The sequence below is a fragment of the Sorex araneus genome, chromosome 11 (genome assembly GCF_027595985.1).
Source record: "Sorex araneus isolate mSorAra2 chromosome 11, mSorAra2.pri, whole genome shotgun sequence".
Classification (NCBI taxonomy): domain Eukaryota; kingdom Metazoa; phylum Chordata; class Mammalia; order Eulipotyphla; family Soricidae; genus Sorex; species Sorex araneus.
Window position 1 is genome coordinate 9091578 of NC_073312.1, and position 71698 is coordinate 9163275.

The window sequence follows — 71698 nt, forward strand, 5'->3', positions numbered from 1 at the left end:
GCACATTTCAGTATTTCAGGTTGCTCACCTCCCAAAGTTCCTCAGGTATCTGCAAGAATTTGTGAGTTAAAATATTCCTGGGTTATAGGTCTTAACTTCGTTGAAAATTGACTGCACATTTTTATCATTAAATCATGAGCATCTTAGATCACTACCCTATTTCTGCTGAAGGCATGTTTCCTATTAGGCTAAAGCTTTTCGGTCTGTACAATTAATGGTTCATAGCACACTAGGGAACATTTATTAATTTTCATTTTACTTGTTTTGGAAGGTTATGAGGGTTAAGGGTTCTAAGTTGGAGTTATTGAAATTTTAAAAGGTGTAAATAGGTAAATATTATGGTTCCAGGAAAAGTGAGACATTTTTCCTTTAAGTATGTGATTAATATTACTAATAAAAATGTCATCAGGCTTCCCTGCTGCAGTAAGAAAGACATTTCGTGCGTGTGTGTGTGTGTGTGTGTGTGTGTGTGTGTGTGTGTTTCTCTCCAGATCTAAGAGGACGTTTTCAGAGAAAGAGAACTACTTTCAAAAATAGATTCTTAATGTTTTGTTAGGATTCTACAATTCAAAATAAAAACAGTATCTTCCACGACACATTTGCTAAGGGTTTTTCATGCAAACACATAGTATCTAAGATGCACGTTTACATGTGGTGCCTAAGATTCAAGTTTATTTACCCATGTCAGATCTAGTAGAAAGGAAAGTTATACATGTTACTAATCTCTTATAGAAGGGCTTAATGTCTCCTGAGTGAAATACAGCAATCTTCACACACTTTCCTCTAAGAAACCTTTTCTTTGTTTCATTTTTAGCAGATTATTCATAACAAACAATACAAACTAAATTATTTTGGTTTTGCTTTGGGGGCAGGGTTTGGGATTCAGGATGGAAATATGGTGGTGAAAAGGTGTAATTGTGGTGGAATTGGTGTTTGAATATTAAATGTAATCAAATATTGTGAACAACTTTATAAAAACAAAACAAAATAAAAAGGAATGTTATTCTTGGTGAAGGCTGAATCCTTCTCAAGCTTCTGCAAAGAGATTTCTTATTTTGACTCAGTTTCACAAATGAGTTGATCTCTATGTAATTTCCTTATCACTACCTAAAGAACATAGCAATGAGTAAAAGATCTTATTTGGAAATACATCACACACTACTTTTTAACCAGTTTAATAAGTATATATACATAATAAGATATAATTCACACACCACCCTTATTGTTTCGTTAAAGCACCCGTTCAATGGCATGTATCTTACAAAATTGGTAACCACTGCTACATTCTCATGTCACCCCCAAAAGGACTCTGTGACCATAAACTCCCCATTCTTTCTCCCTTCCCCCAGGCAATCACAGACCTACTTTCTGTCCCTGTGGATGAGCAGCACTTTTAACAAACACATTTTAGTAATCTAAAAATGTGAATTATTTTATGACATTACTAAGGCTGCTATGTTCAATACAACTCACAACTAAATGGAACTTTATGTTATTTCCTTAACATTTTTTGTATTTAAACAGGAAGCATCGAGTTTGCAATCATCTCAAATCCACTGGTCAATTGCAGTGGTATTGCCTTTGCCTCGGCTGCCCACCTGGTAGCTTGGCGCTCTAAGTGTCCTGTACACTCCCACACAAACGCTGACATATTAAGTTGGTGACTCACTGGTCAGCATGAAGCCCAGTCCAAGTATGATATCTTAAGCAACTACACTGCCCTTCCAACTCACTCGCCAGATCCTTCTATTCCCCCATACACAAGCACACAGAAAACAGTGATTAATGCAGGGGAAGAAAGGGAAGGTGTAATGGTAACCAGAAGTAGCAATACATAACCAGTGCTGATATATTCTTATGCACACTATAGAAAATTTGGCAGCTTATTTTATTTTCAAATGACTAATTTCTAAATAAAAATAGAAGTCCAAACATTCTGTAGAAGTTGAAATTGCTAACCCACAAGATAGAAACTGCATAAAATAGTGTTTTATAAAAACACTAACTGTATTAAAAAAGTATTTAAAAAACCATATAAAATAGTGTTCTGGGGGCAGCTTGCCTCTACAGACATTCCTCCTAGCATATCAGAAAAACTGAAGGTTATTCATCTCTTTACTCCTCCATATCTCCTATGTTTATTGAGTGAAGACAATGTAAAGGACACAGTGCAAGTAATAATGACCCTTAAATCCAGTTTCCTTACAAAGTATTGCCCAAATTCAGAACATAAAAGTGTGGGCTATTTGCTCCCAGGAAAAAAGCTCAACAAATCATGCGTATTTTCTTTTTTCTTCAATCTAGCAGCCTGGATTTTGCAGGAAAATTCAACATAATTGGCATATACCCATCTTTGTAGGTGAATTAGGCCTTTGCTGACAGATAACCTATTTCTTCTAAAATTCAACAAACTCTTGGAAAATCTTATTCCATACAATCTTTTGAATATGTCATTTGCCATTTATATTTGATGGCCTTAAGCAAAAGAAAAAAAGTTACAGAAAGGTATTAATGCAAGTAGATAATAAAGCTGCATTCTATAAATCTATAGCCGCTTACAGTAATCATTAAAGCATGCAAAAGTCTTTCATGTATTCAAAAATATGCAGGGCACAGAATGTCTGCTAAGGTGCATGACAAGTCAGAGTTAAATATATATTAATAAATGAATTAGCTTCATAAATAATAGCCATAATGACATTTTAGGAGACAATAAGTCTGAGGATTGTCAGAAAACGGTTGAGGTATGAGCTTCACGTCTCAGTGATTCTTCAAAATGAATAGGCTTTGCGAGATAGTTCAGACCCGCGACCAGCCTATTTCCTTGAATAATTTACTTGTTGTCAATTTGTACAGCCACATTACACATGCAAATTGTGCTGCCTGTGCAAACACCACTTGGAGATGATAAAAACAAATTTACGAAGGCTATAGAAGAAGGATTTATTTCACTTTCTCACCCAGGTCAAGCAATACATGTATCTGACGATTGTGTGTACCCAATTTTGTTGTAATTATATCAGCAAATTATTCCTTATAATCTTATTATTTTTAGCAGTCTCCTTGTGCTTGGGATAATTAGCTTTCTTCACTCAGTGTAAAAACAATTCAACTTGCCAGCCAGGCAGGGCATAGCTCCATTATCTGTTTGGGGTTTAAATTTATTCCCTATATTCTTGGACACTTTGTGTAAATTAAAAATTTCATAGTCCCTAATACTGTACACGCTGTTCATTCAGTGATGAATTAAGGCCCCTAAACCTCTCCGTTTGCTATTAGATATCTCACCCACTTTATATGTTAATCTGTGCTAATGAATTCCACAACCCCTAGCCACAGCGAGATGACTAAAATTATTACCACTTACAGAGATATGCCTTTTTCATTTAAAGTTCAATTCAAATTGCTCCCATAAACAGTCTGCCACACAAAGATACCTCCTATAAAGGAGAGTTACTTACCTATAAGTAGACTTCTCTGAAGGTAGAATTATCTGGGGATGCACATTCCTAGGTCATGTGCCCTGGGTCCCAGACGTGGGGGAGAGAATTCACAGCTGATAGGTCCGACTTCCCTTCCTGGGGGCTCTTCATTAGCGAGGAGGCCCCAATTCCTGTGGGTTATTGGGGCCACACCCCTTCACACCATCAATCCCCTCGTACAGCCTGGCCCCAGAGGAAGTCGTCCGACTGACACTGCCCAGGAGAGAGAAATCACTAGTGACCAAAACTACTGTGAGAGATTAAGGAGGGCGTTGCTTGCCTCAAAAGGGGGTGCCTCGAAGATAATATGCCTCAGTAACTGAAAAAACAATCTAGGCATCCTTTCCTTTTTAACTCATATAATTTGAAATTTGAAATCTGCATTTTCTTTTTATATAAATAGCGTTTTGGTGGCAGAAACAACGCCTTCTTTTTAGCGAAGAAATGAAAGGTGCAGCTAAAGCACAGAAGTCGCACGTAGGCCCACCCAGGGCTCCCCAGCGCCCAGCGCCATTGTCAGGGTCTTGTGTCTGTTTTTACAGACTATTTTTCTACTTACCTCTGCTCTTAAGAAGAATTCCTAATTGCTTTATGTCCTTCTACCCATTCCAAACGGAAGTGCTAGGACAGGGTGCCCGTCCCTTTGCCCCAATGTCTCTGGTGTATTTTATTTTTGAGATAAGTTTACTGACTTTGTCTAAAGTCAAGGAACTCCCAGAGTTCCAGGCACTGAGCCATTCGACTCTACCCTCCACAAACCATTCCTGCAAGTCCTAGGCCTGCTGTGTTAGCCCTGACGTACTCTCGGTATACACTCCATCCCAGTAGTTTTCAGCCACTGGCCCAGTTCTGCCAGTGTGCAGGTGCGGCCAGTGTCCCCTGCTCTCCTGCTTTGGTTATAAGTGCTGGACCAAGGACAAGTGGGCAGGACAAGTGATGGTCCGCAGGTGTAAACAAGTTGAAGAGTTCTGCTCTCCACCACCTTCCAGAAAAGCCATCCACAATTTCCCCGGGGCCCCAGCATGCCTGAGGCCGCCTTAGGTACACACATGCCTACTTCACATTCGTGGCTGCCTCTGCCCTTGATCTTCACAAGATCCTCAGACACAAAGAGAGCACATGATGTTAGTCCTGTGACATGCAAAGAATATTTAAAGCCTGGGAAGTTAAGAGACCCTTCAGGGAGAAGAAGATTCGAACCCAAGTCTGACTGCGAGAGTGAAGGGTCCTCTATGTTGTTTAGAACTAGGGCACTTGGTAAGGTTTCATTGTTTCTCTGTAAAGACAGATCATTCCCCCAAGGAAGCACTAAAAATTCAGAGCATTAGGGGCTGGAAAGATAGTAAAGTGGGTAGGGTGTTTGCCTTGCACTCAGCCGACCCAGTTTCCATCCCAGCACTTAATATGGTCCTCTAAGGCCAACCATGAGTGATCACTTGGTGCAGAGCCAAAAGTAAGTCCTGGGCATTTCCAAGAGTGGGCCAAAAACCAAAACAAGAGAGAGAGAAAGAAGGAAGGAAGGAAGGAATGAAGGAAGGAAGGAAGGAAGGAAGGAAGGAAGGAAGGAAGGAAGGAAGGAAGGAAGGAAGGAAGGAAGGAAGGAAGGAAGGTGGGCAGGCAGAAGGGAAGGAGGGAAGGAATAAAGAAAAAGAAAAGAAATTCAGAGCTCATATATTATTTCATTTTTGACATTTTGATACTTTTAAATTTTTTATTACCTTGAGAAGGCTGTGGCTAGGCTCTGGAGGCCTTTGGCCGCAGGAGCTCTGCTCGGGGTGGGGAGGGAAGCTGAAGCCCACCCCCTCTGAGGGGCCCCGGGGAAGACAACCGGGCGCTTGGGCAAGAGACTCTGCATCGCTCTCTTCCACGAGCTTGATTTTAAGTTTCTGGATATTGGCTGTTGGTGAGATTACACGGCGCCGGGGGCAGTCCCTGGGTGTGACCGCCTAGCTACTGGAAAATGGGATATCTGGGTGAAGGAGGCCCAGTCCTGATCCAAGCAGGCTTGGAGGTCTCAGCCCTGGGTCCCACACACCTGGGTTCCTCTGCCAGTACCTTCATGCGTGAGGTTCGTCCGAACGTGTGGAGAGGGGCCTTGAGCATGGCTGTAGCTGCGTCTCATTCCCTGACCCTGAAAGAACCTTCAATGTGGCTTCATTGGAAAGGACGAGTAAAGAGAGGCTTCTAAAATCTCAGGCCTAGGACGAATGGAGATGTTACTGAGGCCACTCGAGAAATTTGACAATCAACAAGATGATGATGATGATGATGATGATGATGATGAGAAGGCTGTTTATGTGAAGCAAATATTTTGCATCGGAGACTTTACAAGCAATCTACTTTTTATAATGTCCCATGTTTAAATGTCCAAACAACTGTTCAGGAGTAAAGGTTTTCAGGTCACAGTTCAGAAAATTCAGAGAGGGCGATAGAGATGGTACAGCTGTTGCAAGTGGCGAACCCAGTTAAGTTCCCCAGCACTGCATGTCCCTATTTTCCCACCAGGAGTGATCCCTGAGCACCACCCGGTACGGTCCAAAAACCAAAAGCGAAAAAGAGAATGCAAGAGGGCCACATGGTACAGCAGTGAGGGCTTGTGCTGAGCAGGTGCTGGGTCTGGTTTCATCCTGTGCCACTACATGTTCCACTGGGCACCGCTGGGCATTGTCCTCCAGCACCCGCAGAGCGTGGCTGGTCCTGAGCAGCCCTACACCCCGGACTCTTGCTTTGAAGTGTAGGTGGTTGACTGATAATCACTGCTGGGGCTCCCAGGCTTCCCGAGTGCAGCATAGGAGACCGTCAGAGATGAACTGAATTGAATGCCGCCCCAGAGGCTGAGCACCAGCGCTATGCCGGTCACCCTCATCCATTTGTTCTTTGCTTTTTGCCAATTCCCCTCCTCCTCCTTCAATCCCCCCCCCTTCCGCCCTCCCCCAAGCATCACAAGGAGCCTGTAAGATGGCAGAGCACCTACAGGGCATTTGGTCCTCTTCCACTTGCAACCCTGGGCATATAAAATAAGTATACAAACCCAACATTTACTGATAATGAATCATTAAGAAAGCTTTTGTCATTAAGAAAACTGGAGCGATAGCACAGCGGGTAGGGCATTTGCCTTGCACGCAGCCAACCCGGGTTTGATTCCTCCGTCCCTCTCAGAGAGACCGGCAAGCTATCGAGAGTATCCCACCCACACAGCAGACCCCAGGAAGCTACCCATAACGTATTTGATATGCCAAAAATAGTACCCACAAGTCTCACAATGGAGATGTTACTGGTGCCCGCTCGAGCAAATTGGTGAACAACGGGACGGCAGTGCTACAGTGCTTGTCGTTAGGAAGCCGATTAAATATTTTTTTATTAAGTTGTAGACTCCATAGATGTGTGGTCATTTCATCACAATGCGAAGCAGTTCATAATAAAGTGTCCTGTGTTTTCATGGCCAGGAGTATTTTCATTTTCTCTAAAACAAATGACAGAGAAGAAAGATATAGAGACCACGCAGACATATTCAGTAACGATTTGGTTATGTGACCAAGATAAAAGTTTTTGATGGTTGAGGATCTGTTGGATGCGCTGCAGAAGACCTGGGGGCTTTTCCTGGTGTGTGTGTGTGTGTGTGTTTGTGTGTGTGTGTGTGTGTGTGTGTGTAGTTTTCTTGTGTATGAAATAACATAGTAATCTCATTCATATGATTACTATGAGGATTAAATTAGCTAATATGTTGAAGAATGACATAGCACTGACATGTAGGAAAAAAAATCAGTTCAGTTCTCTGGTGGTTTTCTGCCCTTCGTCCAAGAAGAGGGAATGCATCAGAGAAAAAGCACATGGAATTGGGATTAAGCAACAGGTGGTCCTCGGCTCAGACCCTGATCTGCCATGTTCATGCTGTAGGATAGGGTAGGGTGGGCGGGGGGGCCCCTGTCATTCTGAGCTTTCCCCTTCTTTAGCATAAAATTGTGATAATAAAGAAACAGTATGTCTGTGGCCAGGAGCTCTTATCAGAACTTGTCTGTACTAACATTTTGATCTTGGACTTCCAACCTGTAGAACTGTGTGCAATAAATTTCCTGTTTATTTGGGGGAAAAAAAAGGAATCTCATCTTGTCATGAAAATGGAGATAATGCAGGTGTTAAGCTTAGCAAGGTGTTTTGCACCTACCAGACACACATTAATGAATTATTATTAATGGAAATAAAGGCAAAAGACATACACATGTTTGAAGCCAACAGCACAGTACTCTGAATGTTAAATCGCCTTGTACAGTCATTTAGCTGAATATGAATGTCAGCTTGCTTATGTTGATAGTAAGCGATTTCAGGCTGGTGAAACTTAAGCACCATTTTCTTTATGGGGTATTTTTCCACTATCCCAAGCCAATGTAGACAGTGCCCTGATTTACAGAAGTTTGTTATCACATTTTTTTTCACTTTATCATGATTTAAAAGCAATATATATTCAGCAGAATCCATACTTTGAATTTGGAATTAGAGCATTCGGTGTTTTCACTTACAGTATTTAATAAGATACAGAAACCATTCAGCTCCGGTACAAAGCAGGCTTTGTGTTAGAGGATTCTGTCCTACTGTAGGCTAATGTAAGTATTCCGAGTATGTTTAAGATAGATTAGACCAAGCTATAATATTTGGAATGCTAGTTGCATTTTCAATTTTTGATATTTCAATACAATGGGTTTCTCTATTCCATCATAACTTGAGGATGAGTTATACTATTATTTTATGAAAACATTCCAATAAAGTAATAAACAGGTGTTCAAGGGCTAGGGCTGAAGTGCGGGCCTTGCATGGAAATTATGAGTCCTGATTTTGGTCCCCAGCAACAAATGTTCTGCCTGCCCCTTATTCTTTTTTTTTAAATTAATTAATTTTTTTAGTGAGTCACAGTGAGGGTACAGTTACAGATTCACATATTTTCGTGCTTGTTTTTCCCTCATGCAATGTTGGAGAGCCCATCCCTCCACCAGTGTCCATTCTCCACCACCAATGAAGCCAGTATCCCTCCCACCCCCCTATCCCATCCCCCACCCCACCCCACCTCTGTGGCAGGGCATTCCAATTTGTTCTCTCTCTCTCCTTTTGGGTGTTGTGGTTTGCAACAGGCTGCCCCTTATTCTTGACATTGTCACGTGTGGCCCTAGTAATCTTGAGCACTTCTGGATGAGCAGCACTGAATCCAGGCCTATCCACAGGGCTAAGAATAGCAGGAAAGGCCACCACACCCGCCTGGCTCTACTTTGGGAGGCCACTGTAAAAAATTTCAGACTATATTAAAATACAGTAAGTCAGATAATTCTTTCTATATCAGTGAAAAGAAATGTGAGGCATCAACCATAGGAAGGAAGGAAGGAAGGAAGGAAGGAAGGAAGGAAGGAAGGAAGGAAGGAAGGAAGGAAGGAAGGAAGGAAGGAAGGAAGGAAGGGAGGGAGGGAGGGAGGGAGGAAGGAAGGAAGGATGGAAGGGAGGAAGGAAGGATGGAAGGAAGGAAAGAAGGATGGAAGCAAGGAAGGAAGGAAGGAAGGAAGGAAGGAAAGATGGAAGGAAGGATGGAAGGGAGGGAGGAAGGAAGGAAGGAAGGATGGAAGCAAGGAAGGAAAGAAGGATGGAAGGAAGGATGGAAGGGAGGGAGGAAGGGAGGAAGGGAGGAAGGAAGGAAGGATGGAGGGAAGGATGGAAGGGAGGGAGGGAGGGAGGAAGGGAGGAAGGGAGGAAGGAAGGAAGGATGGAGGGAAGGATGGAAGGGAGGGAGGAAGGGAGGAAGGGAGGAAGGGAGGAAGGAAGGAAGGAAGGGAGGGAGGAAGGAAGGAAGGAAGGAAAGATGGGAGGGAGGGAGGGAGGAAGGAAGGAAGGAAGGAAAGATGGGAGGGAGGGAGGGAGGAAGGGAGGGAGGGAGGGAGGGAAGAAGGAAATCATAGACCAGAGAGATAACAGAGGTTAAGGCACTTCCTTGTGTGCATGCAAGCAGCTGTGTGTTTGAATCCTGTCACACAATATTTCCTCTTGAGCACAGAGCCAGTTGTAGCCCTGACCATAGAGACAGGAGTGGTCCCTGAGCACCACCAGGTGTACCCCCTCAAAACAAATAGAAAGGTCCTCCCAGTTGCACCCGAACTACTGCCACCCTCTCAATTGTAGCAATAACCCCAAGCGGTGGTGTGACTCACTTTGGGAAACACTGGTGGAATAAATGCAAGTTAAAATGAAAAACACTAACAACCATCACCACCAAAAGATTCCAGGAAAGACAAGAGATATTTCCGAAGATCTCCACCTGTCTGATGTAGCTAGACTTACCCTTCCAATCAGAGCCAGGTAAGCTCCTTTATGATCAACCTGTGTCCTGTTAACAACCTGTCCCGGATCCTTGCTGGAAAAAGCAAAACCTCAACTTGAAGGCAGAGGAGAGTGAACCACAGTAGTTCGCACTGGAGAGGTGAGAGAGTTGGAATAAGAGGCTGCATGAGTGTTTGCCATTAATCTGAGACTAACTTTATTCTGAGACCCGAAGGCTATGGCCAGTACAGTGTAGGGTGGTTAATAACCAGATAGAAACCTAACCTCACTGGGGAGAGAGTTTGGGTTATCAATGTTGCCAGAAAGTAAAGGAAATGTTGAAAAGAGAGATAGGGAGAATGAATATGAATATGCCTTAACCTCTAGATGATCTTTGAGCTTTGAAAAATCAGAGGCAGATGACAAGCATTCCAACTAAGGCTAAAACACTGAGTTAGAGATGTTGTAGGGAGCCATTTTACAAGCCCGGCTCTTATCCTCTAGTCAAGTGGAGGCTTACTTGGGATTCCTGTAACAAGGTCACCACTGCTGACCTTACTGATCTTATCAGTTCGCCATTCCTCTCTCACTAACTAACGCCCATGCCTGATCTGCCCAACGCCCATGCCTCATCTGCATTTTACTATTGTTCCTATGGGGGTCCAAGCATGCATACCGCCCCCTCCCACCAAGAGGTATAAGTATTGTAACTGCTGTGAATAAACTCTCTCTCTCTCCTCCTCCTCCTTCTGGCTCTGCCTCTCTTTGTTCGGTTGTGTCCCCTCCTTAGCCCCACGAAGGGTCCTCCCTGCGGGACAGGATGATGCCCGCAGGGGGGACCCCACAAGATGTACTACCTGCCACCTATCACAGGGAGAGTCAAAGCTCGTTCTTCAGGCTTGGTCTAGTTAACTGCCTGCTTTTAAAAAAAAATCATTTTTTTGAGGACTATAACAGAATTTAGGGGTTCTAAAACACACCAGTCAGAATTTTCTTTTAAAGCTTATATACATTACATATATGTGACAGCATAAATTTATGACAGTGTAGCCCATTGTCATATAATGAAGTAGGAAAACAACAAGCATTTTCAAGAGAAAATAACATCAGTTGAGAGACCCGATGACTTCAAGGTTGCAACTGAAAAGTAAGAATTTTAAAACAGCAGGGCTGAAGCGATAACACAGCAGGTAGGGCGTTTGCCTTGTGTGCAGCCACCCAGGGTTTGATTCCCAGCATCCCATATGGTCCCCCGAGCACTGTCAGGAGTAATTCCTGAGTGAATGAGCCAGGAGTAACCCCAGTGCATCGCTGGATGTGAACCAAAAAGAAAAAAAAAAGAATTTTAAAACAGCAATGCTTAAGGGACTGAAAGGAAAATATATATTAATTTATTTAAATAATAGAAAAACTTTGGACAAGAGGGAAAAAAACTACAAAGTGGAAGTAAATAGAAATTGTAGAACTGAAAAACGAAATACTAAAAATCAAAAGAGCTACTTCATAGCTTAGCAACACCACAGATAACAATTAGAATGTGGAAGACACACCTTTGCAAATGAGATTATCTGATGAATAAAGAGAAATTTTGTAATAAATTATTAGAGCCTCAGGGTCTCACAACCAATATCAAAATATTGATATCCTATCCTTCAAGAAAATGAATGAAAGAGCAGACTAGAAAAATATTTGATAAGATGTCTGAAAATTTACCCAAATTTTGCTAAAAATATACATTTTAAAGTTTAAGAAGCTTAGGGAGCTTCAAGCAAAGCATACAAATATGAACTGCGCACATAGAAACGTATAAAATTGTTAAAAATAAAGAAATAAGGAGACAATCTCGTAAGCACTGAGGGAAAAGATTACATATTATGGTTCTATGGAATATCTTGAAGAACCTTCACCAATTTATGAGAAACAACAAATGTTAAAAGACAGTAGAATAGCTTTAAAACAATGGAAGAAAAACCCATCAACCTAGAATTCTATGTCCTCCAAAAATATCCTTCAAGAATAAGAGTTCCGCTTATATATGGTTTAGAAAGCTGGAAAAAACACCTTTCATACTCAAAAAAATTTTTCTGTGTATGTGAAAATATTAATATTTTTATTAAATTATCACAATGCTTTGTTTATAGAATAAACAATTGGCTGAAAACTCAGGGGATGAAACTCATGAGAGAGGGATGAGAGATTGGCTCCCACATTAAAGCACAAAATGAAGGAACAAAGAAGATACAGAACAAATAGAAATGAACTTGAAAGGTGGTCGATTTTAATCTGACGTGAATAATTTATTAAATGTAAATACTCTAGATGTAATAATTAAAAGACAGAAAATCACAGGATTAAAAGGCAAGACCCAAGTATATATTAATTTACAAGAAACATGCTTCAAATATAAATGCATAGCTCTTTTAAGAATATAAAATTATGAAAAAAATGCCATATAATTACTAATTAAAAAGTTAGAGTGGCTATATTAATGTTAAGCAAAGTAGATTTTGAAATAAGGAATATGACCAAAGCCAACAATGACTCTCATATAATGACATCGAAGGTAATTCATAAAGAAATCATGAAAACTCTCCATCTATGCACCAAAAAACTCTGCATAGATTTGAAGCAAAGTGAAATAAAGGAAAGAAGTTATCCACAATAATAATTGGAGATGTCAACCTTTCTCTATCAGTAATCAATTAAACAGGTAGACAGAAAATCATCAAGGAAATTGAAATTACAAACAATACTATCAACCAGCTTGATCTGACATTTATATAACAAACCACAGAATAGGAAAATCCACTTTCTTTTCATGATTAAAAGTTACTTTTATGATAAAAAGTAACACTTTCTGTGTGTGTGTGTGTGTGTGTGTGTGTGTGTGTGTGTGCTTATGTACATGTTCCTGGGAATCGAATCCAGGGTCATGTGCTCTACCACTGAGTCACATCCCTGACAGATCAAAATCTAAGCAATTTTATGTATATTTAATAGCAATGAATAATTAGAAATTAAAATTAAATCTATTGTGACTTATAATAAAGGGCAAAACTATAAGTAGGTAAAAAGTTAAAAGTTGTTTATAACCTACATGTTGAAAAACTGCAAAATATTCATGAGATCTAAAGAAGATCTAAATAAATCGGGACAGAAACTATTCATGGAATTGAAGTTTCAATAATGTTAAGACACCAATTTTCTCCAAACTCATCTATAAATTAAGTGTATTCTCAATCAAAATCTTTTATTATAGAAATCCATGGTAATAAAATTTTAAAATTGTATGAAAGGCAAAAGTTTTGGAAACAGAGTGTCTAATCAAGGTTTCCATCTAGCAAATCAGAAATGAATGAAGAGTTTCCTTGTGGGGTCTAATGACTGATCACGTAGAACAGGGGACGGGAAAAAAAGACACACTTAATTCTTGGAGCCACACATTCAGCTAACCCTGAATGCAACTTCCCCTACACACACACACCTACACACACACACACACACACACACACACACACACACACACATACACAGCAGTGATGACGTGTACTTGACTGCACTGTTCTAGTGTTATCGGGGTATAGGTCTTAGTAGTGGTCGCGCATGACAGTGAAGGTGGGTGAGCTTTGGAATCCAGGAAAACTCATCGCCCGTGGCCCTGCTCCTTATTAGCTGTATGACACTTGGCAAATTATTTTTAACTTTTGAAACAGGACACAGAAGTAACTACCTCATCTTCTTTTGTAAAATTAGATGCAAAAATGCCCAGCACACCGAGCAGTTCAATAAGGCTCCACTTTGCTATTCTTCCTCTCTTCCTATATACAACCTCTTGGACTGTAACAATTTAAAAGGATTAGATACGATCAATCTTTTAGAAATTATTTTTGTTGCAATGTGCTATATTATAGAAATTTTTCTTTCAAAACTTTTCTTTCAAAAGTATGTTAACTCTTGTTTCATAATTAGTTAACATAGTCTGGGAAGACTCACATGTTCTATGAATGTTCAATTTGAAACTTAAAAAAATAAATCCAGATAGAATAATTGTCTATTCGAGGGATAGCACAGTGGGTAGGTCACTTGCCTTGCACTCGGCCTACCCGGGTTCGATTCCTCCATCTCTCTCAGAGAGCCCAGCAAGCTACCTAGAGTATCCCACCTGCACGGCAGAGCCTGGCAAGCTACCTGTGGCATATTCCATATGCCCAAAACAGTAACAACAAGTCTCACAATGAAGACGTTACTGGTGCCTGCTCGAGCAAATCGATGAGCAACGGAAGGACAGTGACAGTGACAGAGTAATTGTGTTTGCATAGTTATGAAGAATAAAAAAATACAGTTCCTAGGTCAGAATTCTTGTCTCTATTCTTGTGCATAAGTCACTAAACCATTTTTTTTCAAAGAATGTGGCGTTTGGTAGAAATGAAAACTATTCTTTATTTTGAGCAAGAAGCATATTTATCATATGTTCAGCAGAGACTTTGGGTGGGGGGTGGCAGGTAAAGAACTGAGCCATACATGGTTGTGCTCAGGACTTATTCCTGGCAGGACTTTGAGGCCCACAGGTGGTGCCACGGATCAACCTGAGTCAGCTGCATGCAAGGCAAGTTCCTTACTTGCTGGACTCTCTCTCTCTCTCTGGCATGACAACAAAGACTTTTTTTTTCCAGCTGAACAACACTAAAGGGTTTCATTGCATTTTAGGAAATTGTCATCAATCAGAGATTTAGCAGCCATCAAAAAAAAAGGACTTCATAATTTAAGCTTTTATAACATGAGTGCGACTAGTAATCTCTACAATGAGAAAAAAATTACTAAACGAAGTGTTTATAAACCATAGTATTTCTTTGCAAAGAAAGTCTGCTTTATGCTTTTAAAAGCGTTTGATAATTTAAATGAAACTTATGTTTGAAATTAGAGCCAGGTGTGACATATTTCAGGCATAATTTACTAGCTGCATCAAGTATTTCATTATGATTTAGTAAAAGGCACCCAACAACTCCATATTTCATAGAAACATCAGAAATACAAGGATCTCATTCAGAAATGCATGGTTTGGCAGGTTTCCAGGACAGGAATTTGCAAGACGAAAGGTAAATTTATTTATTAAAATAAATCAAATGACTGACACTTTCCAGAAAACTGGCAAAACTGTAATATTCCAGTGTAAAGTTTACTTCCAAATTAAAAGAAAAAATGTGAGATATTTATTATAGGAACCCCAGTAATGTCCTAGAGCACTGGGCCTAGGAAATTTTTGGAAGTTCCGAAGTTAACATTGAGAAATTATTTGGAAATATCCTCAAGTTAATATTGAGAAACTTAACTTTAAAATACGTGTATTCGGAGTAGGACTTTCCAAAAAAAGCTCTTTTGTAAAATCTAGTGTTTATGATTTTTGGAAGGTTTATAATGATGTTCCTTAACCTTTGCTTGCCTATATGTAGTCAGTGATGAGTATTCTTTGCCAGAGTATCTGTGGAAGCAATCCAGATAGTTCTGAACTAGGTCTACACTGCTTCCTTCTTACCACACATGTGAGTTCTCTCCCCTCAGTTCTTCTTTCCCCAGTCCGGATCCTCCTCCTATCAGCATCATTTGCCTGAATGTTCAGGTACCTCTAAAACTCATGTGTTGAGCTAAACCCCAGGAAGTCGAGCTGCCTTTGGAGCAGGGGGGTCAAAGGAATAAGTAAGGGACAGACAACTCATAAGGACAGTGCCCTGATCAGAGCGGATGTGTCTTCATAAGAGATACTAGACAGTTACTTGGCATCCTCACTCCCTCTGCCCCTAGGCAATCCCTCTGTCCTGCCCTTCCCAAACATATGCACGAGATGAGATCATGTCAGCACACGGCAGAACGTCAGAATGAAACCTGCTTACCCGACACCCAGAACTGTAATACATTTCTGCGGCTTCAGTCACCCACTCTGTGTATTTTGTTATAGTCGCCTAAGCGTAATACAACTGATGCATCAGTTATTCAGTACTTTTATACTCACCCTGTCCTTTACTGCTTAACTTTTCATAAGGAAGTAAGTTTAAATATGTTTTTATACAGAACTGCAATGTATTGTTATTATATATTGGGGGGGGGCACAGAAGCAGTGCTCAGGGGTTACTCCTGGCTCTGCACTCAGAGTCACTCCTGGCTGGCTTAGATGCTGGGGATGGAACCCAGGTCTGCCGTTCAAGGCAAGCCCCTAACTGCTGTACCGTCTGGCCTCAAACTCTGATGTTTTATTGAGTGCAACGCAAAGCTTTTACTTCTTTTTAGAAGGCTTCAAAGAAAGGTATATTGATAATGTTAATTAGCCACCGTTAAGGCTGAAAATTACCATAAGCCAACTCACGTCTATGATGTATAAAATATGATGTATACAATACATCTGCTGTATTATATAATGTACATAATACAAATGCGCTGACGCACAATTTCTAATACAATTGTCACAACGCTAGAGAGTAGGAAAGTCTTGTGTGGGGGTAGAGGGTGGGGTGAGGAAGGGGGGACTGTGAATACTGCTTGAGGTCACACCCAGAGGTGCTCAGGCCTCACTCCCGGCTCTGTGCTCAAGGCTCACTCCCGGCTCTGTGCTCAGGGCTCACTCCCGGCTCTGTGCTCAGGGCTCACTCCCGGCTCTGTGCTCAGGGCTCGCTCCCGGCTCTGTGCTCGGGCATCACTCCCAGCTCTGTGCTCAGGGCTCATTCCTGCTCTGTGCTCAGGGCTCACTCCCGGCTCTGTGCTCACGAGCACTCCTGGAGGTGCTGAGGTGGTGGGGATGGAACCCGGATCCTCTGTGTGCAAGGCAAGTGCCCTGCCCGCTGCACAGTGACTCGCTCTCCCCGCACCCCCACCCCAAGGGTAAAGTATTAATCTTCTAGCTAGGTACTTTCAGGAAACTTTCAGGCATTTCCCAGCGACAGTGGCACTATTCTCTCCCCGGGTGTTTTCCCTGGTTTGCTTTGTCCTTCCCTGCTGCTGCGTCTGTTCGCGCCGGGCCCAGGCCGGCAGGTGCCGCGGGCGGGCGCGCCCCGGGAGAGCAGGGTCGGGACCCGCGCGGGTCTGAGAGCGGCTGGGGTCGGATAGGGCTGGGTGGTCGCGAAGGAGAGGAGGCCGGACAGACGAGCGGGCGTCCCAGGAAGGGCCCGGGGGTCCGCCGCGAGGCACGTCTCCGTGCAAGGTCTACACCAGCGCTTTCCCGGCTCCCGGGCGCCGGCGAACGGCAGCGCAGGGCGAGAGAACAAAGCCTTTAAGGGGCCGCAGGGAGCGCGGAGAGAACGTCCGGAGGAAGCAAAGGGGAGAGCGCCGGGAAACGCAGCGCCCCTCCGGCTCCATCCCTGGACGCGCCCGGGAGGCTGCCGGTTGCCTAGCGACGCGGCGGCCAGAACGGCCGCGCCCGATTGGCTAAGACGCGGGAGCCAATGAGGAGGCGCGATGTTGGCGGGGTCTTAAGATGGCTGCCGGGCGGCCGGCGACCGGCGGGTGAGTGTAGGGGCGACCGCGGGGCCGCCTCTCGGGGCCGGGGAGCTCGGGGGCGCCGGCGCGGGGGCCACGGGGGTCGGGGCAGGGCTGGCCCCGGCCAGGGCACCGGCGCGAGGGACAGCGGAGGCCTGCGAGCCGGAAGGGGCGTCTCGGAGGACGGGCCGCGAGGGGAGTGTCCGGCGGCCGCAGCCCTGCCCTGCCCTGCCCTGTCCGAGCCCTGGCGGGGTCCCCCGGCCTGGGCAGGGGGTGCAGGTGGGCGCGGCGCCCGCGAGGGCCGGCGAGTCCGGCCAGAGCCGCCCGCGAGCAGTCCCGGAGCCGGTGAGTAGCCTCGCGTCCTCCCGGCGCCCGGACCGGCCGGCCCGCCCGCTGCCCGCCGCGCCTGCAGCCGAACCCGCGTTTGCAACAGGACAGGACAGAACAACGTTTCCTTGGGACTGGGCCGGGCTGCGGGTGCGGCTGGTCCCTGACATCCACCGGGGCGTGCGGGGGTGGCAGTGGGGCGCTCAGGCACACTCCCCCCCTTTACTTATGTTTTTAATTTATTTTGGAGAAAAGGGACTGCATCTGTTTAACTTGACCTTCATCCACGTAAATGGGCCGTTTACGATGCTGCCCGGGATGCCAGGGTTGCTTGCTCAGAAGTCGACACGCTTTCTAGTGGTGGCACTAACCGGTCCCCAGGCCCAGAAACGGACGGACGCGTGTTTCTAAAAAGTTGAGCCGGAGGGAGGTGGGTGAGTGTCCTCCGAGTTAGGAATGCATTCCCATCGGACCAGGCTCCGATTTTTTTTTTTTTTGGGGGGGGAAGTTTTCTAACTGAAGACAGATCGGGAAATTCCACAGCTCAGTTGATGAGAAGGAAATTGCAAGCCCAGCGGGTTAGAAATGAGGGACGTTGACCCAATCAGATGCTCTGATTAAGCTCCCTTTGGCTCTAGGCTGTTTTGGTTATGAGAGAGTTAGCCCAGTCCTCCCAGGAAATGTGACATTATTGTCCACCAGTGACTTTGATGGATGCGATTTAACAAAGCATCTGACAGAGCTTCCTGCACTTGAGTATTTAAAAAAAAAACATAAAAAAATTTAAAGCAAATGTTTTTAATTTTAACAAGTCTCGAATTAGAAACCAGTCGTTTCTCCAAAAACATATCAGGAAAACCTCTAAGAGTTTGTAGATGGAACCAAAGGGCTGTATTTTTTTTGTTGAAGAGTGGATGGAAACTCAGTGCCTGTCACAGATGCTGTCTACAGCTGTGATATGTTGCATTTTGCTTTCTGGTTCTGTTCTGTGCCATCATAACTGGGGTTAATTTCCTTTGCTCTGGGCCTTCTTTCTAGGTACCCCATTGAAAGTGCAGAGCGTTCCTGAGAGCTGTGGGTTTCGGTTGGGAAGAGAAGCCTCATCTCCTGGGCTCTGGGCTTTGCGCAGTAGTGTCTCTGACTAGGAGAGAACGGGATGTTCTCGCAAAGAAGGAGGTGACAGATATATGGACACATACACTATTAAGATCTGCAGAGGAACATTTTGTAACTGTAGGTCATCTTCGAGTTCATCAAATTAAACTGTTTGTGCTCTGGCTTCTCAGTGCCTACCCTGACCCGTGACTTGCCCGCAGTTATGCTGTTTGGGACCCGAAACTCATCCTTTGACTATGGAAATTGTTTTTCTTGTTACACCAGCGGTTCCCAATCCTCTCACACCCCAGGGTCCCTTTTATTATAATTTAGTATCTCTGCGACTGCTATATTTTTTGCGAGACTGTGTCCACTTTATTCTTTCCCTTAAAAATAAAGTGTATAAAAATCAGGTCTGTCGTGCCCAATCAGCCTCTGCTGAACAAGTATGTGGTGCAATATGATGCTTCATTGAGTTTCAGCAGCCACCCAGAGAGGTGTGGTATTGTTTGAGGAAAAATGAAAAACACTGGGTTTTTGGCTATTGAAATCAGCGTCTTTATTACTGTCTTTATAAAGCTTTAAAAACCTTAGACCATAAACTGCTGGACAGGAGCTGTTGGTTGGGATGTGGCTTTTCTGAGGAGTCGCTGTCTGCCCAAGTGTCTTCATGGTGTCTGAGGGTGATTTTCAGGGGCAGAGGAAGTCCAGCATGGCAGACTAGGAGGATACATTCACAATGTTTTTGATTATGAACTACAGTTCATAGTAGATAGTAGATTCATAGTAGATTGTTGGAGCTCAGGACTGGAGATGTATACTGACTACTGTGCATTAAGGGTTTCTTTCTTTTTTTTTTTTTTTTCTTGGCAGGGGGTGGGTGGGACAGAGAATAATTGTGGAAAGAAAGAAATCTTAACTCCACCAAAGAAGAGAGGCTGTATGAAGGGAGAAAGAGATTCCGAATCATGTACTTCTTTGGGGCTAGAAATGATCAAATTAAAAATTACTTACAGGCTGAAGAGTGAGAGCTTATGAATTTAAGTACTTGGGTTGTTGTGTAGATCCAGCTACAATAGATAATGGAAGTGACAAAGTTTCAGCGGCTCCTGAGAATGGCTGAGGAATTGTTGCCATTAAAAGGGGATTCTGCTGAGGCAGGAAATAGAAAGAGCCTCATCCTTCCCGGCACGCAAAACAGGACACCAGCAACCGTTAGGAACGTGGGATTTGACACGCTTGCTGTGGACAGATTCCGGAGTGACAGACCCCAAACCAGTTTGAGCCAGCACCTCCGTCTTAGCCTGGGGGATGAGCCTGGCTCCGGTGTGGCCACGCTGCTGCACAGGCTTCCCGGGAACTGAGTTCACAGTGGCCACTGATGAACAGCTTATTATTGTTTTTTGCTTGTTTTCCCTCTGCCACAGGAGAATGGCAGTCACCAGATTTGGGGTTCCAGCTCAGGAATTGGAAAACATACGTATCTGAATGATCCCTTTATGGATTTGGTCCACTTTTTGCAAGTTAATATTTCTCTTTTTCTGTGGCACGTACCGAAAGTGATCGTACCAGGCCAGAGCACAGGGATGAGAGTTTGATGTTTGTTTTTGTTTTTAATGTTATTTTAGGTACCACGATTATTATTATTATTTATAGTAGCAGGAGTTTTATGAAATCAAAACAAAACAATGCCATTCCAATGCCACACAGCTAGAAGGGAATACAGTTCCTAATGGCACGTCAGTCAGAGCTGCAGAGGGCTGGTTTTTAAGGAAGTCCCAGAAGCTTGTCGGCAATGGGAAACTGCTCGGAGCTGAAGATGGCATGCCCTGGGCACAGCAGTGGCCGCGAGCCACTTCCTGGCAGCCAGAGCTGGACCAGCCCTGCATGGTGGCGGAGGCCAGTGTGCCGTTGCTTGAATCTTCTGTCTGTCCACTGTCGTGGCTGATGTCCAGACTCAGCAGGCGCGTGGTAGCAGGACAGGGGAACTGAGAGCTGTGGCAGGGCCTTACGAAGTTGGGTGCTTTTGCCTGTTTTGTCTCCTGCAAGCCTCGAGACATACCGGTATGTGGTGGGCATGTCAGAGATTCTGTGGCCAGGGAAAAGAACTTCCTTTATTTAACATTGAAGTTGAGGAGAGGAAAGAAATTGATTTCGAACATAGAACTGTGATTTTGTTAAGAATATCATCCCCAGTGAAATCTGAAATTTGTTACAATCCCGAAGTCCTGAAATGTATTCCACAGACCAGTGGCAAAGCTGTGTGGGAGCTAATTATCACCTCTTCCCCGCTCCTCAGCACGCGAGGCATATTCTAATAATAGCACGGCAAATGGTTTTCAGTATTGGCATATTTTATATGATGTTCTGTGCACTAACAAAGCGTCTCAAGATGCCTCCTTTCCAACTTGCAAGATCCTCAGGCCAGGTTTTAAGGGGCCCCCGGAGCATATATGATCTGCGATCCCCTCTTGGCAAGTGGAAATACATGTGGTTGAGTTGAAAATATGGCTCAGTCCTTTGGATAGGCCCATGAGGATGAAGAGCCTCGGGCCCGTGCTCTTCCTGCCCAGATGCTTCTGGTTTTTGAATAAATCAAGATGAAAAGCTCCATCCTGAACATCACGCCCCAGCCTGCAATAGGAACTCCATGTCAGACTGGAAATTAGAAAGTAAATGATGTGCGTCAGTTGCTAAGTGATGGCTCTTCAAACATTAGAGACTTCAGAACGACTAACATAGGGACTGCTCCCCACTGGTCACTCACCGCAGCCCATGGCCACAGAAGCAAGTCGCAAAAGGAGCCCAGCGACATGTATGTTTTTTGCCATTGAACTCTGTGATGGACTGTCTACACATCCAGTGTCAGGGAAGTTCAAAAATGAGTCCTTCACCTTGGAATGGTCGAGTCAGTGATGTGCCAGAGCACTGAGGGTTGGGAGTTCACCCTCTTCGTGAGTCTAGTTTGGTGAGGCTGTTTCGAGATGTAGGAGTAGCCCGAGGCTGCACCCAGACCTGGAGAGTGACCTCAGAGAGATTTCAGGAGTCCATGATTCAGAGAGGGCAGAAGCTCCTGATTCCTTTGTCAGGGGGGACTGGCCGTGGCCTTGGTACTGATCACGGTAGGAGCCACGGAAAGTTCAGCCAAAAGGAATTCCAAAAAAGAATTTCCTCTGTACTAATCTAGATTGCTCCAGACTCACAGTAAATGATGAGTTGTGTAACAGATTCTGCTATGAGTCAAGTTTTGGATGAGCTGGTTCAGGCTCATTGTATACACTGAAATAAGCGTGTCATGTGGACCAGTGGGGAATGTACTGTTGCCATTTTAGCGAATGACTACAACTCAAATTTCTGACAACAGTCTTTACTGAACTTAACAGTAGTCCTAGTGCTCTCTATCTCGGGGCCACATTAGCTAATTTTGGTTTGTTTTTTGGGGGGCCATACCCATCTGTGCTCCAGGCTTACTCCTGGTTGTGGTTGGGTACCATGGGGGGTGCCAGGGATTGAACCGGGTTGGCTGTGTGGAAGGCAAGCACCTTACCTGCGTACTATTTCTTCAGCCCCCAATACTAAATATTATCTTGAACTTTAACATTAGTTTCTCACATACTGTATTGTTATTCAAATAAGCTTTACATTTTTGTAAAATTTTAGAATCACTCTCCATTTTTATTATTTTAACAAGTGGTATAAAATTTAAAACTGGAACATCCTGTTTTTTCACGTTTTCTTAAGCTACTCATGCAGCTTATACGTTTACCTGCCATTAATTGCTTTTCTGCTACTTAGTCCTTTGAAAGTTTTATGCTTTCAATTATTAGTGAAGTATCCAACTTAATTTTCTTTTCTAATGTTTGTAGCTGAAAATATTGAATTTTTTTTTTGGGGGGTGGAAGGGGAGCCAAACCTGGTGGTGCTTAGGTCTTATTCCTAGATGTGTGCTCAGGGATTACTCTGAGGAGTGCCCAGGGGACTGTATGGATTGGTGACCTGGGGTTAACCTCATGCAAGGCAAGAGCTCAAACTGTTGTACTATCTCTCTGGCCCTTGTATTATGATTCTTAAATTGCCTGCATTGTATATTGTCAGATTCTTAACATTATTGAACAATGAATGCTTCTAATTTTTTAAAGGCAATCAATGTCCAACATTCTTTTAACTATTTAATCTGTAGGTGTGTCATAACAAACATTTAACCTACTTGAAAACATTTTAATTTACTATAAGTAAATGTTTTTGTTATTTTAGTAGGAGTGTACATACTATTTTAGATTTTAAAAAAGTTTAAGATGGGTTTTTTAATTTAGTGATTGGAATAATGACTAGATTCTTAGGGGTCTCTTAATGGTTTTAATTTTTTTTATATGTTTACTTCTTGTGTCTGAATTTATCTTCTTCCCTGTAGAAGAGAAGATGTGGAGTGGGCTGCTCCCTCCTGGCCTAAATGAAAGTGATACTGAGTTAGAATCTGAAGATGAAGACACATCTGAGAGCTCTGAGCCTAACTTACAGGAAGACAAGGTAGATGAAGTGACCAAGAGAAACACCGAAATCTCAGCTTGCCCTCCAGATGGGCCCCAAACTGCGCCAGAGACAACTGTAAATGCATACAAAGAGTGTCCTTCCGGGATCTCTCTAGCTATGTGGGAGGTAGGTTTTCTGTGCTGAGGTTTTCTCTGTGTGTTTGTGTGTGTGTGTACACACACTGCATTGACTAACCACTTCTTTTTGGGTCTGTGGCTAAACCATGGGCTATTTGAACTTTCACTTCCATTTGATTTTCATTAAACGAGAAAAAAGCATTGAAAGTCAGGTTACTTACTTTGCCTGAAGTGGTGATACACAAGGAGTTTCTAGCTTAATTTTATCTATAATCTATATGGATGGGGCATTAAATTTCACTTTTCACTCTCAGAGATGGCTTATTTAGAAAGAAATAAAAATAAAACCAGTTTTGGAAATATCTAAGAGGATAAATATCTCAAGAACTGAACTTTTATTTTTATATATGCTAGAATATTATTTTTATTTCTTCTTGGTTTTAAATGCTTTCCTCCAAATATTTTTATTCTTTTATATAGAAATTTCAAGAATTACATAAAAGAAATTCTGAACAGACAGCTGCGAATTCAAGATTTAGAAGGAAGAGAAGAAAACGTTCCAGAAAAGGTGTTATGTTTTAAATGAAGGTCAATTAAAAGTAGTGTTTAGTGTTAAATTTTGACAGTTCAACAACTTTAAATAGATTTAACTTTGAAATTGCAAATACTTAGATATTGATACTTTGTGAATATTTTTTTTCAGGCAAATTAAACAATGAAGAAGAATCTGAGAGGTAGGTGAGATTAAAAGTAAGTCTTTTCTGTTCTAGACAAAGTAAGATTTCTGAAAGTAGTTGGAACTGCACACCTCTGATAACTGCTTGTTGCGATTCTAGTAGCCATCTAAAAAGTCAAAATAAAAAGGAGCACATCTGATGTATGACCTGTATGTCACTGTCTCCCTGTAGTGGCCAGCCCTCCAAGGAAGACGAGTGGAAGGAGCTTACTCAGTATTTCGGAATCAATGAAAGGTTTGACCCCCCTGTTAAAAGGAAAAAGGTTGAGAAGGTAAGCCATTTTCTGAGTACATTTTACATTTGCTGTTAGGAAATGTTTGTGGCTAGCTTACCTATGAGGTCTTTGTACTCATTTTGAAATTTTTTTGGATAAGTGAAAATGCTTAATTTTTGAATTAAGTGAATCAGTGAAAGTGTCTCCATGTGTCAGACAGTATATGCTCAGTGTACCAGGAAGCAGGTGGTTACAAATAAACAGTTACAACGTGGTAGAAGGGACATGAATGGCCATTGTGAAAAAGTTAGGGTGGGAGCCCCACCTTAGGTTAGTTGTCCTCTTTCTTAGACGATGACTTTCCTGCGATCCGTAGAATGGGCAGGAATCTGTATGCAGGGAGGCAGCAGAGAGCAGCTGGCGTGGGACCTCCAGGAGCAAGGGGAGGAGCTGGGGTTAGGCCTATCGAGGGCTTGAATTTTCAGGGGAGTACTGGGATCCACGGATTGCCTGGCTCCTCTGTGGAGAGTGGGCAGGAGGGAGGCAAGAGCTAGCGAGAGAAGGACAGTGAAGACACTTGTCGGCAGGAGTTTGACCGAGAGTGGGGTAACAGGTGGAGAGACGTGGGGGGATTTGAGTAATTCTCTGGGAACTTTTGCCTCTGGAGGGATGGGTGGTGACCGCCCGCCTCGGGAGTGCGTCTTCAGGATTGAGCCGCGAGCTCCGGTCCGAATAGTGATGCTTGTTAGGAAGGTGGGAAAGCTGGGGCTTGACCAGGGTTCCCTGGGGCATCTGCGGTGATGGCCAATGCGATGTCTACCATGCCAGCTTTGGAGTCACATCTAGAAGTCATCACTTGGCTGCACATGCTAATCGTGGAGTCTTGAATGAAGGAGTAGCTTAGCTTAGAGATTGATGAGTGTTGACTCCGGGAGCATGAAGTTGAGCGCCGAGTGCTAGAGCCGCGGGCCCGGGGGCTGGTGAAGATGGGTTGGCTGGATCCCTGGTACTTTCTTCATGGATCACTGCTGTGGGCAGTCATGTACTTTGACACCACTGCCATTTTCTGATTCATCCATAGTTCATGTGAAAAATGTGTGATTTTTTCAACCCATCACTGGCGGGGTTGGGGGGTGGGGGGTGCCAGGGGTTCTCAGGTACTAGGAACTGACAGCAGAATTGTCCATGTGGGACTCTTTGGGTTTTTTTGTTTGTTTTTTTACTTTTTGGGTCACACCCTGCGATGCTCGGGTTATTCTTACTCCTGGCTCTGCACTTAGGAATCACTCCTGGTGGTGCTCGGAGGATTATATGGGATGCTGCGAATCAAACCTGGGCCAGCTGCATGCAAGGCCAATGCCCTACCTGCTGTGCTGTCACTCCAGTCCCATGTGGGACTCTTGATTCCAGCTTCACCAGGAATTCTTGTGACCTCATCCTTGAACACTGGGAAATGGAAACCAGGATCACTGTTTGCCACAACCAGGTGCTAGAATGAGAAGCCTCCTTTTCACAGTGTTTTAGTAGAAATGCTAAATTTCTTAGCTGACCCCCAGTAGAATGGAAAATAAACCCAGACTCAGTGACCCCCCACACTCCCCGAATTCTCTGGACTGTGGTGCAGGGACTGGCAGTCTCGTGTCTCTTGTGGTTTTAGGGGCATTGAAAGGAGATGGAAGACCACGTGAGGTTGACACTCTTCCTGGTTGACCTTATCTAAAACATTAGGCAGTAGATCATGCAGAGAGCAGTTGGCCATGCTTACCTCTGCCCAGCTTTGTTAATCGGGCCCCAGATACTGTCTAGATTGTTCTCTTTCGAGAAAGATTGGTTAAATTTGTTTTTCCCAAGAAATACTGTTTAAAGTCTTACTATGGGCTAGGTGGTCTATGTTATTCCGTAACTTAGAGTGCGTATGAAGGTCTTTTGAACTATTGACTTACTGCCGTGCTGCGCCCTGGAGCATGGCCATGACTGAGGGGTGCAGTAGTAGCTTTCCGTGCCGATTGTTGTTCTCTGAAAGATGGCAGGTTTCCCCGGAGGCACTGAGCAGTCGCTCCCCCAGCCCCCGAGAAGGGGTTGGCCAAAGAAGTTTGGGAGCTGCATACTTAGGTTGCCGCTCAGTCTAACTTAAGCCGTCCAGTTGAACTTTTTACATTCTAAAAAAGTAGAAATTCTAGGTGTTTATTTTATGATCTGTCCTATTTGAATTTTATTGTTATTCTCCTTATATGCAATTGTATCATCTTGACGCTGGCCAGGTAAAGCTCGGTCTCACTGCTTGTCTGGGATTTGGAATTTGTGTTATAACCCTTAGCAAAGGTTGCTAGGATTCCTTATGCAAAAGTATTTTAAGCTACTTAGTTTAAAATTTTGGAAGCAGGCGTTTCTGGCTTGCATTATGTAGTGGGTATAATCTAGAAAAAAATTAAAAAGTTAAACACTACTGTAAGCAAGACTTCTGAATAAGGAAGATCACTCGAATTTCCTTGTGTTTGCCCAGGAATCTGTTTTATAAGTTACAGATTTCTTAAGGGTAGACATTTTTCTACATGAGTGACATCTAGCTGAGAAAGTCCTGACAGTCTTCTGAGGAAGCGGGTTCTGGCCAGGCGTGGCTTTGCCCAGTGTTTTGCCAGTACCCGGCACTGTGCGTCACCCCGAGCAGGAAAAAGAGAGGCTTTCCTGTACTGTGCTCTCTCGGTGGGTCAGTGTCTCTGCTTGCCCGCAGGCTCCTGGCTCCCTGGGGTGGGGTTGCTGTGTCACTTTGCACCACTCTCTCCCTGCTGAAGTTTCTACTGGGAACCCAGCAGAATAAATAGATGTTAAAAATGTCCACATCAAAGCACCAAGATCAAGCGAAGAGTAAATCTCAGTCTAGCAGATAGTAGCTACTGCTCGAGAAATCTGAGAGAGGATCATGAAGAATTGCAGCGTGGACAGACTCTAGTCTCTGATTTTATGTCTCTGGAGCAGAGACTGATCTGTTTCCATTTCTTGGGAGTCTTTTTATTCGCTCTCTGTTGAACTCCACCCTCAGCAGGAAGACAGGACCAGGCTTCTGGGTCTCGAGCCTCTCCCACGCTCTTCTCCCCCGCCTTCCCTTTGGGGGCGCTGCCAAGCAGACCCCGGGGCTCCACCAGGAATGAGTGTTTACAGCTCTGCTTCCCCGACAGACAGCGCAGAGGCTGGTGCCTGTTAAATGGGATCTTCCTGATAGCCAAGGCGGTTTGAAAGTGATCTTAGTATTGCATGCAGAGACAATTGTGTTTCTGGAAGCAGTTCTGGGACTTCCTAATAATTCAATAATCATAGCATTAATTATTTTAAAATCTATAAGGGACTTTCTTTAGAATTAATTTCTTTATAAATGTCTAAGTCTTTAATTGAATCAGTTTGATTAGTCAGCAGTCATTATTTAAGTAGTTTTATGTATGTTTAATGGATGTTTTTGGCACCAAATCAGAGGCACTTTTGATCGTTTTTAGATTAATTATTCAATGTCTTTGGTAAGTTTTTTTTCCTTTCTTTAGTTTTTGAATGTAAACTACTGTTGTGTGGTTTAGTATAGCTACATAGATAGGCACTGTTTAGTAGAATGCTTTCACCAAACGGGCCTGGATGCAGAACAAAGACTTCTGCCTACGTGGGTGAGCAGAAGGCAGAGGTGTGCAGGGCTGGGGGAATTGGTGGGGCTGTGCAGTCCCCCCAAAGTATCCTCTCTTGATCCTTGTGTGGATCAGGATCAGGTCAGACCAGCACTATTCTCATCACCTAGACAAAAACACAACCGAGATTTGTCGTAACAAAACCCTCCAAGTAGGCACAAAGCAAAACTCTGAACCAAGTCATTTTGTTCCTGACAGAGGCTTGTCTGAAGTACCAATCCAGCACAGTTTTTTCCCTATGTGTCTTAGGTAATTTTAATAGGTCTGATTTATAGGTAAAGCTTGCGACACTAATTCCTAGCCCTTGTTACCCACATCGTAATGGAGCCATGGCTTAATTTCTTTCCTAGCTATTTAGGTATCACTGTAGTACGGCAAAGTGTGATGGGTAATTCATCTATATCCAGCTTTCAAACTTAAATATATTAACAAACCGAACAAACCAAATACCTGCAGAACTGTGTCGTGATGCAGTTTCACCTGAAGAGCTTTGCCCGCATGTCCGAGGATACGCTGCCCAACTACCCACATGCCGGCTGCCTGTTCATCTCTCAGGGGCACGCGCTGCCGCCTTCCTGATGCTCCCCAAAGGATGCTCAGGGCCTTCTGGGAATCTTCCTGTGACCAAATCACCACCCCTAAATTGGTTCGTCTGCATTGAAATCTGCTTGTGCTAAATTCTGATTCTTGCCAAAAGGCTTCTCTGAAACACACCAAGGCCATGCCTAGCGTTACGGGAACATGTGCCTTGCACCTTGCTCATTGTGGAAAGGTCTAAATAACACCAGAAAAGGGTGCTCTCAAGTACAACTGATGCCTTTGGAAAAGCTTCGTACTTGGTGCTATTTCATGTATTTTCTCACCACTCACATATAAAATCCTGGTCTGAGCCTGTAAAGAACTCTGAATAGGTCTGTAGCTGACAGAACTAACCCTTCTCTTTGTTGAATGGTACCCTGATATTTGTATGCAAGAGATGCAACTTACTTATTGAATGCCTGCTATATGCTGAATATGTTGCTAGATATTTTATATATGTATGTATGTATATATATATATATATAGAGAGAGAGAGAGAGAGAGAGACCCTTACCGTAACCTTGTAAAGGTTGTGCTATTACTGTTTTCACTTTGCAAGTGAAAGTCCCAACCTGTAAGAGTTTGAGAGACTCACCCAGAGTTGCCTGGCAAATACAGGAATGAGAGTCTGAACCTGGTTCTCATCAGCCATTCTCTAATAAGATGTGGGCTTAGGTTGGTGTAAGTGCTTTGCATAGTGATGGCTTTTCCTAACACTGACATCTTGAATGTCTTTGAAATGTTAGTATCATATAGAATCACAGTTTGGAAGTGTTTGTAGGACCAGAAATTTTTCGTAGTCAAAAAGAACCTACTAAATTTTACTTAAGTAACCCCCAACTCCTCCAAGAAATGAAATGGAGAGATTAAAAGTAGTTAAAGCTAGTGAACTATGGTGAAAAGAGGGGGGAATTAAACTTTTGAACTAAAAATGAAGCTGAACACGTTAAGTCGAATTCTTGAGTTTTATTTCTAGGAAAGAATTTTGGCGAATCTGTTCATTTTCTTTCTTTTTATATTTCCTCTTTTTTTTTTTGGGGGGGTCACACCTGGCGATGCTCAGAGCTTACTCCTGGCTCTGTACTCAGGACTCATTCCTGTTGGTACTCAGAGGACCATATGGGATGCCAGAAATTGAACCTGGGTCGGCTACGTGTAAGGCAGGAGCCCTACCCGTTGGACTGTCGTTTCATAATCTGTTCATTTTCTTAAAGAAAGTTGGGATTACGATTTAAGCACCTAAGAGCTGTGACCGGATTTCTTGACTTTGAGTCCGTTACTCTGTTACATGAATCCATCTCCTCTCTTCTCTGAGTGGCCGAAGGATGGGAGTTGGTTGGTGGTAGGTGAGTGTGATTGATTTTTAAGTGAGAATTGTACTTACTTAGCTCAGCAGTTCGTTTCTCGAAGAAGGAAACATGATTGTTTTTCCTCCATCGTGACAGCTTAAAAGTGGGGGCTTTGTGGCAGCTACAGGCAGTTACATGTGTGAGCAGATGCAGCACAGCATTCGCAGTCCCCGAGCACTGGAGCTAGACACAGGGCAGCTTCCTGTTTGGACTCGCCCATTCTAGTGCGGGAGTAAGGAATTCAGCACCAAATCTTGTACAGTCCCAGGACATCGAGCTAAGGGAGGGAAGAAGCTCTGTGGAAGGAGCAGGGCAGGCTCTCAGTCACTGCGATGCTGTCTCAGGTATTGCCCGGCCCCATGTTCGGGGCATAGGAAGAATTGAAGTCTGATGTTGAAATGCTTTGTTTTCATAAATCTCAGTGGCGTTTAAGGGGGCGTCTAATGGAAAGAGAGATCATTTAAAAGCATCTTAAAAATAAAGCACTGTATTTTTTTTTTTTCTTTTTGGGTCACACCCGGCAATGCACAGGGGTTACTCCTGGCTCATGCACTCAGGAATAACTCTTGGTGGTGCTTGGGGAACCATATGGGATGCTGGGAATCGAACCTGGGTTGGCTGCATGCAAGGCAAACGTCCTACCCGCTCCAGCCCCAAAGCACTGTATTTCTACTGTAATATGAACAATAATAAAAAAAGCTTCAAGTGCGGATATTGTGTTAAGCTCTAGAAGTCCAGTATGGAGTTGAAATTTTTCATTTTCTTAGGGACTGTAAGTTCACAAAACCCTGACCCTTTTTACTCCCTGGGGTCTCAGTACACCCGTTATTGCTGTTAGGAGGTCCTCGGGGGAGCCTCTCACAGCCACACGTAAGGATTACGTTCCCGGGTGGCCTGGCGTCCTCTTGGCACTGAAGCTGTGGTGAACTGCTGCGCTGTGTTCACTTAGCCTGGGCGAAACGAGGGGTTCTTTTTGAGAGGAATGAGGTGCGACGGGGAAACTCGCCAAGCTGGCATGCAAATAACTGTTGTTAGTGTGGAACATACCTTGGCACATGCTGTCTGCTTTCGGAAGATAGAAGGCCAGTCTGGGGATGGATGTTTACTGCACCTAGCGAGAGCTTGAGGCCCTGGAGAGAGAGAGAGATCCCATAAAAATAGAATTAACATAAGAACAGAGGGTTGGATAACTGGATTTATTGGGATGGGGGGAGTGATGGATGATGCTAGTGTGGCCGACTCTCATGGGGAACCAGAGATAAGCTCTAGGCAGTGAAACATTGAAAACTTTACCAGGCCTTACCCAGGAGAAAGGGAAGGCAGTGAAGTTGTGGATCTCTGATCAGGTGTGAGGACAGGTACTTTGACTTATTTATAAAGACAAAGCAGCTTTTCAGAAGTAACTGAAGCCTCAGAGACTGAGACTATTCCTGGGGAGAGTGAAGGGTAAGAAGAAAAGGGCCGATGCCAGAGCCTTGAGAGGACTCCTCTGTTGAGGGGCAGCAGGAGGAGGTTCCAGATTGATCTCTGGGGAGGCTGTTTTCAGAATGAGGAGGTAGTTGGTATAATGGAAAATCAGGTAGTATAAGTGGTGTTGTTTATGAGTCTAGAGAGAGCAGTTTCAGAAGAATGATGAAAACAGAAGAGAATGGAGAGGAAGAAGACTGGGGATGATGGAGCACCAGCGTAAGGAATCATTCTGAAGAAGGTGCTGTGTTAAAGCATCTAACCACTGGTGCAGAATGGCGTCGGCTTGTTTGTTGGGTAAAGAGAAAGGTTAAGGAAAGAGAGGAGAAAAAAATTGAAGAGCAGGGTTCCTGGGTCACATGTAAGCTGATGGACTTAGGGAATGGGAGAGAGATGATTCTTAGAGACAGTAAGGGTGGAGAGTAAGTGACGGTATGCTTGTTAAGAGCTGTATGATGGGAAATTATGGAAAGGACATGTGTCACGTTGGTTCTTCTTTTCCCTTGCTCCCTCTGCCTTGGCCTGCTGTGAAATAGGGGGACGCGTTCTCTCTGCTGAAAAGGAAGGAGATAAGTATTTAGAAAAATAGAAAAGACATAACCATGTAGAGGAACATGGAAAATATAACAACTTAAGAGGCATGCGAACTTTCAAGATAATATTTGAGAATCCTTCTGAGTTTGAAATCAGCTTTCAGTGGGCCAGAGGGATAGGACTGGCACAGGGCACTTTTCTTGCATGTGGCCAACCCCCGTTTAATTCCTGCCACTGCATATGGTTCCCTGAACACAAAGCCAAGAGTCAGCACTGAACACCAACAGGTGTGCCCCTCCCCCAAATACACACCATAAAAGGAAAAACCAGAGGGAGAAAATGCATTTAGTGAAATCAGTGGCTTCAGTTGTTTCCTTATGATACTACATGAACACATGGAAGGTAAAGTAGTAGAACTAAAGGGCTGAGAAGAACTGAAACAAAGGGATGGGTGTTTGATCATTGTATGACTGAGACTTAAACCTGAAAGCTTTGTAACTGTTCTCACGGTGATTCAATTAAAAGAGAGAGAGAGAGGAGAGGGAGGCGGAGAGAACTGAGAGTGATTCAGTTGTGTTTCTTAACTCTAGCTAGTTGCCGTTGGTGGCTTGCTGGACCCATCTACAGGCTTTCTTGTTAATTTTTTTTTTTTTTTTTTGCTTTTTGCGATGCTCAGGGGTCACTCCTGGCTCTGCACTCAGGAATTACCCCTGGCCGTGCTCAGGGGACCATATGGGATGCTGGGAATCGAACCCGGGTCGGCCGAGTGCAAGGCAAACACCCTACCCGCTGTGCTATCGCTCCAGCCCCATCTCCATCCACAGGCTTTCTGATTTAAGGAATTTGCTTTGAGAGGAAGTTCCTAGTAGTGCTGATGTTGTTGGTTGAGTTTGAAAAGGTGAATGATGAGTTGTGGATTAAAGAGAGGGAGAGAGTCCGGGAAGGGGCTGAGAGTGAATATGATAGTCCCGGGGTATCGTCCCCCAAATGAAGGCAGAACAGCTTGAAGACTTGGGTTTGGTGGTAGATCCCAGTGTTGTGTTCAGCAAGAATTCTAGATTACAAAACTATGCCAGTGGAGCTTCAGGAAGTGTTTGTGACTTTGAGCAAGCCAGCTCAATGTATTAGTCTTCCAGGAGAAAAGGAATCTGGCCTGAATATAATTTAATGTGCAGTTTAATTTCTTCCATCCTCCCTCCCTCCCTCCCTCCTTCCTTCCTTCCTTCCTTCCTTCCTTCCTTCCTTCCTTCCTTCCTTCCTTCCTTCCCTCATTTCCTCCCTCCTTCCCTCCCTTCCTCCCTTCCTCCCTTCCTCCCTTCCTTCCTTCCTTCCTTCCTTCCTTCCTTCCTTCCTTCCTTCCTTCCTTCCTTCCTTCCTTCCTTCCTTTCTTCCTTCCCTCATTTCCTCCCTCCCTCCCTCCCTCCCTTCCTTCCTTCCTTCCTTCCTTCCTTCCTTCCTTCCTTCCTTCCTTCCTTCCTTCCTTCCTTCCTTCCTTCCTTCCTTCCTTCCTTCTTCCTTCCTTCCCTCATTTCCTCCCTCCCTCCCTCCCTCCCTCCCTCCCTCCCTCCCTCCCTCCCTCCCTCCCTCCTTCCTTTCTTCCCTCCCTCCCTCCCTCCCACATCCAGTGTTGCTCAGGGCTTACTCTTGTCTTTGTGCTTAGGGATCACTCTGGACAGGACTTGGGGACTATATGGGGTGCTGGGGATTGAACCTGGGTTGACTGTGGGCAAGTCAGGCGTCTTACCCACTCTCTTATCTCCAGCCTTCATCTTGTGGAGATACTTTCCCTTAGCACACTTCTCTCTTTCCATGCCCCTTCCCCCTCCCCCCTCCTGCACTCCCTTTTCAGGAAAATATAAAGATCACTAGTGCCCCTTGGAAGTCCACCTCTCTGAGGAAACAAACAGGAAGCACTCCACAGTTGCCACCAAGGCTACTATCGCCCCCTCCTGGATTTTTGGTGGGGAGAAGTATTACCCATCACTTGGGGATATCACCGGCCTAGGGCATAAAGTAGCAGGATAGTGTGAAGTTAATGCCAGGTAACGATGAGGGACGTTGGAGAAGTGACTTCAGGGTGAACCATTAGGTGGAGTTCCATAGAAACGTTGAAGGGAAATTCTTAGAATTTTGGCAGGACCCAAAGGGACAATAGACAGGTGTATTTAGAGTCTAAGAGACTCTAAGGTGCTGTTGAATGAAGGTCTCAAGTGTCTTTGGGGATAAGGCAGCATTTATCCTCTCGGGCCCTGTGTTGGGTGAGGGATTGTGGAGAGGGACCATCTTCACTTGCACGGACGCCAGTGGCTAGTGTTCCCAGCATTTCTGGGGCCAGCTGGAAGCGAGTATTTTGAAAGTCTCAATCTAACAAAGACTGTAGAGGAATAAAACTTTTCTTTGTTGACTGTTTAATCAAGAAATACACTAAGGGGGGCTGGAGCAATAGCACAGCGGGTAGGGCATTTGCCTGGCATGCGACCGACCCGGGTTTGATTCCCAGCATCTCATATGGTCCCCTGAGCACCTCCAGGGGTGGTTCCTGAGTGCAGAGCCAGGAGTAAACTCCTGTGCATCGCCAGGTGTGACCCAAAAAGCAAAAAATAAATAAATAATTATAATAAAAAGAAATACACTAAGGGAAGAGACATTCTTGGTCTGTATATTGGATAAGAAGGAGAAATCTGTATGTTGCAGTAGCACAGTTAAAGGGTACAGGATGGAAGCCATTGTAGGATGAGAGGTTCTTGTAATAGGCACATGCTAAAGAAATTTTAAAAAAATAAACTATATTCTTTAGTAACTATTTCTGCAGATTAAAGCTCAGTCCCTTCCTTCCTTCAGTGTATGATGATTCCCACTTAGTCTGGTAATCTTACGAAAATTTTAATTACCGATGCTTGTAGTACCTTTAGCTGGTAACAAAGACCATTTGTATATAAAAGTAAGATTCTTACATGTAACATTTCTTTCATCGTCCAAATCTACTTTAATATCCAGGGTCAAAGACTTAGCCAGATCTTTGTCCCTGGATTCAAAGTAGTGTGAGCTTCTCTTTACCTTCAAAAGTTTTGAAACAGAAGGGTTAAATGATGTTTCTGAAAGTACTGTAGGCCCAGGGACCAATTCATACCAAGAATGCCACAATTTCTGACTGTTACTCTCAGAACATTCTTATGGTTATCAGGGGAAATATTAGAGTCACAGAAATACGACCTTGCATCTCCTTTATCATAGTTCAACAAGTTACATGACCTTGAAGAGATTTAGTCTCTCGGAGCATCCTCCTCCTGCCTCAGTGGGAGAGGCACGACTTGCCTAAGTACATAATGTATTTCATGTGTTCCTGAGACGGTTCCTGACTAGCGGGTGTGTTCCTGCCTCTCTTTCTCGATTTTAAGTTTCAGGTTTCTTTTCTTTCCAGTCGGGTCTTGAGAAGCGCATAGACCAGGCCGTGGACGACTGGGATATTGAGAAGGCTGAGGAACTCAGCAACCAGCTTGCTACTCGAGAGGTAAGTCCACCGGTGTTTCCAAGTTCTCTAAAACAAATGCACATTGTTTCCTTCTTCTCATAATCAGCAATAAGTGCAGCAGCCAGGTACTTGCTCTTCAGATTTTCCTTCATCTCTGTCTTTCCTTTGACCGTGCCATTTAGTCCACACTGTTTGCCTCTATGTTTGTCTTTGCTGTTTTAAAATCATTCTAGTTCAAAACGTGCTGGGAAGCACCCAGGATTGGTTTTCAGCCCTGGATTTTCCTAGTCTGGAGAACTTGCCCAGGTTTGAGTGAAGGGTAGCTCTGCGCTCTCAGTGCTGTCCTCTGAGTTCAAGCTAGTGTCTCTTTCTGCCCTTCCAACCGTTACTGCCACAAATGCATCCTTCCTGTGTATCGGGCTTATTTCTCTCAACCTCAAGATTTCCCAGCTCTTTTTTCCTAAAACCTAGTATCTATAGTCTGAGCCTAACAAATGTATTGGATAATCTTTTTCCAAGTACACGGGCTTACAGAAAATTGTGGCTTATGCTCTCTGGAAAGAACCCTTCTCTGTTGGGAATCCCTGTTCACTCTCACCGGGCCAGTCTCACAGGAAGCAGAGAACTATTGGCATGTGTTTTTTGTTGTTTTGTAAATTAAAAAAAATCCTTTTAGGGAAAGGGCTCTACTAACCCCTGTATTTCTACTCACTGGGGAGGGGTGATGGGCCACACCCTGCAATGCTCAGGGCTCTCTCCTGGACCTGTGCTCAGGGATCACTTCTGGTGGGCTCACGGGATGGTATGTGGCACCAAAGATCAAACCCATGTTGGCCGTGTGCAAAACAAGCGCCCTACCCCTGTGCACTCTCTTTCCAACTAGACTAATTTTTTCATTCTTACCAGTCTTTTTTGTTTCTAATTAATTTTTATTCAATCCAAATGCAATAAAAATCTTGATTAAAGAAGTTACTAGCTTTGTTGAGAAAGATGAAGCATTTTAATGATGATTAAAATAATTAAACACTGATGAGAAAATTAGAATTTTTTGATAGGAGTGTATAGGTAAAATTTTCAAACTGGTGCTCTACTTTGAATATTCAGTGAGGGAAAGTACAAATGAAATTAATAAAATTTGGTTGCCTAGGAAATTTCCATATGGAAATAATATTATACAATGAAAATAAGGAGAGAGGTTTAATACTTCTTTGAACTATAAATTTTTGAAAATTAATATTTTGTCTTGTTAAAATTCGACTGAAGCGATAGCAAGGCGGGTAGGGCGTTTGCCTTGCATGTGGCTGATTGGGTTCAATTCCTTTGTCCCTCTCGGAGAGCCCAGCAAGCTACTGAGAGTATCCCGCCCGCATAGCAGAACCTGGCAAGCTACCCGTGGCATATTCGATACGCCCAAAACAGTAATAAGTCTCACAATGGAGATATTATTGGTGCCCGCTTGAGCAAATTGATGAACAATGGGACAACAGTGCTACAGAGACAGTGCTAATTTTTATTAAAAACATCTTGATTTACAAAGTTGTTTATTATATAGTTGTTTCAAGCACTTAGTGTTCCAATACCACCAGTGTGACCGTGTCCACCAATATCCCCAGTTTCTCTCCCGATCCCAACCTTCCCCCTTTGGCACCTAACAGATTCACTTTTTATTGCTTATTCCAACAGATCTTAATCTGGCATAAAAGGAATTAATCAGAAAATAGTATGAGACATTGATTACTGTATCACTTTGACCTATGTAAATAAAAGATTAAAAACATTTTATACAGTATAATGCCTGTCCTCATTTACACACATACTGTATTAACACTGTGCTTTATAAAGCTGTTCCTGATGACCAGTTACAGGCATTCCATATTCCAGCATCAATCCCAGCACCATTGCACCTTCCCTCCACTGTTGTCTCCAATTTTCCCAACCCCCCCAAGTCTGGCCCCAGAGCAGGCCCTCCAGAATTATATAGTGCTTGTTCTCAATAATTTTTAGCAGTCTTGATCTCTTTCTTAAACTCTGCCTACCCCTTGGTATTCAGTTTCATTAAGAGTATCATGTTGTCTCTGTGATCCGCAGGCTATGACCACTTTTCTTGCTAGTTGGATGGTGTTTCTAAACAGACTAGTGATGAAATTGAGATTTCAGTAAATTGTCTCGTATTTCCATTCATCGTAAGCTGTCAGGAAATTCACCATTAGTAGCTGTTAGTTTATTTTCTATTTTTGACGGCTGGCCATAGTATTTTGTGAGGTTTATATTTTTAAAGAGAGAAACAAATCTGGAAGTTAGGCTTAGGGACTGAAAAACTATTGTATTCTCTTTAACCCTTCCCTTCCCTCTTCCTCAACACACACAGTGGATCTCCCCCCCTCTGCCCATTTGCTTCAGGTAGCCTTAGTTCTGTTACAATCATTCACTGGCATGTCTTTTTTTTTTTTAATCTTCAATTTTGTACCCTCATATTGCACACATAAGTGTAGTCATCCTGCACTTTCTTTTTCCTTCTGACTTATTTCAGTTCACAGAATTCTCTTGAGCTCCTTCCATCTATTTTGCAAATGGCAACAGTTCATCTTCTTTTACAACTGAATAATATACCACTATATATCTTTATCTAATCATCTGTCAGCAGACACTTCATTTGTGCCATATTTTAGCTACTGTAAGTAACTTTGCAATAAAAATTGGTGCTCAGGGCTTATTCCTGGTTCTACACTCAGGGATCACTACTGGCAGTGCTCAAGGGAACATACAGGTTGTCGGGGATAGAACTGCATACAAGGCAAGCATGAAGGCAAGTGCTGTACTTACTAGACTATTACTCTGAACCTGATAATTTTATTTCTTATTCCTTTTAATTCCCTGTCACGTGCTAGTGTAGCCCAATGGCATCTGCTCGCTCCAGAAACACGAAGAGCACGTTGTTGTTACTGTTTTTGGCATATCAAATACGTCAAATCGATGAACAACAGGATGACAGTGATACAATGATACAGTGATTCCTTTTAATTCGTGTGTAATTTCTCTAGTGAAGACATCTAATACTAAATTAAATCTAAGTAATGATAATGGACAACCTTGTCTTGTTTCTGATTTAAAGAAAAAAACTTAAGATTTTTAAACCTGTTGTTGAGCTGGAGATAGTACAGGAAGTAAAACACTTGCCTTGTATGTGGCTGTAACCATCAGCTGTGATGCTGGTTCAAATCCCCAGCACCATGTCAGCTATGGATATTACATTTTACTAAAATAAATTTGATAGTGTGCTGAGTGATGCTGCAATGTAGTCGGATTTCACTGTTAGTGTTGGTACTGTGGTGATCTCATCAGTTTCATACCTGTTTGTGCCCTGCCTCTGCAAGTCAGCAATATACTAAAGATCATTTAAAAAAAATTCCATCCAACAAACAGCACTTAACTGTTTTGTTAGGAAGTTGTAGTATTTTAAAATTTAAAATATTAAGTATTTTAAAAGAAAAGAATTTTGAAAGTTCCAAGTGTTTAGGCAGTTGAAACTTACTTCTCCACAAAAGTGCTGTTAGAAGTAGAGATTACATTTCTTGGCCAGCCTGCAAGTATATAATATAATGAATTATCCCAGTAGTATAGCAGGACTTCAAATTTTGGAGAGTTCACCAAGAAAAGTCAGCAAATGACGTGGAGGGCCGTGCATGGGCTGAAAGTGGGTTGATAAGGCCCAGGAAGGATAACACAGTTGGGCGTTGTGATGGGGTCGGGGGAGAGGCTCGAACTCTAGCTTGGCTCAGGGACTGGAAGACTTGGGCCATCCGACCGGTCACTGGTCAGAGCCACTCTTGAGTGGGAGGTGTGGAGTCTTCTGGTTGCCTACTTCGAATGTGCAGAACTTTCCAGAGAACAGGTGCTTGATTTCATCACTGGTGTTCCGGAGCATGATACGTTGCTTGTTTCTCTTGAATTTCTAGAACATCCCGAGTCTCTGTGACTGTTTGCTTTCCTGTGGGTCCTGGTCTCTTACCTGGACTTGAGATTCCAGTGAAGCCAAGGAGAGGCCCATGGGAAAGGCCTCAGGGCCTCGGGGCGCGCACTGCTGTTTCTTCACTGCTCTCTCGCACCCTGGGGACTCAGCAAACCCATGTCCCATTGTCATTTCTTCTCCAGTGTTACTTGTCATTTTGACCTTTTCCAAGTGACAGGTGACTGTGACGCAGCCTCTAGAGACCCCAGGTCAGTAGGTTTTCTCAGATCTTGGTCTTGCTGAAGGTGAAAAGGAGACGCAAGCCCTCTCTGCAGCATAGATACTTGGGCTTCGAGCGACCAATTGACAGCCCGCTACTCGGCTTTGTCTTTTTCTGCATGTTAGCACTCTGGGCTGAGCAAGGGGATTCACAGGGAAGCAGGAACTTCCCCGCAGGTTCCGTATTCCTTGTAGGTCACGTTAGTCATTGTGAAATTTTTAGAGTTGAGCAGATTTTATTTTATTATTATTATTATTATTATTATTATTTTTGCTTTTTGGGTCACACCCAGCGATGCTCAGGGGTTACTCCTGGCTTTGCACTCAGGAATTACTCCTGGCGGTGCTTGGGGGACCATATGGGATGCCGGAGATCGAACCAGGGTCGGCCGCGTGCAAGGCAAACGCCCTACCCGCTGTGCTATCGCTCCGGCCCCCTAGTTGAGCAGATTTTAAAAAGTACTTTCATCGGAAATCATTTCCGACTCCTGGAACAGTTGCAAAGCGTTTAACAAGATTCCATTTGTATTTTTCCCTTCAGGTACCTGAAGTGTAAACAGACATTTGCTTTACCGTCTCTTCTAATTTATATGCTACCTTTAGACTTGTCGGATGCCGCACTCGTTTCCTTTTTAGCAGAAGAAAATTTCTTTCTCCTGGCCTGGGATGGTGTGTTTTTGGGTCGTGTCTCTTTATTTTTATCTGGAGTGGCCCCTCAGGCTGCTTTGGTTCTCCTGTGGACCTTAGTGTGGGGTTGATTGTCTGATGTTCTCTCCTGAGTAAGTTTAGGCCTTTCCGGAGGGAATCATACTGTAACCTTCACAGTGCCAGAGTCACATGATATATATTTATTCCTTTCACTGATGATGTTACTTCATTGGTGTCTTCAAGTTCTCTTTCTGTAATGGGACTTTTTCTTACGTAATTTAGAAGCATTTCACGGAGAGATAGGTGATCATTTCAGACTGTAAGTACTCTGCTTCTCTACTTTCTGTCCTCCTGTTGGTATCTATTTCCTGCTTGAGCCAATTTATTCTGGTGGTTGCCAAATACCTTTACATGTTGAAAATATTAATCGCACTTTTCATCTTGATCTGACAACCCAGATCTAAAATTTGGCTTAGATACTGGGCTATCGAATCTATTCTGTATTCTTGGCCAGTGAGCTACGGGGCTGTAGAATCTGTTCTGCATTCATGGCAAGTCTCTCAGTAAACCTGGCCTCTTAAGAGTTGGATATAATTTTCCTCAATTTGGAGTATCCCAAAATAAATGTATAGAAGCCTCGATTTCATGCCATCAGCAGCGCCTGAGCGGACGGCTAGTGGCGTCCCCGTACCAGAAACAGGAATCCAGCTGCCTTGCCGCTGCCCCTCAGCCACTCTCAGCCCCCGACACAGCCCGCCAGAGTGGGCGGCCACCGGCCGTAAAGGCTCTGGAAATGTTTCTGTTAAGGATCCTGGTTTCTGGTTTTGTGTGTGTTTTTGTCATACTGCTATTTTAGAAGCAGGAGTTGCTCAATACGAAATATTTTCATTTTAAGGGTGGCGACAAATAGGATTGCCTCAGGAATACATGATATTTTCAGCACTCGTAAGCACTTTCTTCAGATATTCTTGTGCTTCCTTGCGAATTAATGCTTTGTTCTTGAAATAAACTCATAATCTAATGTGGGGACTGAAAATTATGATTAAAAGACAAAAACACTAATTTGGTTTCAGCCTTTTCCTTGTATTAAGTGGAAAACATCTGGAAAGTGTTTTTTGTTCAGACACAGACATTGGAAAGATACTGATGCCATGTTAATTAAGCACCCGTGAAGAATAGCTAAAGTAATCAAGATGGAATTCTTGAATAAACAGTTTAGTTTGGGATTTAATTTTTCCTATTTATCCCCGTGTGGTGCCAGTCACCATGGATATGAGAGGAGGGATTTTGGAGCAGTGAGGAGTTGTGGGTGTGAGAGGAACCCTTGATGAGTTGGATCTTGCGTACACGGTAGGTATCCTTTTGGAAATCAGGTACACGGGGTCTAGTCGGTGCCGGGTTCTCCTTTCAAGAAGCAGAAACCTGGGGCCTGCTGATAAAGCCTTTGCCCAGAGCACAGATTCCCGAGCTCTGAGTAAGTGAGCTCATAATAAGTGAAACTGATTTTTGCTGTTGAACATTTGTAAGTCTGAGAAACCAAGAGGGCGGGATCAGTGTTTTTGAAAAATGTTGCCCCAAGGAGAGCCATCGCTGAGAGTGGGCCCTCAGCACTTCCTGTGGGGGGGCGGCACACCCCCGACAGCTGCAGGTGCCATTCACTGTGACACAGACAACACAGAGAATCTGCATTGGGGTCCCTCGGGTCGGCAGTGGCATTCAGGGGGAGTCGATCCCGGCAGGGCCTGGTTGAGGTTCCCAGTGGGAATCTTCCACCAGGGAGGACAGTCTTAGAGGAGGGGGAAGTGGAAAAACAGATTTAGGTCTGTGTCGCACCGAAACGACCGTTGGTGCAGAAGAAGAAGATGCCTCTAAGGAAACACCCAGACAGTACTCGGAGCAGCCTCGTCGGCCCCGGCCGGGCTCGGGAGCGGGTTCTGTTCCTCAGAGTGCTGGTGAGCTTTCCTGGACCACTTTCTTGTCTCTGTTGCAGTCCCTGCCACAGCTGTTTGTGAAAGGCAGTTGGAAGAGTATTTTCAAATGTAGGGCTAAAGGCAGTTTCACTGAGGAGCTTGCACCGAATGTCACATTGGAGAGGGACTGAGTCTTCGGCTTTAGAAGGGGGCTTTTCCCCAAGGCATCTTCACGGGAGCCTGCCGCAAGTCACAGCCAGCCTGGACAGCTCACGCAGTCTGTCTTTTCACGTGAGTTGCCTGCATAGCTAGATACATTACACAGGTGGTTTTCAGTTCTATTTGTGTGGGGAAGAGAGAATTTTCTTTGAGCTTGGTGTGGCTTATGTCTTTGGAGATTACATCAGCGAGGGAATTCAAATAGAATGGTCTTTGGCAGCACCAACTAAACTTAATTCCTTGAAAACACCAGTATGTCAAGGTGACATTCTAACCACTTGGTGTAATCTAGAAAGAATAGTCATAATGGTTTTTGTACAGTTTGGAAGATATGTTGATTGTGATACTTTCAAAATTGTAAAAGAGGGACCAGAGCGAGAGTAGAGCAGGTAGGGCATTTGCCGTGCACGTGGCCAACCCAGGTTCAATCCCCGGCATCCCATATGGTCCCCCTTGCACCACCAAGAGTAGTTCCTGAATGCAGAGCCAGGAGTAACCCCTGAGCGTCGCTGGGTGTGACCCAAAAAAGCAGAAAAAAAAAATTTATAAAAGAACTTCATAGCTGAGATATTTGATGATAAGCTACTGGCATCTTTGCTAAGGCTAGAAATGTTCAATAACTATTATTAGTATGATAAACATTTTGTATTTTAAAATTATTTGGAAGGGATGGAAACATCCCAAATTTGGTGGTGGGAAAGTGTAATGGTGGTGGGATTGGTGTTTGAAATATTAAATGTAATAAAATATTATGAGCTAACTTATAAAATAAAATAAAAAGGGAAAAATAAGTAAATAAAATTCTTTGGAGGCTAAAGTCTGATTTTAGGGGCTAGAGCGATAGCACAGTGGGTAGGGCGTTTGCCTTGCACGAGGCCGACCTAGGTTTGATTCCCAGCATTCCATATGGTCCCCTGAGCACCGCCAGGAATAATCCCTGAGTGCAGAGCCAGGAGTAACCCCTGTGCATCACTGGGCGTGACCCAAAAAGCAAAAATAAATAAAGTCAGTGACTTTAGCCTTTAATGCTGCTGAGCAAGAGATATATTTAGAAAACAACCAAGCTATCACAAGTATTATAAAAATCTTACTTTAATATTGCTATTTTTAGATAAAAATACATTTTCTGTGTGATTATAATTTAATTTTTCTAAATATATTAAACTAAACTATTGGATTCTAAAACAATGTTGATTATGTTGAAATCTTGATAGTTTGTTAATACTTGAATAGTGACAGTAGGAACTTTTCTAAATTCCAAAGTTTAAGGTGAATCATTTGTTTTCTAGCTAAGCTCTCTAAATCCAAGTAGGTTATTTGTCACTAAAGCTATTTTTAGAGCAGTGTCCGAGAAAATAGGAAGGCAGTCTCACTGAAGAAGGATCATAAACCTTCGATGAGGTAGTCTGCATCTAACATCTATAAAATAGCCTTTTTGCAAAACTGTACCCCATATTATATAGCTTTTGATTTGCTGGCTTAGAATTTTTCCAGTTCAAGTTTAGCTTGTAATTTTCCCTGAATAGGTTCTGACTATAATTCTCACTGGTTGTTTTATTTACTAATTTTATGTTGCTGTACACATGGGGTAGTCTTAATGGAATAAGAACTTGTACTGCCTTTTCTTTTCTCCTAAACACACTCCCCAAATAATACTGTTCTTGAAAGTGTTATCTTTCAAGGTTCCTGGAGCGTTATAATACCTAGAGTTAAAAATGAAAGCATTAGTTTAAATTTTGGAAATACAGATACTGCCAAACATCATGAGACTAAAGTTGTTTCTCATTAGTGTCAGATTCAGAACTCTGATTTTTTTAGACATGTGATTGAATCACAATTTGCCAAAGGTGTATTGAAAGATTCAGTTCACCAGAGCTGATCTTGTGGTATATTCTATAACCCAAAGAACACAATCACCTCTTCCTGTCTTTGTAAATATAGAAATCTCTTGACAGCCATATTTCCAAGGTAAAAAAAAAGTTGGTTCAGTTGTGCAGGTTAATGTATGTTCCAACAAGCTATTATAAGAATTATCATTGGCACCTGTGACCCTACCCTCAAAAGATGGCAAATACTTTGTATTAATTACTAATTTCCAGCCTCAGAAGACTGGATAATCCATGTAAAAATGCATAAAATGGTATGATTCACTTACATTAAGCATTTAGAATCGCTACATTATAAGATCCTGTTCTGCTTTTGAGACCACACCTAGCTATGCTCAGGGCTGACTTCGGACTCTGTGCTCAGGGATCACCCCTGGTGGGGCTGGGGGCACCATATGCGGGGTGAGGGATGGAACTCAGATGGACCATGTGCATGGCAAGTACACTGCCTGCTCTAGTGTCTTTCTGGCCACACAAGGCTTTATTTTCATGGGAAGGAAGGAGATTGATTTTGTTGTTGTTGTTGTTCATACCAGGAAGGATATATGAAGAATATTGCTGTCACTGTCACTGTCATCCTGTTGCTCATCGATTTGCTCCAGCGGGCACCAGTAACGTGTCCATTGTGAGACTTGTTACTGTTTTTGGCATATTGAATACGCCATGGGTAGCTTGCCAGGCTCTGCCGTGCAAGTGAGATACTCTCAGTAGCTTGCGGGGTTCTCCGAGAGGGACGGAGGAATCGAACCCGGGTCGGCTGCGTGCAAGGCAAATGCCCTGCTGCAGAGCTATTGCTCCAGCCCATGAAGATTATAATCCATGCAAAGTCATTGGATGTTAACAAACTCTCTGGCCAAGTTCTGTATCTGTTTGAAATTTTACTACTCTGCCTTCCATCCCTTTTTCATGTCTTTAATTTTTTTTCTCTTTCCAATTGGACAGACGAGTTTTGAGTCACTGCCTTTGTGGTATTGTCACTGATTAGCCCTGGGAAGAATCTCAGGAGAGGCCAAGGGGAGCGCAGCCTTCCGTGAAGCAGTGTCGGCTGGCCAGCAGCCTGGTCAGCCACCGGGAAGCTGGACGGCCCCTGCCTTGGGGCCGGGAGGGCATCTAGAATGAACTTACCCATTAACTTGGTCATTTCCCAGAGGTTATGTATTTAAGTGTTCCTCTGTGAGTCTTGGTGAAGTGTGCCCGTAGTCCAGGGGCCTTTTAAATAACCACTTAAATTCTTTAAAGCCTCATTCTCAGAAGTGACTCAGTTACTTCATATAGATGAACGATTGGTATGGAAAATAGCTTGAACAGCCCAGGTAAGGGATGGCCTGGCCGAGTTCCTTTGTTTCTAATTGGAAGATGTGTTTGTTTCCATGGAATCAGGGGTAGCCTTGACTTTGGAGCATCTGAACCTGAGAAAAGTCACAGCGAGGCTGAGTGATGGTTTTGCTCCAGCTCTGAGGTGTGCTGGCTTCGATCCTTTCAGGAGGAAGTTTTCTTTTACCCTTTGAGGTTTGATGGGATGATCACCTAGAATGGTGTTCTTATGCTCTCCTTTAATTATGTTTATCTGTGCTTTTAACAAACCTTAAAAAACGATTTCAGATGTTACAAGTCTAATTAAAGAGACAGACAAAGCACAGTTTATACTGTAGATTTTTTTTCTGCAGTTCAATTAATCAGCATGTTTTCTCTTTTAATTAAAACCATTTTAGTAAATTAAAGCCCACAGCAAAACACATATATAATTTGTTTGTAATTAGCTCTTAATTGGTGGTAGTTGAAGCTTAGCACCCTTGGTTTCTTTCTTCATGATTGCCATTTTATTAGCAGCCAGTCATTAATTAATCTTTTTCTAATTAGCTTATAAAACTGTTGATGGCACATTATTGTAAATGTGATTTTAAGTTCAAAGCTTGTTAATAAGCTTTCTTACTTAGAAGAACAGAGATAAAGAAATTGCTGAAAACAGTACTACAGTTCCTTTTTTTAAAAAAACTGTCTTTCTTAGGAGGATTGTGTAAAGCATCTAAGAGCTTATGGTTAATTTTTTAATGCTTCCCTCCCCCAATATAAATGGAATAAACTGCTTGAATATAAATTGCCTATATCCAAGAATAATTTCAACAGTATAACATCTTTTCTCCCTCCTTTAGAACACTATATCTACATATAATTTGAAGTCTTAATAGTCATTATTAAATAGGTATTATATAAATGATTTCACTATGAAATCAGAGTTGAGTGGTGAATCAGTGTATATCTTCTCACATCTCATGAGCCAAATACATATTTTTTAATAAGTTGCAAGATGACTCATGTATGTGCATTATATTTTTAAAATAGAATTTATTGGGCCATGTTTCGAAGTCAAAACTAGCCTTAACAAGAGTTGGGTATGCAAAGAAATAATATGTAGGTGTTTGTTTACCATTGTAAACCAGTAGGTATTTGTAGCATATACACATGCAAGCCCACCCTTGGGCATTTTGAGATGATGGTAGGCGAATGGTAATTACAGAGACAAAAGACTTCGAGTTATGTAAAGTCCAGAGTTTAAATGATTAGCGATGGCATTGTTGATACACTGTTGTTGCAACTTCTCCATCTTGGGTACCCTGGAAGGGTACCTGTTCCCGTGCACACACTCGCATTCACCCTAGCACATGCCAGATTCAGTTGTAGCTTGAGTGTAGCCCCTTTACCTCGGCATATGCTTTATTGGAATGTTCTACCAATTTCCTAGAGCTCCTTGGTTGCCTGGTGCTCTGACCTGCTCATCAGTATTTGTGCAAAGTTTGGGAAGTTATTAAAAAAAAAAATCCAGCACTCTGTCCTTGGAAATGCATTTCCTTATTTGCTTTTTGAACTTTGCATGTTCTTTCAACTTTGGCTGTTTCTTGTTTTTAAGAAGGCATTTTATGATGCCATGCAAGAGACACTAGAAAGGGATAGCTGACAAGGAAAAAATTAAAAATGGGATAAAAAGTAAATGAATAATGTCATATTACCAAAAAGATGAGAGGCTAATTTGTGCCGACTTTTTGCTAATTTTGTTCAAGCCTCAAAATGAGGAGCTGTCACCCGTTCTGTGTTGGGCTGATGACAGTGCCAATGATCCATGAAATAAGCTGCCGCTGGCTTTGTTCTGATAAGAATGGACAAATCTGCACCGTGTTCGGCTCCCAGAATCTCATTTTCATACTTGCATGCAGGCGAAAAGAAATAAGCTGTTTGCAGGCTTGATTAATCAGACAGTGGAGGGGGTTTTGTCTCTTTGATCTCTTTCGTCTCCTAGGTAACTTGCTTGACATTAATGTTGAGCTTGAGTAAAGACAATCAGGAATTGTCGACCAAACTGATATAAAAATTAAAGACCTTAACACTTTAAGTACTCCAGTAATGGTTCCGCTTTACTTCAGAAAACATCTGTTTTCATTTAATTAAAGAACAAAAGAGAATGGCATAAATATTTTTCATAGAGACCTATTATTCCATAAAAAGTTAAAGTATGATAATTGGTATTTTTAAATAAGTGCCTTGAAAGTGCTCAGAAGGGAGGAAGAACTTCTTACAAGCTAGTAATTTTGAGATGAGTACAATAGTTTATGAAATGGATCAGAAATTTACAGTTATGCTAGATTAAGCTGTTTGAATCAGATGCTTCAAGTGATTATCAGCAAACTTTCGAATGGCAAGATTTTGCCAGAAAAGCTAACTTTATTTGACAGTTTCTTTTCAGATGGTTCCTATGTTACAAGATGTGCCATTATATCTATTTTACAACCCAATATGATTTACACATGCTAAACCTGTAAAATTGAAAGGAATTAAAAAAATGTCGCGGAGCATTTGCTTGAGGTTATGCAGACGCTTTTACAAATCTTCCAAGTGGCTGTAAAGATGAATGCCTCAAGGGTCCAGCCAGGGCCCTGCTTTTCCAACCAGCTAAAGCCCTTATCTTAAATCCAAGCAAAGTACCATTAATCTTTTTGAAAGACCTTTTATGGCTTTTAATATATCCCAAATTAGAACATTTTACACCCTTGGTTCCTGAAATATGGTGATAAAAAGCCTTTAGAGCTTAATTTTCCTTACCGCTTGCTCTGACCAATTTGCAGTTCTTTGTGATAATGTTTAGACACCTTAATTAAAATGCAGCAAAATATTGGATGTTCTATATGGAAAATGCTGATACTTTGGTTGCACATGCGAAAAATTCTGTATATATTTTTATTCATTTTAGAAAAATTCTTCCCACATTGTGTTGCTGTAGTTATCTGATGACCCCGAAACAGTTTTTTAATAGAAAAACCATTGAACAAGCTTTTGTGGTGTTTACATTGGGCATGAAGATGCATTTTTCTTTTTACGAAGCGAGAGAGGGATTCTTGTTGGCCTGTATTATTTGTTTGTAATGCTGAAACATAGCACGATATTCTTTTATCTTCTAGAACTGGAGTTAGTCATCTTGTCTACGAAAATGTGTTGCTCCTCAACGGTCTCTTCCAAAGTGGTTCTTATTCTTCTTCATGTCCAAACATTTCTTCTTTTTTCTCTGCAGGAATTAGTGAAAGACACGAAACTGCTTATGACTGTTTATTATCATTCCAAGTAAAACTATTGTGTCTGAAAAGTACATAGATCAGGCCGACTTAATGTTTTTTTCAGTTGAAGACCATTCTCATAACCTATCCCAAGGTAGAATATGGCCCTAAAACATACCTCTTTTTACATACGCTTTTGTGTTTAAAAATCTCGGCCTCTATACCCAGTGTTTCATTATGCTTAGTTATTACACAGAATAATTATCTTCCTATAAATATCTACCTAATACATTCTAGTGAATAACAATGTATTATTTTTAATCACTGTTAATATGGGGGGGAGGTGCTCACCCGGCATCTCCTGGGCTGCTCCTGGCTCAGAGCTTGGGGCTTGCTCCTGGCCGTGCCCCGGTGACCAGGAAGACACATGTCCTGTGGTAGCTCCTCGGCTCCGGCCTATGAATGCGCACGCTGGGCCCCGGGGCCCTCAGTTCACAGAGCCCCACAGTGGGCTGGTTTAAATACACTTGTATTACGTCTTAAGAAGCACACATTGTAAATCTTCACCATGATGTTGGCATTGGCACTGCAAAACAAATTAACATTTCCAAGGTATGACCATATTGAATCCCATTTCAGTAAAATCACCGCATGTTCAGACACGAGGAAGTGTTCTCGGCATCCCCCCAAATTCAGGAAAACGACTGGGAAGTGTCAGCGTTACAACCACAAGGCTTTTTTTTTATTTATAGTAGTTAGAAAATATTTTTGTTCCGTGGTTATTAATACAAAGCAAATGCAAAGTACAGTTTAGATCATTTTTGTTTCACGCTTAGAGTACAGATCCAAGTTAAATAGGTCAGCCAGCTGTGTAGGCAGGCGAAGCTGGGAAAACCGGGTGATAGGGGCTGGAGCGATAGCACAGCGGGTTGGCGGTTTGCCTTGCATGCAGCCGACCCAGGTTCGATTCCCAGCATCCCATGTGGTCCCCTGAGCACCACCAGGAGTAATTATTGAGTGCAAAGCCAGGAGTAACCCCTGTGCATCACCGGGTGTGACCCCAAAAGAAAAAAAAAAAACCTGGGTGATAGTTTTAATTTGTATTTGCATATAGAAGACAGAGCTCTGTGGACATGGAGGCAGGGCACAGGGCAGGGACTAAATTTTCTTACCTGAGTTGGAGAAATGTGCCAACCCCCGCCCCCACCCCCCACTCCCCCCCCCCACACACACACACTGGGCACTGCATTTTGCCACACATGGTCAGTTGGGTGCATCATCTGCTCCCCTGAGATCGTACAGATTCTGTTCTCACCACCTTGCCTGTGGCGGGGCCTGGCACAGGGTTCTGGCGGGCTTGGAGCCGAGGTGCTAAGGGCCTCTTCCTCTGCCCCAGCGAGCGCGAAGCGTCCTTCCCACCCACCGGCACACTGTGAACAAGCACCAAACGCTTGGCCAGGGAGGATCATGGGTTTTGTGTGTTACTGTTTTGGCCAAGTTCATCTCCCAGTCGCCAGCTTGCATTTTCACATTTAGGACCGATTCCTTACATTTCGTTCTTCATATAAATTTTTCCCTGGGCTGAAAACTCAGATCTGTCATTGCTCGCATGTACAAGTCCTAGTCATTGCTTGAAGACTGTTTCACCCTAGAGGAAATGGTTCTCCGGGATAAATAGGAAAAAAAAATGCCACCTGTGCCAAATGGTGGCACAGGTGTCCCTTTCCTAAGCTGCTGTCTCTGCTCGCATGTTCCTCTTTCACGGCCCTGTAGGGCCTTGCTGCCCTAAAATTCCAGCTGCAGTACATGAACTCAAGGGCACGGCCGCTTCCTGCTGTTGCTTTCTAGAATGGCTTTTGGGGTCCGTTGTCCACCAGTGTGCTGCAGCTGGAGCACAGAGATGGAGAAGGAAGGAGACGGTAGAGGGAGATCTGCAGCCTTTGTTGCTGGTTGGAGGCGCTCAGCAGATAGTTTAGACCATCCACCGCGATCTGTGTTTATATACCAGAGCCTGCTACAACTAGAACACACCCCGAGACTTGCTGACTGCAGGCAGCTGTAGGAGCCAGGAGAAGGAATGGTGGCCGTAGGGTCTGGCCTCAGAGCTCAGGTGTTGGGACATGGCAGCGAAGACTGTTCCAGGCTCTGAGGAGACCTTGGGCCAAGGCTTTCGTTTTGGTCGGTCTTCTTCGGACTGGGACAGGGCGGCATAGGGGCAAGCAGGAACGGAGGCGACACTCAGGACCGTGGTCTGCAGGCCAGCCTTTCACCCCTTCCCATCATTATGTGCTTTCTCCTATCAGTGAATTAAACGCCTGGCCCATCATACAGAGTGCATTTGTGAAGTAGTAATTAGCTTCTCCATGTTTTATTAATCACATCTGTGACTGCCAATCAGGGCGTCAGATCAGCATGGGATAACTGGTGTGACCATACTGAGTTGCTGTAATTCTAGCCCAGAGCAAAGAAACTTGATGTCTTTGTCAGCCGGCACCGTCTTATCAGGGGTACATTCCTGTTTGGCCTGCTGAAAGGCTGAAATAGCTTGTAGATCTTCATCCCAGCCTTGGGGACCCTCGAGGCGCCTTGGTCAGGAAGCATTTCCATGGGGAGCCCGGTGCTCCTCGTGGAAAGGAAATTGGGGTGCGGGGGCTGCCGCTAGGGTTGGTTCAGGGGTCCCGAGCACAGACTTCCCCGTTGGAGATGTGATTTTCCTTACCCACAAGTTTCCAGAGACAGCATTGTCACTGTATTTGTTGCAATATTTCTTTTTCTTTTTCTTAATAATTTGTAGCTTGGCGTAAAAATTACGAAAGCAGTTGCCTGCCATAAGTTTATGAAAGCCAAAATAGAAGCCGAAAATTCACAGGCTGCTCGAAAAAAGAAGAAGCTTGCATGGGGGTAAGTTGAGCAAGGATTTTTAGTAGTGATTCTAACTTAAGGGCAAATCCAGTGATGCATTTTGTGGTCCTGGATTGCCTATAATTGTTACTCAATTTATTGTTTGTAGCTTTACTTAATGTGCACTGGATTGTAAATTTGGAGGTATTTCTTCATTGTTTGATTTTTATCTTGTTATTGAGGGAGTATGTGGAAAAAATATTTATATGTGTTTTACTTTGGCACTTAGCACATTACCCTTGGCACTTGGCAGATATGCTACTTCCGTGACTTATTTTAGAAATGAATTTCTTTGTGTTCTTTATTTTAGGTTCGAGGCGAAGAAGAGATGGGAAACCAAAAGCAACATGGGATACATGTGACCCGCCAGCGTGGAGACGTTTGAGTCTCGAGTTTCCACTTGAGTCTTCAGCTGCTCGGTTTCCTGAGAAGATGCCCCTGCTGTGTTACAAATATCTGGAAATTGATAGAAGGAGATGAGAATAAGCATAAAATTTGAGTGCTGATTATCAAGTCTGTTCATTTCTTCCTTAAAGAGTTCACTATTGAAGTGAACGAAACGGCGCCTTCTGTTCCTATGCAGGAAATCTAAGACTACACACGGGCAGAAGATAAGAGTGTGTTTATTTATTTATTTGCATCGTCCCCCAGTATAAAATCAATTTCACTTTGCGTCCATATGCTGTAGCATAGCCAATGAACTCCTTTTGCTTTCTTGAAAATCTGTCCTCGGTGTATCTGGGCCCAACTGAAATTGTGTCTGCAAGAGTGGCATTTCTTTATAAGGAATTAGTCTGAAGTGCAAGAAATTTTCTTATTGCCTCCGTGAGTTTAATTATCTTACTGGAGGTAGTAAAGTTGATATTTTAGTCACCAAGTAAAGTAATTATCTTTTGTCTACCTTTAGATAAAATACTATAATAAAAATAACAGTTTATTATATGGAGGATGACTTAACTCTCCTTGCAAATGCCTTCTCTCAGGTTTTTTTTGAGGGGAGGGGCAAGGGGAGGGTGGAGTACCTAGCAGTAGTAAGGGGTTACTCTGGGTTTTAAATTCAGGATTTGCTCCAAGGGTTACTCTGGTAGGGCCTGGCGAACCATATATGGTGTGGTGTCTGATTCTGATCCTGGGTCAGCCATACTCAAGTGGAGGCCTTAGCCCCTGTACTGCCCCTCCCTAAATACTCCTTTTCAGCCACATCATTCCTTACAGTGTGATTCTTACAAGGGCACGAAGTTGCTGTGTTACACAGCTTAGAGACATGACTTCGATTCTCTGGGGAACATGGTTTCTTGGCTGTACTCCTCTTCCAAACTGTTGCTTGGGAGACTGAATGACTTCACAAGGAGAAGGAGAGGATGGGTGTCGTGGGAGGTAGTTTCCACGGGGCCGCCAGGTCTTATCCAGAAGAGCTCTGAGGAAACCTTGTGAGTAGCTGGGAGCCAGACTTCTCTGGCTCTTGGGATTCTCGGGCGGGCTTCTGCCTCGACGGTGCTTACCTGCCCGGTGCCTGCTCAGGTCCCCCGCTGTTGAGTGTGGCTCCACCCTCCGACTCCCTCCCCGGCCACGGACAGTCCGGTAGACAGTCTGAGTTGGTAGCAGCAGGAGCACAGGAGATGAGCCCTGATTACAGTTTTGTCGTTCTTTAAAAATTTCCAATAATAAAAAAATTGTACAGAAATTATAGTGACATAGGTTTTGTTTTTGTTTTTCATCTTTAAAGACCCCATCGTGAAAAGGTCTCTGGACCAACTATCAGGAAATTTTCTGAGGAGTATCTCCCCCTCCCTCCCGCCTCCCAGTGTGCTTTGTAGGTGTGAGCACCTAGGACTGGTCTCCGGAATCTCGTTTCAGATTCCTCCCGGGTGAACGCTGCAGCATAGGATCCCTTCTTTCCCGCAGCTCACCGGCAGGGCCTGGGGGCGTGCCCCCTGCTTTCCGAACAGAAGGAGCACAGGCAGGTGCGCAGCTACGGCTCCGAGATGGGCCTGTTCCAAGATGGGCCCTGGAGCCACCGCCTCGGTTCCCTTTTCCAGTGTCTTTCTCGTCGGAGCATTCGCTGACCCCTACAGGCACGTTTCCCCGTCCGCTCTGGCCCTGCCTCTGCCTGAGTGGCTGCCTCTGCGGTCAGCTGAGGACCCCCTCGGCCCAGCCCTCCCCTGGTAGCCAGAGAAGGCCCAGCCCTCACCTGATGGCAGACAGCAGTGACTCATCTCCTGAGGGGCGTGGGGCACATAGCTGAAGTCCCACTGTGGGAAATGGGCAAACATCATGGGTCAGCAGACAGGGAGTGAGGCCGGGGATTGGCATCGTCTTGGGTGAAACTCTGCCGGGCTCATTACTTGGGACTGGTTTTATCAGCCTCAGTTCAAATTAGACCCTTTCTTCATTCCAGCAATAAAACAGAACATTATGCTTCGAGTACCCGCGTTGCCCAGAAAGTGGGCATTGTCTTCTCCACCTGCAAAATAAAAGATTCTTTGTGGATTGGTAATAACTTCAGTTCCTGAAGCTTCGACATGTGTATTTACTACCCACAGAAGCCTAAATTAGATCCGTAACGTAAACATCAGTTCCTGTTAAGGGAGATGAATCTGTTTTGAGCCATCGGTATGGCATTAATGTAACAGTGATTTACTGTTTAAGTACTTGGGGCTAAAACAGCGCACTGCAGACAGTAATTTTGAGCTGTAGAGCACTGGTTTTGAGGAGCCGAGTGGGAGAGTGTGCTTGTTTAGGAGCCTCGGGATGTTTCTGGTTTTCAGCAGAACATTCTATTTCTTTCACCAGAAGGAGAGTTTGAATATATAATCTCAGGTTTGCTATAATTAGTTCTGATGACAGAGTTAAATACCTGGGCCAGGATCGTAAATCAGTAGTTAAACAGGTTTCTGCAACTGGTCATAAATTTCGAGCTCCATGTTTGAAACATACTTTTTTGAGAGACAAGGGAGGGGCAAGCCCATGACAGGAATCAAACTATAATCTGCACCCTGACTCCTGTTGCTTAGGACTTCATGTTTAAAAATACTGATTGGGCCAGAGAGATAGCACAGGTGCTCAGGGATTACTCCCGGCTCTGTGCTTGGTCACTCTTGGTGGTGCTTGGGGAACCACATGGGGTGTGGGGTGAGTCTGGGTTAGCCATATGGGGTGAGCCCAGGTTAGCCGATTGCAAGGCGAGTGCCTTACTTGCTCCTCTATCTCACTGCACTTAGATTTGATTCTTAATATGAAGGTTAACTTTCAAAATGTCCAGTGTCCTAGAGGTAGTACCACAGATAAGGTGCTTGCCTTGTACTTGGCTGACCTGGTTTGATCTCTGGCACCAGCCGTGGTCCTCAGAGCCCCGCCAGGAGTGATCCTTGAATACAAGAGCCAGGAGTAAGCCCTGAGCACCACTGGTTATAACCTTGAAAACAAAATTAAAAAAAAAACAAAAACAACTTGCCTTTCAAAACATCCAAATTTCCTTTTTAAAAGAAATAGGTGTCGGCCGCCAGGAGTAATTCCTGAGTGCAAAGCCAGGAGTAACCCCTGAGCATCGCTGGGTGTGACCCCAAAAAGCAAAAAAAAAAAAAAGAAAGAAATAGGTGTCGGGGCCAGAGTGATAGCACAGCGGGTAGGGCGTTTGCCTTGCATGTGGCTGACCCGGGTTCGATCCCCGGCATCCCATATGGTCCCCCAAGCACTGCCAGGAGTAATTCCTGAGTGCAAAGCCAGGAATAACCCCTGAGCATTGCTGGGTGTGACCCAAAAAGCAAAAAAAAAAAAAAAAAAAAAAAGGTGTCTTGCTGTGTTATATGTTGTTTTATTTTTGTTTCTCTTGTTTATATCTGCCACGTACAAGGCAAGTGCCTTTATCACTGCATCATCTCACTGACCCTGTTGTTATTTTTAAGAGATACAGTTCGGGGAAATAATGTTATGTCAGGCTCCATTTTGAAAAATTAACTTATTGAAACCTACTAGTCAAATTCAGGACCAACTGGAACAATTCGAGTTTTTCCATGTTGGCAGAAGTTACTTTTATTTTTAGTATCTGGCAGAGCAAAAAATGCTTTGCATGTCAATTTAATGCTCTTTTCAAGCCAACTGTTTATTCACTGGCTTAAAATTTGCACGCTACTAAAGTCTTAGCCCTCACTTCCATGAAACAAATAGTAATATTTGGACAAAATATGGAATGAAAATCTTTTTCCAAGACCAGCTGTCGATTGGTGTTTGTGGCATCAGTGCCTTGAACGTCGTAATCGCTCTGCAGGTACTTTGGGAAGTCTGAGGCACTGTGAACCCAGGGCAGCACCGGGCAGTCCAAGGAATTGCTTTACCTGATGAAGTCAGAGGGCGAAGCTTTCACAGGTTTTCTCGTGTAAACCCAGCTGGAAAGGGAGTGTTTGCATTAGGGCAAATATCAGCGAACTCTCAGAAGAAAAGATTCCATTACTAATCTTGGCTTCTGGACCTGAAGCTTAGCTGACCCGTGTTCCAGTTTGGGACATTCTCTAGATCTGGGTGAAGTGAGCAGAGCTGCGTTCTCGTCTTCCGAGTTGTGACTCGAGCACAGAGACCAGCGTCACACGGTTGGGGAAGGGGCGTCCTCCCTCTCGGGCAGCCGGTGGCAGAGCCACACAGGGAGAGAGAAGCCACCGCTCAGGGCTTGTGGCAGCCTCGCCAGCCCCCTGGGTGTGCCCAGGTGCCCCTGTCTCTCTGCTAGAATTCCCTCAGCCTCCCCAAAGCCAGGAGGCGGTGGCTTTTGTCATCTGGATCCCGGGAATAGTGACTGGCTGTGAAATGCCACGAGCACGTTGTGTCCGAGCTGTGCTTGGAACGAGGGACCCCCTGAAGGCTAATTTTCTGTTTATTGGTATTCCTCGGTCCTTTGCAGACTCAAGGAGGAAAAGCCTCTGTTTTCCCAAGCGACTTGGCCTTGGGTAAGAAAGGAACATGTCCGCCACCAGACCGGGTTTCTGAGGGACGCCCCAGAACTCAGAGCAAAGCGGAGCAGCCGTGGCTCCCCGGGGGGCCGGGCCCTCTCGCTGGCACTCTCGGGCGCCCCTGCCCCCAGCTCCTCTGCACCCCCGGCTCCCGCCCTGCCGTGTTGCTGCTGCAGGGGGCCTGCTCCCTGGCGGGCATGGAATGAGGTAATCTTTCCCACCTCTAATTTCTGAAGGGTGTGTTCGTCCAGTTATTACTTGTTCATTGAACTTCAAGGTTTAGGATCCAGCAGCTAAAGTACAAGCTGTAATTATTGATGTCTGTTTCATATTCCCCTGTAAGTCCTGGCGCTGGATCAAGAAATTAATCTATCACTGCGTCTTCAGGCTGACGGTGCCTCAGCCATCAACGTGCTTGTTTGATGGATGTTAACAGTTAGAACCGCTCAGGGAAGGGCAACCCAGAAGAGTTCTCTGGCATGCCCGGCGACAGAGGGAGAGGGGAGAGTTTCCCCTGCATTCCCGCCGCCTTCCTGTCAGAATCTTCCCTGAGGAAGGCGGGCGGGAGCACGGTCTGAGGGGAAGGGCTGGGAGGCCAGCGGGGCAGCTGGAGTGTTAAGTATAAAGAAATCCTTTGCAGGCGATCATTCCAGAGCCCGGCCTGAGAAGTCCCGCTCACCCAGCGGCCATGCTCGGGCCTGTGTCCTAAGGAGGCAACTGCCAGCGGCTTGGTGATGTCCAGTGAGCAGGACTGACCCCAGTATTTCTCCTGGTTCTTAGGCTCACCCAGACGTGAGGCTGTGAGGCTGCTTGGTGAAGACCCAGGGGGAAACACAGTTCATCAGGTCACTGGAGCTTAGCATTGGTCTCTCCATGGAAGTGTTGCTATGCCTGTCTGTTAGGGTCATGTGAACACCTGCCTTCTCTCCCCCCCATACAAGATGCCACCACACACACACAATGCCACCACACACACACACACAATGCCACCACACACACACACACGATGCCACTACATGCACACACACGTGCACACGGTGCTGCCACACATACACAGGATGCCACACAGGATGCCACCACACACACAAAAACACATACACACAGGATGCCACTATACACGCGCACACACGATGCCACTATATACGCACACACACGCATAAGGTGCTACCACACACACAGGATGTCACACACAGGATGCCACTACACGCACACATGCACTGGATGCTACCACACACATACACACAGGATGCCACACACATGCACACACAGAAGATACCACCACACACAGGATGCGACCACACACACATGCACAGGATGCCAACACACACACACACACACACACACACACACACACACGATGCCACAATGCAAAACTAAGCAGGTCGACTGCTCACGGGGTAAAGGGATGCTCCCATCTCAGCACTGACCCAAGTGACAGCCTCTTGATTCCTAAGTAACTTGGTGCCCAGCTGGTCAGCGGGAGGAGCAGAGCCCAGGAGAACACAGGCAGAAACCAGTGCCCTGCACCCTGCCTTGGTCCCAGCCGAGTCCACCTCAGGCTTGCGGCTTGAAGTCATCCCTGTTTACCCAGGGCCTGGTGTCATTTTGCCCGAGCTGCTCTTCGTGATTCGATGCAGCACGTTTCCTTGGACACACAGAGGTGCTCGTGGGGCCAGAAAACAGCCGGGGACTGAGGCACTTGTCTTGCACGTGGCCAATCCTGGTTCGGTCCCCTGCACTGCACAGGGTTCCCCGAGCCCCAGCGGGAGTGATCCCTGAGCAGAGCCAGGACACGCGTGGTGAGTGGGATGTCACCGGGGAGCCCAGATGACACAGGAGCACCTGGCACAGGGGTCCCTGTGAAGACGGATGCGGGAGCAGAGCACAGCCCCAGGAGGGGGTGGCTGGAACCTCCTGCTACAACAACTTTTCGATGTACACCAGAGTGTGCCCTCGCGTCTCTGGGGAGGGAGGGGTCCGTCACCTTCCTAAGCAAGCAGGTTCCTGGATGGGAACAGCGTAGTGGAAGGCAGAACCGAAGCAAGGGAGGTGAGGGAGAGGTGGTGTCGGCAGCCCTTTATGGCTTGTTGGAACCGCTGCCAAGGAGAGCACCGAGAGGGGGCATCTGCCCACCGGGCCACCACGGGACACTTGCCACCTGCCTGGGCCAGGGGCCACCGGTCATGCCCGTGGGTGGTGATGTAGGGCGAGGAAGGCAGGAGGGAGCAGGGACTCTTTTAGTCGGTAATTTAGTCGTGTTTGCTCCTGTTAGTCGCACAGTACGTCAGAAGGCATAAGGGCTCAGGCGCGCGGCCGATAGCAGGATACACTATTTAGGTCCCCGTGGGTTTCCTTCTGGAACTGTCACGTGTCAAATGTTCGTAGAGGCTTGGAAATCCGAAGGGAAGGTGGGTAGAGAAGATGGCTGGAGAGATGTTTGAGAAGGCGACGTGTCCACGGTGGCACATTCCCTCGGCCTTCAGGTGTTAGCCCTGAGCACAATGAGATGAGAGGTGTGGGGTGCTCAGAGAGGGAGCCTGGGCAGCGGGAGAGCTCCCCAAAGCCCATGCAAAGCACCGCCCCCTAGGTGGGGTCTTAGTTCAGCTTCCCCAGGAGCAACGTCTGATGCTACATGCAAGTGTTAGGAAGGTGGGAGCACCTAAGAGAGATGGGATGGAAGAAGCTGTAGGATAACATAGCCTTGGGTAGTTTAGGTTTATTGGGTTACTCCCGTTACGGTGCTCCCATTCCTCTGTGTTTATTTATAGCTTCTTTCTTAGTGTTCTGTTGACTTGTAAATGTTTTTCTCTTCTCCTTGAGTCCTTTGCATAGTTTATTCAGAGCAATGTCCTTTTTGTATGGACACAGGAGGGCTTAGCAAATGCTATGCTTTTGTAACCTGGGAGTCATTTGACTCTACATGATATTTTCCTCCTGGGCATCTGTTCTCTCGACCTAAGCCTCAGCTGCCCTTACTTCCTGGCACCCCCAAAAGCAGGGTCCCGACGAGGGACGAGACGGACCCAGGGCAAGCAGTGAGTTGTGTGCTACCCTGGCATCGAGATGGGCCTGGCCAAAGTGCCTAATGCTTAACTATAAGTTAAGAGCTTGATCATGGACAAATGTTGTCATGATCCAAACAGTGATAAGTAGATTTGGACCCTGCTAGGGTGAGGAATGATTAATCTGGCCTGAGTGCTGTGGTCTGAGTCTGTAGCAAGATGTTGCCAGGAGAACTGCCCTGCAAGCCTCAATGTATCTCTTGCCATGTCCATACAAAAATAACTAGTATTAAGATGTTAATAAGTGTTTGGACTAAGGAAAGGAGAAAAACATTTACAAGCCAACAGAACACTAAGAAAGAAGCTACAAATAAACACAGAGGAATAGGAGCACCGTAATGGGAGTAACCCAATAAACCTAAACTACCTGAGGCTATGTTATCCTACAAGAAGCCATCGAGGAGGGGAGAGAGCAAGGGAGAACCAGGACTCCAAACCCTTTTGGGTGGCAAGGATAAAGGGGGCTCTCCAGGAATCCCCCCTGAGATAGCAGGAAGTCACTAGGGAGGTCTTTGGAGATTTAAGACAGGAACGTCTCTGACCATGCCCACAGCAGGTGCTGTGCAGTGTTCCATCACTGAAGGGTCAATGGACACCATCACTGTGGGATCTGTCCTTACCCGAGGAGACAGGGCAGGTGCCACTGCTCCCAACTACGGCCCACGGAGTCTCTGCCTGCTAAGGGATGCTGGTGATCGTGCTCAAGTGTGTGTGGGAAGCTCTGTCTGCTATTAGCATCTTGGCCTTGACAGGACAGGTCATGGGCTCGCCAAGGGCACCGGGAAGTCAGGAACCTTTGGGTAGAGAAGACGGCTGGAGAGAAGTCAGGAACCTTTACATCATCATCACAGAGCTTCTCAATCGGCTTAGTAACACAGGCCATGTTTCCACAGAACGTTTGTTAGCAAGCTACAGAGTTAGTCACAACACCCAGAAACAAGTCTAACCCCACGGTAACTGCAATCAATTGTCCAACGGTTGTGCCCGCTCAGAAATCCTTGTGTGGGCAGGGCTCCTGCATTCCCCTTTCTGTTTGTGCCAAGTCCCCATGTTCAGCTAATCTCTTACTTGAGATTCATCATAAATCCTCATCATCCCAGATTTCCCCTCGTGCCTCCCTCTGCTTCTCTTGGGCTTGGAATCATCCGATGAATCCTTGTAGCATGTGGATTCAGTCCACCCCAGAACAGCTGAATGGTGGTGAGGTTTGTAACTTGTTTGAAAGTTCTCAGGTGTTCATAGAGCTAATCTGGCAGTGGATTGCAGGCTAGTGGATGGATGGATGGTGGATGGGTGGTGGGGGGTCCTGTTTGATTCCTGTACCACAAAACCAATAAATAGAAACATGCTAATTCCCCCCTGTTCTGCCCCCTCAGTAAATATTCATGACAATTGAAAACTATTAATTCTATTATAGAAATTTTCTTGTACACAGAATTAAGTGTTGCATGTACTCTTGCTTCAAAAAAACCTTAATTTCATATACTGTGCATCAATCTAGCAGGTTATAAAGCTAAAGTCATGTGTTTCTACCATATGACTCAGTGCTCTGGTGCCATTCTAGAAGCCAAAGATTATATTTGTTTTGTGGAAGAGGAGACAGAGAAACCAGAAGGTTTAAAACAGAACTTGGAGGCTCTCTGACTAGCTTCAAGGGGCAGGTGAAGAACCCCGGGCAGGAGTCGAGTGATAGTACAGTGGGCAGGCATTTGCCTTGCATGTGGTCAGTCAGTTCGATTCCTGGCATTCTGTCTGGTCCCCTGAGCATCATGGAAGAAATTCCTAAGTGCAGAGCCAGGAGTAACCCCTGAGCATTGCCGGGTGTGACCCAAAAAGAAAAAGAAAAAAAAAAAGAACCTCTTTCTCGTCCAGTGAATCTTGCTCCATCTGCTGTAGAAAACTCATTTGCTAAGAATGTAAACTCCAGGGTCCCTCTCTAGGGGGGATAAGGGGCCCAGGAGTCCTGCAATGAGCAAGTTCTGTGCTTAATGTAGACACATGTTGACTTTGAAGTCATGGCCACACACCCCAGTCCCTCCCAACACCCCCACACCCTCCTTCCTATGTGAGTAGGCTGGAACAGGAGAGAAAAGCAAGCCAAAGAAAGTTGCTCAGGCCTTATCACAGACACTAGGAAGGGAGGTTAATTGTATAAATGCAGAATGATTAGTTAAACACAAATACTTATACCCCAACAAACTGGGCTTATTCTGCCTATCACTGTCATTTAAGCCCAAGGCTGTGCATACACACATGTATGTGCGCACGCGCGCGCACACACACACACACACACACACACACACACATAAAGTTTCAAGTCAAAGAACTCAATTGGAACCACTAGTCCTTGTTTCCCTGTCAGTATCGCTCAGAAAGAGAAGAGAGAAGATCCAAAGTTCGTATGTGTGGAAGTCCCACTGCCCTGACACAGGCTTCATTAATAATGTCCTTAGAGGTGTCATGCATCTTGAGAGCACTGTTAGGAAATTCATATTTTACCAGAAGCGGTGCCAGGAAGTCATGAGGTCAAAAGCACTGTAAGCCACCTCACTACTTATTTGGGGTGTGTTTGTGTGTGGAGGGGGGAGGGATTGGGTCATACTCAATGGTGCTTGGAGGCTACTCTAGGCTTAGGGGTCACTCCCAGTGGTGCTTGGAGAACCATGATGTGTTGGAGATCAGATGTAGGGGTCCAGCAAGCAGAGCATGGACTCCAGCTCTTTGAACCATCTCGCCAGCCTCTCCCCTCCGATCCTGGTCTTATTCTTTCCCTAAGGATAATGGGAGCTTGCGAGGTGCTCGATACTCTTCTAAGCACTGCAGGCAGGACAATGGATGAGCAGGCGACTCTGAAGTGAGATGGGGCTTGTAGTCTAGTGGGATGATAGCCAGCTTCCCAGGAAGATGCCTGGCTGCAGCATCCGTGTACAAGCATGTGCACAGACTCAGGCTGTTGTCCACAGGAAGCTTGAGCGCTCCCCCCCCCCACTTCCAGGTGCTGCACATGGATGCTTAGGGTGGGGACCCCTGGTGCTCATGGGGTAAGGAGCTGTGGTAAAAAGAGGGTCCCTAGGGTTGATGCTGATGCCAACAAAGTTTCAAATAGGAGGAGGCTAGTTAACACTGGACCCCACAGCAACATGGATTTCAGACCCCAACCCTGCCTCCAGTGGACAACTTTGTTCTGTGTATCTTAGATGCCTCTGAGATACACAGAGACAGTAAGGGTCCCTCTCTGACAGGGACCATTTAATGATTCCTTTAGTCATTCGGATTAAAGGAATTAGGGCTACAAAAGAGTCTAGATGCCACACAGAGCATTGACTGTCCTTGTAGGGAGACGTTTCTCCAGGGTCTCTCATGTTTCAGCACATCTGGCAGGCAAGGTGCTCACCCCTGTTTGTTGCAAACTTTCTTTGGAGGGATCTCTGTATGCGAACTGCGTTGGGGGGTGGAGAAAGTGTCTCCTTCAGGCGAGAAGGGCAACAACAATTCCTATCAGTATATACACAGCTCCAGGCACGATGGCAGCCATGCTGAGTTTTATAGTAGATAATTGAAAAGAGGCTCCCTCCCTTTCGACTGTAGCCATGCAGGGTGCAGGTGGCACACGGGATCACACTATACACATCAGGCAAAACTGCTGAGATGGTGCTTGTCCTCCTAAGTGTCCTTTGTCTCTGCCCCCAACATCTTCCGAGAAGAACATCTTCTACCAGCATCTGCCAAACAGCACACGCCAACCGGCTAACAAACAGGGGGACATCTCAGGCCCATGACAGTTCTTCTCTGGGTTCCGATAAGTGTCTGTTCATAGAACTCTCACTGTTGCCCCATCAAGGGTCAGTTTTCTGGAAGAAATAGAAATATAGCCAGCTTTCCAGCTTCCCTACGACCAAGATTCAATATTTCCATAAAGATAACATGGGAGGAGGCTGGAGCGATAGCACAGCAGGTAGGGTGTTTGCCTTGCACTCGGCTGACCCAGGTTCGATTCTCAGCATCCCATATGGTCCCCCAAGCACCGCCACGAGTAATTCCTGAGTGCAGAGCCAGGAGTAACCCCTGTGCATCGCCAGGTGTGACCCTAAAAGGAAAAAAAAAAAAAGGATAACATGGGAGATGGGAAAACTTTGACTTGAACTCTGGACTCATGAAGGGAATTTTCTGAACCTCAAGCTCATGCTTCGAAAGTGGTGTAGCCGTACCCCCTTGTACAGTGGCTTTGTTCGCGGAGCTTGTTCCACTCACAAGTTGAGCCCATGGCCTGGTACACGTGAGCAGGGATTTGCTGTATTAATTCAGTACTTTGGTTTTTTTCCAGAGCACTTTCTCTCTCGTCCCTGGATCTGTAAGGAAGTCAGACCAAAATTCTGTACTAAAAGTCAGGTAGAAGCTGCTTTCCTTACAACTACCTAAAATCCAGCTAAGGTGATCCTGGGATCTGCCTAAAGAATTTTCCCCACGCTGAGCTCCTTTAGCTGGAGTGAATAAGAACTGGTGGAGACAGAAAACTCTCAGCTCATATACAAGTTGAAGCTTAATAGGATAATGTAATAATTTAATATTTATATCGTAGTGCGTGAATATTTTATTCATGTGCATAACACGCCAGGCACAGATTTATGTTCAGCCAATGTTATTCAGTCCCCCAGGCTGCAACGGCATGATCTCATGGGTTATTTTTCATGACTAAATCCCTGAGAGCATCTACAATAAAGGCTGCAGAGTAGATATTCCATAAAAAAATTTTCTCTGAGTGAATGAACAAAAGTACCTGCTAGCTAACAATTCTCCCTTTCCTCTTCTCTTTGGAAATATTTCTGCTCCAAATTGTCCTCAGCATATTTTTTTTGGAACCAAAAGATCCTCAACAAATTCCCTCATCTCTTCTCGTTTCTCTGTCTCTGGCTTTTAAACTCTTGGGCGCTACAGACAATGCTATGATGTACAGATGAACATACAGACGTTGTCAGACATAATTCCAGTAGCTTGTGGACCTACTACATTGCTCCTATCTAGAACCTACTTTCATAAATTGTGAGTTCTGACCTAATATGGGGTTATGCCACTAACGGGGGCCTTTTCAAAGTAAATTTCTTTATTTTCAGTAAAGTTTGGTTTGTATACCTAATTTCTAAACTTGTACACTTGAGTTCGAGTCAAAATTTCTCAGGCAAAAAGTGGTCTAAGTGAAAAATGGTTTTTGTTTTTTTGGGGTTTTTAAAGTTTTTTTGGGTCACACCCAGGGATGTATAGAGGTTACTCCTGGCTCTGCACTCAGTAATCACCCCTGGCTCCTGGTGGTGCTGGCGGGACCATATGGGATGCTGGGAATTGAACCCGGGTTGGCCACATGCAAGGCAAATGTCCTACCTGCTCTGCTATCGCTCCAGCTCCCCTAAGTGAAAAATGTTTAAGAACCCTGAGCTAAAGAACCCCACCTAGGGGGTCCAGCCCCCCCACAAAGGCTAAGAAATCATGCGCTCTCTCTAGTTGTCCCAAACCAGCACTAGATAGTCGTGGACAATTATAACAGAATGGCAAGTTCACCCCATAGTTAAGAGGGTCCCCTTCTAGTATACTTGTGATTTAGAGGCAGCAAACAGACAACACTGCAAAACTAGATGTATTCAGTGTCACTGATTATGCTTTTACTCCTGAAAATTCTAAACATGTTTCCTGTGCTGACATCTCTACTTTCTACTTGTGAGAATATGGAGCGGTCCAAGAGTTAGCATCTTCCATGGGCCCTTGGGGACGGGGCAGTGAAGCCCCATGTAGAAACAGAAGACAAAAGACACTCTGAGACTCAGTCATGGTCCATGCCTTGCTTGACCTCAAACTGTACTTCACGCGTGGGCTTGTATTGATTGACATGGGAACTTCCGGTGAGGGGGTTGGGGGGAGGGGGAGGATGCATGAAAACGTTTAAGAAGAACTGGCCAAGGAAGAACCTGGCATTTTCAAGCCTTAGGTTGTGGGAGGAGATGAAAGTACAGGTGTTAGTGTATGGAAGAATTAGACGGTGAGTTTCCCCCCATTCATCTGAAAGCTAAAAAGGAATGATCTGCTGCCCAAGACAAAGATGAAAATGATTTGGGCCCAGAGGGAGCTGTCACTCACACACACACACACTGTCCAGGGGGCTGGGGAAGGATTAGAGCCGCCATATTGGCTCCTCCAGAGTGAAGCCGCAAAACAATGTCTAGTGGTTGCTAGGCAACCGTTAGCCCACCGCTGCCCTTTCCCATTAAACATTATCTGCCTTCTTAGATTGCTTTAATTTATTTTTTAAACAGGAAAGGTAATGCAACAGAGAATTACCAGTGTGACCTAACAATGAAAAATGCCTTTGAAGGTCCCAAAAAGGCTTTACACAGGTTCGATCCATCAGTCTTGGGTGGGAAGTTACAGATAGGGTTGACTGACATCTCTCCCCCGCCAAACAATTCTTTGCTTGACCCCAGTTTCCAGATAGTGAAAATAGGAACACCGGAGTCACAAGGATCATCTCTGAACACTGTGAAACTTAAAACCAGAGATGTTTACATTGATTCCCTTTCGATAATCTCAGTGCTCTGCCAAGATCTATCTCAAGCTACAGCTCCTCCTTAAGCAGGTTTCTCTATGGGCGAAGAATGCTTGTCAGGGCCAGTGAAATGGAGCTCTATCCCAGTGGGTTTTGCAGACAGCTAAAAGCATAGACTTGTGGAAGCAATACCTGTCTGGGACATAGCAATGGATCCTTTCTGGGAGGAGCAAACGAGTCTTTACTCAGAAACCCATTTACATTTCAAGCTCTAGCGCTGCATGGACAACTTGTATCAGAGGTTAAGGAGATACCCAGCAAAAAGCTATAAAATTAATCTTTATATCTTTTTGCTTTTTCCAGCAAAAAATATATAAAATTAAAAACTTGAGAAGAGTTACTAATCGCCTGCTGCCCACATGAATTTAGTACTAAATTCCAGAAAGTTTGCCATTGGGTTCGCAGCAGATTCCTTCTTGTCTAGGAAGGGATTTGGGAAAAGTGGATGCCTTGGACTAGAGATCAACCACTTAAACCACACTTATATGAAACTAGCTTCTTACTGCCCACATACACCCAAGATAAAAGGGGATGAGAGCGGGTGGCTGGGCTGGGTCATGGAATTTGCAACTAGGTTCTGATCCTGGTTCTCCTCTTCACTAGTTATACAGTTCATTAGCTGTGCTCTTTGTTTGTAATGAGAAATAATAAATTATAACCTGAACAATAATAAATATTGCCAGAAGTTTGTTATGAGAAACAATGTAAGAGGCAGTAAATGGCAGTTTGCATTGCTGTTATTACTACTACCATTTTCATATTGTTGTTACTGTTTGCACTGCCATCTCTAATACTGCTCACCTACAGTAGAAAACTACTTCTTCAAGTTGTTTCTTTCAGGTACCTTTTGTTCCTTCAAGCCGCATCAGATACTCTAAACGCAACTTAGTCTGGCTTGGAAGGATGTGTTTCGAATAGGGAGGGACACTGGACAAAACCATATTCAGATACCTGACTATAGAGTGACTGGTACACTCAGACCCAGGTGGGCCCACACAGGATGCCTGCCAGCCTGGGAAAGTATTGATCTGATTGTTGGTACACGAACCAGTGTCTGAGATACAGCAACATTGTCTGACTGGCACCCATGGTGCTCAGTCCTTCCTTTGCACTGATTGTCTGAGTGTGTAAAGTAGACACAACCAACCTCCTTTTACACATGGGGGAGTGCAAGTGGGGAGTAGTTAAAGGAACTTGCCCAAGATGAATCCTGTGGCAATTGGCTAAGTCAAGGGCCAAAGCTCTGTGAATTCTAAGTTACATAATAGTGATGCTCTTAATAAGTTGGGGCATCTGGTGATAAGAAAAGGCCTGTGCAAGTCTCACACCACACAGAATTTAGGCACCAGTCTTATCTGGTTAGATATATGAGGCATGACACTGCCAGAGGCCTTCTACCTTGCAAATAATGGCAGCAGAGCATAAATATAACCTGAGTTCCCATTAAATACACAGGCTCCACCAATCCAGATGATTAGTTTGGGAGCTAACAGATAACAGATGCTTAAATGAGCTGTATGTTTTGGGATGGTTTGGCTGGGACTAGTCAATCTATAAATGAATGAGCAGTATTAAGAGAAGTGAAAAAGTTGGAGTCAGAAGAATTTGGTACCTAAACTCAGGGAAGGGACCACCAAGTAAAATGTGGTTGGAGGACATGTGGGGGAAGGGTGAGGCGGGTGGAATACAGACTAGAGACTGAACACAATGGCCACTCAACACCTCTATTGCAAACCACAACACCTAATCAGAGAGAGAGAACAAAAGGGAATTCCCTGCCACAGTGGCAGGGTGGGGTGGGGGGAGACGGGTCTGGGGAGGGGGGGAGGGATGTTGGGTTTACGGGTGGTGGAGAATGGGCACTGGTGAAGGGATGGGTTATTGAACTTTGTATGGGGGAAGCATGAGCACAAAGATGTATGGATCTGTAACTGTACCCTCACGATGACTCTCTAATTAAAAATAAACTAATAAAAAAAATAAAAACAAAATAAAAACTTATCTAAAAAAAAATAAAAAAAAATAAAAATGGTAGCTCAACTCTTTCAAAAAAAAAAAGAATTTGGTACCTAGATTCAGAAAAATCTATAATTAATTAGTACTTTATTCGTTAAATATATATTTTTCATTATATGCAACCTATGCCAGGAACTGTACAATTCACTGTCACTGTCATCCCGTTGCTCATCAATTTGCTCGAGCGGGCACCAGTAATGTCTCCATTATGAGACTTGTTACTGTTTTTGGCATATCGAATATGCCACAGGTAGCTTGCCAGGCTCTGCTGTGTGGGCAGGATACTCTCGGTAGCTTGCCAGCTCTCCGAGAAGAATGGAGGAATGGAACACAGGTCAGTCACATGCAAGGCAAATGCCCTACCCACTGTGCTATAGCTCTAGCCCAGCTGTACAATTACAACAATTTTTTTTGGCTACTTATGTACTTATTCTTAAGTTTATACAGAGATATAAAAGGTTCAGAATAGTCTACACAACATTGAAAATGAACAAAATTGAATACCATTGCTACTTCAGGCTACAATAACCCAAAGTGGAGAACCCAAAGAAACAAAAAAATAATGGAACATTATAGAGAGCCCAGAAATAGACTCACATAAATATAGTCAACTGATCCTTATCGAAGGAGCAAAGGTAATGCAATAGTACAAAGATAGTCTTTTCCACATATAGCAGTGGAAAAACTAGACAGATGCCAAAAAGTGAGTCTACATTTATACAGATCTTATACCCGTTATAAATATTAGCTCAAACATACCATAAACACAAATAAAAAATGCAGAACTAGAAAACTGGAAGATAACACGGGAATAAGACTATATGATCTTGAGTATGATGATGTCTTTTTAGATATAATATCAGGCATATTCAATGAAAGAAGTAATTGATAAGACGGGCTTCTTTAAAATTAAGAACTTTGCTCTAAGCAAGATATTATCAAGAGAATTAAAGGACAACCCTCAAGTTGGGAGAAATCTTTGAAAAATGCATATCTGATAAAGATAAGTCAAAATATGCAAAGAACTCTTAAAAATAAATGATAAGAGAGCAAGAAGTCTGCTTAAAACTGAATCAAAACCCATCTCCCTGTTCTTCTGGGAGCCTGACAGTCATGCCCACAATCTGCCTCTGGCACCATATAAGCTCATTAACTTATATCCAGAGACTCACAGATTAATCTTGAAAGAGAGCAACAAACTGCAGAGAAGCCTCTGAACCCCAAAGTCACCATCTAGCTAAAACTTTAACTCCAGCTGTATCACCCTACTTAAAAATTTAGAATTCCTGGAGCATGCAGCCACATTTATGGCTATGCAACATCATCTCAGGCTCTACACCACTGATAGACCAAGAGTAGCACACCACATTTGATTGGGTGTAAAGTAGAAGGCAGTCAATCTTGATAAAAAAATTATTAGCACACTAGGCTCAACCTGTAAGAGACAACAACATGGTAGTAATCTCTTGTACAAGGGCTTAATGGCTTCTCTTGAGGTACAATAATCTTCACACATTTTCTTCTAAGGAAACTTTTGTATTATTCATAATAGGAAATGCTAAATACATTATTTAGGATGTGTTTTGGGGCAGGAAAATTAGAAATAATGTTGGTGGGAAAGTGTAATGGTGGTGGGATTGGTGTTGGAATCATTGAATGTAAGACATTATTGTGAGCAACTTTATAAAATTAAATAAAATTTAAAAAATAAAATAAAATGAAAATGAATTGTGATATGCCTAAAATCACACAAAAAATGAATCAAAGGCTTTAGGAGACATCTCATCAAAACCACACAAGTAACAAATAAATACATTAAAAGATTTTAATGGTGTTAGGGAGATGCAAAGAGAAGCAAGATACCACTTTACTTCCTATGAGGAAGACCACAATCCCAAACCCTGACAATAGCAAATTGTGTGAGGATGGGAAGCCACAGGAATCCCCATTCATTGCTAGTGGAAATGTATAGTGATTCAGCGACTTTGGATGACATTGGATGGTTTCTTACAGAGCCAATGATACTTTTCATATGCTGTAGTAATTGTGCTCCTGCGTATTTACTCAATGGAGTTGAAAATTTGTGCTCAGATAAAAATTCAGGCATGGTTGTTCATAGCATCTTTAGTAATAATCAGCAAAACTTGGAAATCACAATGTCCTTCAGGAAAGAATGGATAACTCAACTCTTGTTCATCAAGACAAGGGAAGATTTCTCCTTAAAGGGAAATGAGCTGTCAAGCGCTGAAAAGATATGGCAGGATCTTAAATGCCTATAATTAAGTGGGGAAAATATATACTATTTAGTGAAAGAGCTACCTATTGTATGGTCCAACTCTACAATTCTGATTAAGGCAAACAATGGGAATAGTAAAAAGATCAATGTTTGCAAGGCGTGGGGGTTATGCATATAAAGGAGCACAGAAGATTTTTAGAGTCATCAAAATACTCTGTATAATATTCTAATAATGAATCTATATCTACACATTTGTTCACAGACCATACTATGCCAAGAGTGAACCTTCATGTAAACTAAAAAACAAAATGACCTGTATTATAATGTGAGAATGTAGGTTCATCCTTAAAATTAAATAAATAAAGGGTTCTGTTGAGTGATATTGATCATGGAGAAAGCTTGGCATTGGTAGGAGGCAGAGAGTATTTAGGAAATCTCTGTACCGTCCTCTCAATTTTGTTGTATGTCTAAAAAGTAAAGTCTTTATAAAAAAGAGAATGCAACCTTCTTGTCTTATAGACACTTCCGTCTTGGAACTGATAACTTAGTGATGAAGAAGAGTGTCATCAGAGTCACCCCACAGACAGAAGGTGCACTCAGCATCAGTGCTATCCAAGCAAGGGTCGGTCCACGGTTCCATGAGAGACTGTGATGAAAGAACAGGTGGTCTAATGGAGAAGCAGAGGGCCTTCTCTGAGGCATGGGGCATGGAGCTCAGCTCAACAAAGTGAGAAGGGAAGCCCAATAGGGGTGTGGAACCAGCAGAACAAAAGGCACAGTCTTCTTGGCGCACCTGAGGCTTGAGAGAGGGTGGGCATGGCTGAGAGCGAGTCAGGAGGGAGCACTCTGCTATATGACTGGCAGCCAGGGGCACAATTAAGCCAGGCCCTTTGTTACAGTATGAGAAGAGGCCTGAGCTCAGTCACTTTTGTCAAGCTTCCTTGATGTCCAGGCTTAGACAATGCTGCGACATCTGCACGCCTCGTCCCACCCACTCTGCCATTGCTGGTGGCCTCCTGCCCTTATTCACGTCGGTCACCCAGTATTAGCATCACTGAGTCATTTATTTCCCTCTTTAAAGATCATTGACTTGAACACTGAACATTAACCCCCGTTAGCATCATTCATGTTTCTATTATAAATAATTTCAAAATGGGAACATTCTAGGAAAATCCTGAGTAATTACTTTATAAGCATGGTTTCATTAAAGATTCATTAGCAAAATTA

At 44.1% G+C, this 71698-nt stretch overlaps 1 protein-coding gene across 3 annotated transcripts; it reads left to right on the forward strand.

The window, feature by feature from the left end:
- Positions 1 to 17128: 17128 nt before the first annotated feature.
- On the forward strand, positions 17129 to 52571 carry FAM204A (family with sequence similarity 204 member A). 3 transcript variants are annotated; one of them, XM_055119410.1, is made up of 8 exons: positions 17129 to 17267; positions 23074 to 23318; positions 23750 to 23837; positions 23973 to 24003; positions 24178 to 24277; positions 35239 to 35328; positions 51519 to 51625; positions 51936 to 52571. In XM_055119410.1, the coding sequence occupies exons 1-8, from the start codon at positions 17207 to 17209 to the stop codon at positions 51985 to 51987; spliced, it is 774 nt and encodes a 257-aa protein (XP_054975385.1). In that variant the 5' UTR covers positions 17129 to 17206; the 3' UTR covers positions 51988 to 52571. The 3 variants fall into 3 exon arrangements, with proteins under 3 accessions (XP_054975385.1, XP_054975384.1, XP_054975386.1); XM_055119409.1 differs by having other exon boundaries at positions 23973 to 24002; positions 24174 to 24277; XM_055119411.1 differs by lacking the exon at positions 17129 to 17267 and adding an exon at positions 17309 to 17585 and having other exon boundaries at positions 23973 to 24002; positions 24174 to 24277.
- The last annotated feature ends 19127 nt before the right edge of the window (positions 52572 to 71698 follow it).

What these genes read in the sequence shown, in the direction of transcription:
- FAM204A (XM_055119409.1), top strand. Translation starts at nt 17,207, where the DNA reads ATGAGGAGGCGCGATGTTGGCGGGGTCTTAAGATGGCTGCCGGGCGGC. An exon ending in AAGAAAACGTTCCAGAAAAG is followed by an intron (nt 23,838 to 23,972) that starts GTGTTATGTTTT and finishes ATTTTTTTTCAG; the next exon opens with GCAAATTAAACAATGAAGAA. An exon ending in CAATGAAGAAGAATCTGAGA is followed by an intron (nt 24,003 to 24,173) that starts GGTAGGTGAGAT and finishes CACTGTCTCCCT; the next exon opens with GTAGTGGCCAGCCCTCCAAG.